The 72,089-nt window shown below is 46.5% G+C and overlaps 1 protein-coding gene and 1 pseudogene across 1 annotated transcript; one reads left to right on the top strand and one right to left on the bottom strand.

Annotated features, from left to right (window-relative positions):
• Positions 1–32,641: 32,641 nt before the first annotated feature.
• LOC123181262 (3-ketoacyl-CoA synthase 5-like) lies at positions 32,642–58,192 on the top strand (annotated as a pseudogene).
• Positions 41,378–41,683, bottom strand: LOC123071264 (uncharacterized). The gene has a single exon (XM_044494796.1). It carries the CDS (start codon positions 41,681–41,683, stop codon positions 41,378–41,380), a length of 306 nt encoding a protein of 101 aa, XP_044350731.1.
• Positions 58,193–72,089: the final 13,897 nt, after the last annotated feature.

The following is a 72,089-nucleotide window of genomic DNA, read 5'->3' as shown; positions in this document are numbered from 1 at the left end:
ACCCACCGTTGAGAGGCCACTCACGCAGGAACAATAGCGTGATTTTGAGGTGTCTTCAGACACGGCCATGGGTTGTCTTCTCTCCCTCATGACCGATCAACTTTGTGACATATATATGAACTTTGCTTGTCCTGCCCTTGTTTGGGAACGCTCGAAAGGAAATATGGAGAGTCGGATGCTGGGCATCAACTGTATGTTAATGAGCTGTATCATGATTTTAAGATGGCCAATAATAATTCGGTCGTCACACAGGCCCATGAGATCCAGCTCCTGGTGGGAGTTTAGTCCCACATCGCTAAGGGAGCAAGAGTTTTACCTGCTTATAAGGGGGCCTCTCATGGTTCCATTGATTGGGATGACTAAAGATGCAAGTGTACACCACATGGACACACATGATCGCTCGCATTTCCCATTTATTCGCGTTTAATTACGCGTGACTTGTGACTTTGGGCTTTGGCGAGGCGAGCGCGGCCGTGGCCTAATAAAATGCATTTTTTGTTATTTTTATCGCGCAGTTTTTACTCTTATCCACCCGCGTCTGTCTCACGCACGAACCGAGGATAGACTCGCACGTTTGCGTGCGGTTACAGGTTCGTTCGTGATGGACATATCCCAGGGGGCGGATCCTAGGATATAGGCAGATCGTGCTGCGTGGGGTTTACCCATCCGGGTCTATAAGAGGGAGATGTCCTTCTCGCCAGAGACACTCGAACAAAAACACAACCCTAACCCGTTCTCATCTGCACCGCCGCCGTTGACCTTCGCCGATCCTCTCCCTGCCGTGCAGCAGGGCGAGGAGAGCAGTAGTCTCCGGACTTTCCCCGGCATCGGCGACCTGCACGGGTAGCCGGGCGATAAAGTTTCTGGGCAGTGCATCCGCACGGCTGCTCAATCTTCTTCGACTACGTCCGTCTGCACTGCGATCAGTTCATCATCAACTCTCCATCGACATCCCCGTATTCACTGCGATCTCATCATCAACCCCGCTGTAAGATATCCTTTGTGATCGGTTATATTTATGTGATCTTGTTATGGGACTTCAGTCCATGTCGATTTTATTTACTCTGCTAGATTTCATCTACGTGATTGCATGTTAAAATCTATTAGATCTGTCCTTGTCATCAGTCTCACATAAATTCGGAATTATATTAATTGTATTACCTGCCATATTTCCAACAGTCCAGAAACTTTATTACTGTGCAATGGCTGGACCAAGCGATGTGATGAAACCTGAGAAGTCTGGGGATGAGAACTTCAAAAGATGGCAGACCCGTGTGAAGTTCTGGCTTATGAGCATGAACCTGTGGTGGGTGATTTCACCCACCGTTGAGAGGCCACTCACGCAGGAACAACAGCGTGATTTTGAGGTGTCTTCAGAAACGGCCATGGGTTGTCTTCTCTCCCTCATGACCGATCAACTTTGTGACATATATATGAACTTTGCTAGTCCTGCCCTTGTTTGGGAAGCGCTCGAAAGGAAATATGGAGAGTCGGATGCTGGGCATCAACTGTATGTTAATGAGCTGTATCATGATTTTAAGATGGCCGATAATAATTCGGTCGTCACACAAGCCCATGAGATCCAGCTCCTGGTGGGAGTTTAGTCCCACATCGCTAAGGGAGCAAGAGTTTTACCTGCTTATAAGGGGGCCTCTCATGGTTCCATTGATTGGGATGACTAAAGATGCAAGTGTACACCACACGCACACACACGCTCGCTCGCATTTCCCATTTATTCGCGTTTAATTATGGGTGACTTGTGACTTTGGGCTTTGGCGAGGCGAGCGCGGCCGTGGCCTAATAAAATGCATTTTTTGTTATTTTTATCGCGCAGTTTTTACTCTTATCCACCCGCGTCTGTCTCACGCACGAACTGAGGATAGACATGCACGTTTGCATGCGGTTACAGGTTCGTTCATGATGGACATACCCTAGGGGGCGGATCCTAGGATATAGGCAGATCGTGCTGCGTGGGGTTTATCCATCCGAGTCTATAAGAGGGAGACGTCCTTCTCGCCAGAGACACTCGAACAAAAACACAACCCTAACCTGTTCTCATCTGCACCGCCGACGTCGACCTTCGCCGATCCTCTCCCTGCCGTGCAGCAGGGCGAGGAGAGCAGTAGTCTTCGGACTTTCCTCGGCATCGGCGACCTGCACGGGTAGCCAGGCGATAAAGTTTCTGGGCATTGCATCCGCACGGCTGCTCAATCTTCTTCGACTACGTCCATCTGCACTGTGATCTGTTCATCATCAACTCTCCGTCGACATCCCCGTCTTCACTGCGATCTCATCATCAACCCTGCTGTAAGATATCCTTTGTGATCGGTTATATTTATGTGATCTTGTTATGGGACTTCAGTCCATGTCGATTTCATTTACTCTGCTAGATTTCATCTACGTGATTGCATGTATAAGTTGTTAGATTTGTCCTTGTCATCAGTCTCACATAAATTCAGAATTATATTAATTGTATTACCTGCCATATTTGCAACAGTCCAGAAACTTTATTACTGTGCAATGGCTGCACCAAGCGATGTGATGAAACCTGAGAAGTTTGGGGATGAGAACTTCAAAAGATGGCAGACCCGTGTGAAGTTCTGGCTTATGGGCATGAACTTGTGGTGGGTGATTTCACCCACCATTGAGAGGCCACTCACGCAGGAACAACAACGTGATTTTGAGGTGTCTTCAGACACGGCCATGGGTTGTGTTCTCTCCCTCATGACCGATCAACTTTGTGACATATATTTGAACTTTGCTAGTCCTGCCCTTGTTTGGGAAGCGCTCGAAAGGAAATATGGAGAGTCGGATGCTGGGCGTGAACTGTATGTTAATGAGCTACATCATGATTTTAAGATGGCCGATAATAATTTGGTCGTCACACAAGCCCATGAGATCCAGCTCCTGGTGGGAGTTTAGTCCCACATCGCTAAGGGAGCAAGAGTTTTACCTGCTTATAAGGGGGCCTCTCATGGTTCCATTGATTGGGATGACTAAATATGCAAGTGTACACCACACGCGCACACACACTCGCTCGCATTTCCCATTTATTCGCGTTTAATTACGCGTGACTTGTGACTTTGGGCTTTGGCGAGGCGAGCGCGGCCGTGGCCTAATAAAATGCATTTTTTGTTATTTTTATCGCGCAGTTTTTACTCTTATCCACCCGCGTCTGTCTCACGCATGAACCGAGGATAGACTCGCACGTTTGCGTGCGGTTACAGGTTCGTTCGTGATGGACATATCCCAGGGGGCGGATCCTAGGATATAGGCAGATCGTGCTGCGTGGGGTTTATCCATCCGAGTCTATAAGAGGGAGACGTACTTCTCGCCAGAGACACTCGAACAAAAACACAACCCTAACCCGTTCTCATCTGCACCGCCGCCGTTGACCTTCGCCGATCCTCTCCCTGCAGTGCAGCAGGGCGAGGAGAGCAGTAGTCTCCAGACTTTCCCCAGCTTCGGCGACCTGCACGGGTAGCTGGGCGATAAAGTTTCTGGGCAGTGCATCCGCACGGCTGCTCAATCTTCTTCGACTACGTCCGTCTGCACTGCGATCAGTTCATCATCAACTCTCCATCGACATCCTCGTCTTCACTGCAATCTCATCATCAAACCCGCTGTAAGATATCCTTTGTGATCGGTTATATTTATGTGATCTTGTTATGGGACTTCAGTCCATGTCGATTTCATTTACTCTGCTAGATTTCATCTACGTGATTGCATGTATAAATCTGTTAGATCTGTCCTTGTCATCAGTCTCACATAAATTTGGAATTATATTAATTGTATTACCTGCCGTATTTCCAACAGTCCAGAAACTTTACTACTGTGCAATGGCTGGACCAAGCGATGTAATGAAACCTGAGAAGTTTGGGGATGAGAACTTCAAAAGATGGCAGACCCGTGTGAAGTTCTGGCTTATGAGCATGAACTTGTGGTGGGTGATTTCACCCACCGTTGAGAGACCACTCACGCAGGAACAACAGCGTGATTTTGAGGTGTCTTCAGACACGGCCATGGGTTGTCTTCTCTACCTCATGACCGATCAACTTTGTGACATATATATGAACTTTGCTAGTCCTGCCCTTGTTTGGGAAGCGCTCGAAAGGAAATATGGAGAGTCGGATGCTGGGCGTGAACTGTATGTTAATGAGCTGTATCATGATTTTAAGATGGCCGATAATAATTCGGTCGTCACACAAGCCCATGAGATCCAGCTCCTGGTGGGAGTTTAGTCCCACATCGCTAAGGGAGCAAGAGTTTTACCTGCTTATAAGGGGGCCTCTCATGGTTCCATTGATTGGGATGACTAAAGATGCAAGTGTACACCACACGCGCACACACGCTCGCTCGCATTTCCCATTTATTCGCGTTTAATTACGCGTGACTTGTGACTTTGGGCTTTGGCGAGGCGAGCGCGGCCGTGGCCTAATAAAATGCATTTTTTGTTATTTTCATCGCGCAGTTTTTACTCTTATCCACCCGCGTCTGTCTCACGCACGAACCGAGGATAGACTCGCACGTTTGCGTGCGGTTACAGGTTCGTTCGTGATGGACATATCCCAGGGGGCGGATCCTAGGATATAGGCAGATCATGCTGCGTGGGGTTTATCCATCCGAGTCTATAAGAGGGAGACGTACTTCTCGCTAGAGACACTCGAACAAAAACACAACCCTAACCCATTCTCATCTGCACCGCCACCGTCGACCTTCGCCGATCCTCTCCCTGTCGTGCAGCAGGGCGAGGAGAGCAGTAGTCTCCGGACTTTCCCCGGCATCGGCGACCTGCACGGGTAGCCGGGCGATAAAGTTTTTGGGCAGTGCACCCGCACGGCTGCTCAATCTTCTTCGACTACGTCCGTCTGCACTGCGATCAGTTCATCATCAACTCTCCATCGACATCCCCGTCTTCACTGCGATCTCATCATCAACCCCGCTGTAAGATATCCTTTGTGATCGGTTATATTTATGTGATCTTGTTACGGGACTTCAGTCCATGTCGATTTCATTTACTCTGCTAGATTTCATCTACGTGATTGCATGTATAAATCTGTTAGATCTGTCCTTGTCATCAGTCTCACATAAATTCGGAATTATATTAATTGTATTACCTGCCATATTTCCAACAGTCCAGAAACTTTATTACTGTGCAATGGCTGGACCAAGCGATGTGATGAAACCTGAGAAGTTTGGGGATGAGAACTTCAAAAGATGGCAGACCCGTGTGAAGTTCTGGCTTATGAGCATGAACTTGTGGTGGGTGATTTCACCCACCGTTGAGAGGCCACTCACGCAGGAACAACAGCTTGATTTTGAGGTGTCTTCAGACACGGCCATGGGTTGTCTTCTCTCCCTCATGACCGATCAATTTGTGACATATATATGAACTTTGCTAGTCCTGCCCTTGTTTGGGAACGCTCGAAAGGAAATATGGAGAGTCGGATGCTGGGCATCAACTGTATGTTACTGAGCTGTATCATGATTTTAAGATGGCCGATAATAATTCGGTCGTCACACAAGCCCATGAGATCCAGCTCCTGGTGGGAGTTTAGTCCCACATCGCTAAGGGAGCAAGAGTTTTACCTGCTTATAAGGGGGCCTCTCATGGTTCCATTCATTGGGATGACTAAAGATGCAAGTGTACACCACACGCGCACACACGCTCGCTCGCATTTCCCATTTATTCGCGTTTAATTACGCGTGACTTGTGACTTTGGGCTTTGGCGAGGCGAGCGCGGCCGTGGCCTAATAAAATGCATTTTTTGTTATTTTTATCGCGCAGTTTTTACTCTTATCCACCCGCGTCTGTCCCACGCACGAACCGAGGATAGACTCGCACGTTTGCGTGCGGTTACAGGTTCGTTCGTGATGGACATATCCCAGGGGGCGGATCCTATGATATAGGCAGATCGTGCTGCGTGGGGTTTATCCATCCGAGTCTATAAGAGGGAGACGTACTTCTCGCTAGAGACACTCGAACAAAAACACAACCCTAACCCGTTCTCATCTGCACCGCCGCCGTTGACCTTCGCCGATCCTCTCCCTGCCGTGCAGCAAGGCGACGAGAGTAGTAGTCTCCGGACTTTCCCCGGCATCGGCGACCTGCACGGGTAGCCGGGCGATAAAGTTTCTGGGCAGTGCATCCGCACGGCTGCTCAATCTTCTTCGACTACGTCCGTCTGCACTGCGATCAGTTCATCATCAACTCTCCATCGACATCCCCGTCTTCACTGCGATCTCATCATAAACCCCACTGTAAGATATCCTTTGTGATCGGTTATATTTATGTGATCTTGTTATGGGACTTCAGTCCATGTCGATTTCATTTACTCTGCTAGATTTCACCTACATTATTGCATGTATAAATCTGTTAGATCTGTCCTTGTCATCAGTCTCACACAAATTCAGAATTATATTAATTGTATTACCTGCCATATTTCCAACAGTCCAGAAACTTTATTACTGTGCAATGGCTGGACCAAGCGATGTGATGAAACCTGAGAAGTTTGGGGATGAGAACTTCAAAAGATGGCAGACCCGTGTGAAGTTCTAGCCAATGAGCATGAACTTGTGGTGGGTGATTTCGCCCACCGTTGAGAGGCCACTCACGCAGGAACAACAGCGTGATTTTGAGGTGTCTTCAGACACGGCCATGGGTTGTCTTCTCTCCCTCATGACCGATCAACTTTGTGACATATATATGAACTTTGCTAGTCCTGCCCTTGTTTGGGAAGCGCTCGAAAGGAAATATGGAGAGTCGGATGCTGGGCGTGAACTGTATGTTAATGAGCTGTATCATGATTTTAAGATGGCCGATAATAATTCGGTCGTCACACAAGCCCATGAGATCCAGCTCCTGGTGGGAGTTTAGTCCCATATCGCTAAGGGAGCAAGAGTTTTACCTGCTTATAAGGGGGCCTCTCATGGTTCCATTTATTGGGATGACTAAAGATGCAAGTGTGCACCACACGCGCACACACGCTCGCTCGCATTTCCCATATATTCGCGTTTAATTATGCGTGACTTGTGACTTTGGGCTTTGGCGAGGCGAGCGCGGCCGTGGCCTAATAAAATGCATTTTTTGTTATTTTTATCACGCAGTTTTTACTCTTATCCACCCGCATCTGTCTCACGCACGAACCGAGGATAGACTCGCACATTTGCGTGCGATTACAGGTTCGTTCGTGATGGACATATCCCAGGGGGCGGATCCTAGGATATAGGCAGATCGTGCTGCATGGGGTTTATCCATCCGAGTCTATAAGAGGGAGACGTCCTTCTCGCCAGAGACACTCAAACAAAAACACAACCCTAACCCGTTGTCATCTGCACCACCGCCGTCGACCTTCGCCGATCCTCTCCCTGCCGTGCAGCAGGGCGAGGAGAGTAGTAGTCTCCGGACTTTCCCCGGCATCGGCGACCTGCACGGGTAGCTGGGCGATATAGTTTCTAGGCAGTGCATCCGCACGGCTGCTCAATCTTCTTCGACTACGTCCGTCTGCACTGCGATCAGTTCATCATCAACTCTCCATCGACATCCCCGTCTTCACTGCGATCTCATCATCAACCCCGCTGTAAGATATCCTTTGTGATCGGTTATATTTATGTGATCTTTTTATGGGACTTCAGTCCATGTCGATTTCATTTACTCTGCTAGATTTCATCTACGTGATTGCATGTATAAATCTGTTAGATCTGTCCTTGTCATCAGTCTCACAAAAATTCGGAATTATATTAATTGTATTACCTGCCATATTTCCAACAGTCCAGAAACTTTATTACTGTGCAATGGCTGGACCAAGCGATGTGATGAAACCTGAGAAGTTTGGGGATGAGAACTTCAAAAGATGGCAGACCCGTGTGAAGTTTTGGCTTATGAGCATGAACTTGTGGTGGGTGATTTCACCCACCGTTGAGAGGCCACTAACGCAGGAACAACAGCGTGATTTTGAGGTGTCTTCAGACACGGCCATGGGTTGCCTTCTCTCCCTCATGACCGATCAACTTTGTGACATATATATGAACTTTTCTAGTCCTGCCCTTGTTTGGGAAGCGCTCGAAAGGAAATATGGAGAGTCGGATGCTGGGCGTGAACTGTATGTTAATGAGATGTATCATGATTTTAAGATGGCCGATAATAATTCGGTCGTCACACAAGCCCATGAGATCCAGCTCCTGGTGGGAGTTTAGTCCCACATCGCTAAGGGAGCAAGAGTTTTACCTGCTTATAAGGGGGCCTCTCATGGTTCCATTGATTGGGATGACTAAAGATGCAAGTGTGCACCACACGCGCACACACGCTCGCTCGCATTTCCCATTTATTCGCGTTTAATTATGCGTGACTTGTGACTTTGGGCTTTGGTGAGGCGAGCGCGGCCGTGGCCTAATAAAATGCATTTTTTGTTATTTTTATCACGCAGTTTTTACTCTTATCCACCCGCGTCTCTCTCACGCACGAACCGAGCATAAACTCACACATTTGCGTGCGGTTACAGGTTCGTTCGTGATGGACATATCCCAGGGGGCGGATCCTAGGATATAGGCACATCATGCTGCGTGGGGTTTATCCATCCGAGTCTATAAGAGGGAGACGTCCTTCTCGCCAGAGACACTCGAACAAAAACACAACCCTAACCCGTTCTCATCTGCACCGCCGCCGTCGACCTTCGCCGATCCTCTCCCTGCCGTGGAGCAGGGCGAGGAGAGCAGTAGTCTCCGGACTTTCTCCGGCATCGGCGACCTGCATGGGTAGCCGGGCGATAAAGTTTCAGGGCAGTGCATCCGCACGGCTGCTCAATCTTCTTCGACTACGTCCGTCTGCACTGCGATCAGTTCATCATCAACTCTCCATCGACATCCCCGTCTTCACTGCGATCTCATCATCAACCCCGCTGTAAGATATCCTTTGTGATCGGTTATATTTATGTGATCTAGTTATGGGACTTCAGTCCATGTCGATTTCATTTACTCTGCTAGATTTCATCTACGTGATTGCATGTATAAATCTGTTAGATCCGTCCTTGTCGTCAGTCTCACATAAATTCGGAATTATATTAATTGTATTACCTGCCATATTTCCAACAGTCCAGAAACTTTATTACTGTGCAATTACTGGACCAAGCGATGTGATGAAACCTGAGAAGTTTGGGGATGAGAACTTCAAAAGATGGCAGACCCGTGTGAAGTTCTGGCTTATGAGCATGAACTTGTGGTGGGTGATTTCACCCACCGTTGAGAGGCCACTCACGCAGGAACAACAGCGTGATTTTGAGGTGTCTTCAGACACGGCCATGGGTTGCCTTCTCTCCCTCATGACCGACTTTGTGACATATATATGAACTTTGCTAGTCCTGCCCTTGTTTGGGAAGCGCTCAAAAGGAAATATGGAGAGTCGGATGCTGGGCGTGAACTGTATGTTAATGAGCTGTATCATGATTTTAAGATGGCCGATAATATTTCGGTTGTCACACAAGCCCATGAGATCCAGCTCCTGGTGGGAGTTTAGTCCCACATCGCTAAGGGAAAAGAGTTTTACCTGCTTATAAGGGGGCCTCTCATGGTTCCATTGATTGGGATGACTAAAGATGCAAGTGTGCACCACACGCACACACACGCTCGCTCGCATTTCCCATTTATTCGCTTTTAATTATGCGTGACTTGTGACTTTGGGCTTTGGCGAGGCGAGCGCGGCCGTGGCCTAATAAAATGCATTTTTTGTTATTTTTATCATGCAGTTTTTACTCTTATCCACCCGCGTCTGTCTCACGCACGAACCGAGGATAGACTCGCACATTTGCGTGCGGTTACAGGTTCGTTCGTGATGGACATATCCCAGGGGGCGGATCCTAGGATATAGGCAGATCGTGTTGCGTGGGGTTTATCCATCCGAGTCTATAAAAGGGAGACGTCCTTCTCGCCAGAGACACTCGAACAAAAACACAACCCTAACCCGTTCTCATCTGCACCGCCGCCGTCGACCTTCGCCGATCCTCTCCCTGCCGTGCAGCAGGGCGAGGACAGCAGTAGTCTCCGGACTTTCCCCGGCATCGGTGACCTGCACGGGTAGCCGGTCGATAAAGTTTCCGGGCAGTGCATCCGCACGGCTGCTCAATCTTCTTCGACTACGTCCGTCTGCACTGCGATCAGTTCATCATCAACTCTTCATCGACATCCCCGTCTTCACTGTGATCTCATCATCAACCCCGCTGTAAGATATCCTTTGTGATCGGTTATATTTATGTGATCTTGTTATGGGACTTCAGTCCATGTCGATTTCATTTACTCTGCTAGATTTCATCTACGTGATTGCATGTATTAATCTGTTAGATCTGTCCTTGTCATCAGTCTCACAAAAATTCGGAATTATATTAATTGTATTACCTGCCATATTTCCAACAGTCCAGAAACTTTATTACTGTGCAATGGCTGGACCAAGCGATGTGATGAAACCTGAGAAGTTTGGGGATGAGAACTTCAAAAGATGGCAGACCCGTGTGAAGTTCTGGCTTATGAGCATGAACTTCTGGTGGGTGATTTCACCCACCGTTGAGAGGCCACTCACGCAGGCACAACAGCGTGATGTTGAGGTGTCTTCAGACACGGCCATGGGTTGCCTGGTGGGAGTTTAGTCCCACATCGCTAAGGGAGAAAGAGTTTTACCTGCTTATAAGGGGGCCTCTCATGGTTCCATTGATTGGGATGACTAAAGATGCAAGTGTGCACCACAGGCGCACACACGCTTGCTCGCATTTCCCATTTATTCGCGTTTAATTACGCGTGACTTGTGACTTTGGGCTTTGGCGAGGCGAGCGCGGTCGTGGCCTAATAAAATGCATTTTTCGTTATTTTTATCGTGCAGTTTTTACTCTTATCCACCCGCGTCTGTCTCACGCACGAACCGAGGATAGACTCGCACATTTGCGTGCGGTTACAGGTTTGTTCGTGATGGACATATCCCAGGGGGCGGATCCTAGGATATAGGCAGATCGTGCTGCGTGGGGTTTATCCATCCGAGTCTATAAGAGGGAGACGTCCTTCTCGCCAGAGACACCCGAACAAAAACACAACCCTAACCCGTTCTCATCTGCACCACCGCCGTCGACCTTCGCCGATCCTCTCCCTGCCGTGCAGCAGGGCGAGGACAGCAGTAGTCTCCGGACTTTCCCCGGCATCGGCGACCTGCATGGGTAGCCGGGCGATAAAGTTTCTGGGCAGTGCATCCGCACGGCTGCTCAATCTTCTTCGACTACGTTCGTCTGCACTGCGATCAGTTCATCATCAACTCTCCATCGACATCCCCATCTTCACTGTGATCTCATCATCAACCCCGCTGTAAGATATCCTTTGTGATCGGTTATATTTATGTGATCTTGTTATGGGACTTCAGTCCATGTCGATTTCATTTACTCTGCTAGATTTCATCTACGTGATTGCATGTATAAATCTGTTAGATCTGTCCTTGTCATCAGTCTCACAAAAATTTGGAATTATATTAATTGTATTACCTGCCATATTTCCAACAGTCCAGAAACTTTATAACTATGCAATGGCTGGACCAAGCGATGTGATGAAACCTGAGAAGTTTGGGGATGAGAACTTCAAAAGATGGCAGACCCGTGTGAAGTTCTGGCTTATGAGCATGAACTTCTGGTGGGTGATTTCACCCACCGTTGAGAGGCCACTCACGCAGGAACAACAGCGTGATGTTGAGGTGTCTTCAGACACGGCCATGGGTTGTCTTCTCTCCCTCATGACCGATCAACTTTGTGACATATATATGAACTTTGCTAGTCCTGCCCTTGTTGGGAAGCGCTCGAAAGGAAATATGGAGAGTCGGATGCTAGGCGTGAACTGTATGTTAATGAGCTGTATCATGATTTTAAGATGGCCGATAATAATTCGGTCGTCACACAAGCCCATGAGATCCAGCTCCTGGTGGGAGTTTAGTCCCACATCGCTAAGGGAGCAAGAGTTTTACCTGCTTATAAGGGGGCCTCTCATGGTTCCATTGATTGGGATGACTAAAGATGCAAGTGTGCACCACACGCGCACACATGCTTGCTCGCATTTCCCATTTATTCGCGTTTAATTACGCGTGACTTGTGACTTTGGGCTTTGGCGAGGCGAGCGCGGTCGTGGCCTAATAAAATGCATTTTTTGTTATTTTTATCGCACAGGTTTTACTCTTATCCACCCGCGTCTGTCTCACGCACGAACCGAGGATAGACTCGCACGTTTGCGTGCGGTTACAGGTTCGTTCGTGATGGACATATCCCAGGGGGCGGATCCTAGGATATAGGCAGATCATGCTGCGTGGGGTTTATCCATCCGAGTCTATAAGAGTGAGACGTCCTTCTCGCCAGAGACACTCGAGCAAAAACACAACCCTAACCGTTCTCATCTGCACCACCGCCGTCGACCTTCGCCGATCCTCTCCCTGCCGTGCAGCAGGGCGAGGAGAGCAGTAGTCTTCGGACTTTCCCCGGCATCGGCGACCTGCACGGGTAGCCGGGCGATAAAGTTTCTGGGCAGTGCATCCGCACGGCTGCTCAATCTTCTTCGACTACGTCTGTCTACACTGCGATCAGTTCATCATCAACTCTCCATCGACATCCCCGTCTTCACTGCGATCTCATCATCAACCCCGCTATAAGATATCCTTTGTGATCGGTTATATTTATGTGATCTTGTTATGGGACTTCAGTCCATGTCGATTTCATTTACTCTGCTAGATTTCATCTACGTGATTGCATGTATAAATCTGTTAGATCTGTCCTTGTCATCAGTCTCACATAAATTCGGAATTATATTAATTGTATTACCTGCCATATTTCCAACAGTCCAGAAACTTTATTATTGTGCAATGGCTGGACCAAGCGATGTGATGAAACCTGAGAAGTTTGGGGTTGAGAACTTCAAAAGATGGCAGACCCGTGTGAAGTTCTGGCTTATGAGCATGAACTTTTGGTGGGCCGTTGAGAGGCCACTCACGCAGGAACAACAGCGTGATTTTGAGGTGTCTTCATACACGGCCATGGGTTGTCTTCTCTCCCTCATGATCGATCAACTTTGTGACATATATATGAACTTTGCTAGTCCTGCCCTTGTTTGAGAAGCGCTCGAAAGGAAATATGGAGAGTCAGATGCTAGGCGTGAACTATATGTTAATGAGCTGTATCATGATTTTAAGATGGCCGATAATAATTCGGTCGTCACACAAGCCCATGAGATCCAGCTCCTGGTGGGAGTTTAGTCCCACATCGCTAAGGGAGCAAGAGTTTTACCTACTTATAAGGGGGCCTCTCATGGTTCCATTGATTGGGATGACTAAAGATGCAAGTGTGCACCACACGCGCACACACGCTCGCTCGCATTTCCCATTTATTCGCGTTTAATTACGCGTGACTTGTGACTTTGGGCTTTGGCGAGGCGAGCGCGGCCGTGGCCTAATAAAATGCATTTTTTGTTATTTTTATCGCACAGTTTTTACTCTTATCCACCCGCGTCTGTCTCACGCACGAACCGAGGATAGACTCGCACGTTTGCGTGCAGTTACAGGTTCGTTCGTGATGGACATATCCTAGGGGGCGGATCCTAGGATATAGGAAGATCGTGCTGCGTGGGGTTTATCCATCCGAGTCTATAAGAGGGAGACGTCCTTCTCGCCAGAGACACTCGAACAAAAACACAACCCTAACCGTTCTCATCTGCACCGCCGCCATCGACCTTCGCCGATCCTCTCCCTGTCGTGCAGCAGGGCGAGGAGAGCAGTAGTCTCCGGACTTTCCCCGGCATCGGCGACCTACACGGGTAGCCGGGCGATAAAGTTTCTGGGCAGTGCATCCGCACGGCTGCTCAATCTTCTTCGACTACGTCCGTCTACACTGCGATCAGTTGATCATCAACTCTCCATCGCATCCCCGTCTTCACTGCAATCTCATCCTCAACCCCGCTGTAAGATATCCTTTGTGATCGGTTATATTTATGTGATCTTGTTATGGGACTTCAGTCCATGTCGATTTCATTTACTCTGCTAGATTTCATCTACGTGATTGCATGTATAAATCTGTAAGATCTGTCCTTGTCATCAGTCTAACATAAATTCAGAATTGTATTAATTGTATTACCTGCCATATTTCCAACAGTCCAGAAACTTTATTACTGTGCAATGGCTGGACCAAGCGATGTGATGAAACCTGAGAAGTTTGGGGATGAGAACTTCAAAAGATGGCAGACCCGTGTGAAGTTCTGGCTTATGAGCATGAACTTGTGGTGGGTGATTTCACCCACCGTTGAGAGGCCACTCACGCAGGAACAACAACGTGATTTTGGGGTGTCTTCAGACACGGCCATGGGTTGTCTTCTCTCCCTCATAACAGATCAACTTTGTGACATATATATGAACTTTGCTAGTCCTGCCCTGGTTTGGGAAGCGCTCGAAAGGAAATATGGAGAGTCGGATGCTGGGCGTGAACTGTATGTTAATGAGCTGTATCATGATTTTAAGATGGCTGATAATAATTCGGTCGTCACACAAGCCCATGAGATCCAGCTCCTGGTGGGAGTTTAGTCCCACATCGCTAAGGGAGCAAGAGTTTTACCTACTTATAAGGGGGCCTCTCATGGTTCCATTGATTGGGATGACTAAAGATGCAAGTGTGCACCACACGCGCACACACGCTCGCTCGCATTTCCCATTTATTCGCGTTTAATTACGCGTGACTTGTGACTTTGGGCTTTGGCGAGGCGAGCGCGGCCGTGGCCTAATAAAATGCATTTTTTGTTATTTTTATCGCGTAGTTTTCACTCTTATCCACTCGCGTCTGTCTCACGCACGAACCGAGGATAGACTCGCACGTTTTCGTGCGGTTACAGGTTCGTTCGTGATGGACATATCCCAGGGGGCGGATCCTAGGATATAGGCAGATCGTGCTGCGTGGGGTTTATCCATCCGAGTCTATAAGAGGGAGACGTCCTTCTCGCCAGAGACACTCGAACAAAAACACAATCCTAACCCGTTCTCATCTGCACCGCCGCCGTCGACCTTCGCCGATCCTCTCCCTGCCGTGCAGCAGGGCGAGGAGAGCAGTAGTCTCCGGACTTTCCCCGGCATCGGCGACCTGCACGGGTAGCCGGGCGATAAAGTTTCTGGGCAGTGCATCCGCACGGCTGCTCAATCTTCCTCGACTACGTCCGTCTGCACTGTGATCAGTTCATCATCAACTCTCCATCGACATCCCCGTCTTCACTGTGATCTCATCATCAACCCCACTGTAAGATATCCTTTGTGATCCGTTATATTTATGTGATCTTGTTATGGGACTTCAGTCCATGTCGATTTCATTTACTCTGCTAGATTTCATCTACGTGATTGCATGTATAAATCTGTTAGATCTGTCCTTGTCATCAGTCTCACATAAATTCGGAATTATATTAATTGTATTACCTGCCATATTTCCAACAGTCCAGAAAATTTATTACTGTGCAATGGCTGGACCAAGCGATGTGATGAAACCTGAGAAGTTTGGGGATGAGAACTTCAAAAGATGGCAGACCCGTGTGAAGTTCTGGCTTATGAGCATGAACTTGTGGTGGGTGATTTCACCCACAGTTGAGAGGCCACTCACGCAGGAACAACAGCGTGATTTTGAGGTGTCTTCAGACACGGCCATGGGTTGTCTTCTCTCCCTCATGACCGATCAACTTTGTGACATATATATGAACTTTGCTAGTCCTGCCCTTGTTTGGGAAGCGCTCGAAAGGAAATATGGAGAGTCGGATGCTGGGCGTGAACTGTATGTTAATGAGCTGTATCATGATTTTAAGATGGCCGATAATAATTCGGTCGTCACACAAGCCCATGAGATCCAGCTCCTGGTGGGAGTTTAATCCCACATCGCTAAGGGAGCAAGAGTTTTATCTGCTTATAAGGGGGCCTCTCATGGTTCCATTGATTGGGATGACTAAAGATGCAAGTGTGCACCACACGCGCACACACGCTCACTCGCATTTCCCATTTATTCGCGTTTAATTACGCGTGACTTGTGACTTTGGGCTTTGGCGAGGCGAGCGCGGCCGTGGCCTAATAAAATGCATTTTTTGTTATTTTTATCGCGCAGTTTTTACTCTTATCCACCCGCGTCTGTCTCACGCACGAACCAAGGATAGACTCGCACGTTTGTGTGCGGTTACAGGTTCGTTCGTGATGGACATATCCCAGGGGGCGGATCCTAGGATATAGGCAGATCGTGCTGCGTGGGGTTTATCCATCCGAGTCTATAAGAGGGAGACGTCCTTCTCGCCAGAGACACTCGAACAAAAACACAACCCTAACCCGTTCTCATCTGCACCGCCGCCGTCGACCTTCGCCGATCCTCTCCTTGCCGTGCAGCAGGGCGAGGAGAGCAGTAGTCTCCGGACTTTCCCCGGCATTGGTGACCTGCACGGGTAGACGGGCGATAAAGTTTCTGGGCAATGCATCCGCACGGCTGCTCAATCTTCTTCGACTACGTCCGTCTGCACTGCGATCAGTTCATCACCAACTCTCCATCGACATCCCCGTCTTCACTGCGATCTCATCATCAACCCCGCTGTAAGATATCATTTGTGATCGGTTATATTTATGTGATCTTGTTATGGGACTTCAGTCCATGTCGATTTCATTTACTCTGCTAGATTTCATCTACGTGATTGCATGTATAAATCTGTTAGATCTGTCCTTGTCATCAGTCTCACATAAATTCGGAATTATATTAATTGTATTACCTGTCATATTTCCAACAGTGAAGAAACTTTATTACTGTGCAATGGCTGGACCAAGCGATGTGATGAAACCTGAGAAGTTTGGGGATGAGAACTTTAAAAGATGGCAGACCCGTGTGAAGTTCTGGCTTATGAGCATGAACTTGTGGTGGGTGATTTCACCCACCGCTGAGAGGCCACTCACGTAGGAACAACAGCGTGATTTTGAGGTGTCTTCAGACACGGCCATGTGTTGTCTTCTCTCCCTCATGACCGATCAACTTTGTGACATATATATGAACTTTGCTAGTCCTGCCCTTGTTTGGGAAACGCTCGAAAGGAAATATGGAGAGTCGGATGCTGGGCGTGAACTGTATGTTAATGAGCTGTATCATGATTTTAAGATGGCCGATAATAATTCGGTCGTCACACCAGCCCATGAGATCCAGCTCCTGGTGGGAGTTTAGTCCCACATCGCTAAGGGAGCAAGAGTTTTACCTGCTTATAAGGGGGCCTCTCATGGTTCCATTGATTGGGATGACTAAAGATGCAAGTGTGCACCACACGCGCACACACGCTCGCTCGCATTTCCCATTTATTCGCGTTTAATTACGCGTGACTTGTGAGTTTGGGCTTTGGCGAGGCGAGCGCGGCCGTGGCCTAATAAAATGCATTTTTTGTTATTTTTATCGTGCAGTTTTTACTCTTATCCACCCGCGTCTGTCTCACGCACGAATCGAGGATAGACTCGCACGTTTGCGTGCGGTTACAGGTTCGTTCGTGATGGACATATCCCAGGGGGCGGATCCTAGGATATAGGCAGATCGTGCTGCGTGGGGTTTATCCATCCGAGTCTATAAGAGGGAGACGTCCTTCTCGCCAGAGACACTCGAACAAAAACACAACCCTAACCCGTTCTCATCTGCACCGCCACCGTCGACCTTCGCAGATCCTCTCCCTGCCGTGCAGCAAGGCAAGGAGAGCAGTAGTCTCCGGACTTTCCCCGGCATCGGCGACCTGCACGGGTAGTTGGGCGATAAAGTTTCTAGGCAGTGCATCCGCACGGATGCTCAATCTTCTTCGACTACGTCCGTCTGCACTGCGATCAGTTCATCATCAACTCTCCATCGACATCCCCGTCTTCACTGCGATCTCATCATCAACCCCGCTGTAAGATATCCTTTGTGATCGGTTATATTTATGTGATCTTGTTATGGGACTTCAGTCCATGTCGATTTCATTTACTCTGCTAGATTTCATCTACGTGATTGCATGTATAAATCTGTTAGATCTGTCTTTGTCATCAGTTTCACATAAATTCGGAATTATATTAATTTTATTACCTGCCATATTTCCAACAGTCCAGAAACTTTATTACTGTGCAATGGCTGGACCAAGCGATGTGATGAAACCTGAGAAGTTTGGGGATGAGAACTTCAAAATATGGCAGGCCCGTGTGAAGTTCTGGCTTAGGAGCATGAACTTGTGGTGGGTGATTTCACCCACCGTTTAGTGGCCACTCACGCAGGAACAACAGCGTGATTTTGAGGTGTCTTCAGACACGGCCATGTGTTGTCTTCTCTCCCTCATGACCGATCAACTTTGTGACATATATATGAACTTTGCTAGTCCTGCCCTTGTTTGGGAAGCGCTCGAAAGGAAATATGGAGAGTCGGATGCTGGGCGTGAACTGTATGTTAATGAGCTGTATCATGATTTTAAGATGGCCGATAATAATTCGGTCGTCACACAAGCCCATGAGATCCAGCTCCTGGTGGGAGTTTAGTCCCACATCGCTAAGGGAGCAAGAGTTTTACCAGCTTATAAGGGGGCCTCTCATGGTTCCATTGATTGGGATGACTAAAGATGCAAGTGTGCACCACACGCGCACACACGCTCGCTCGCATTTCCCATTTATTCGCGTTTAATTACGCGTGACTTGTGACTTTGGGCTTTGGCGAGGCGAGCGCGGCCGTGGCCTAATAAAATGCATTTTTTGTTATTTTTATCGCGCAGTTTTTACTCTTATCCACCCGCGTCTGTCTCACGCACGAACCGAGGATAGACTCGCACGTTTGCGTGCGGTTACAGGTTCGTTCGTGATGGACATATCCCAGGGGGCGGATCCTAGGATATAGGTAGATCGTGCTGCGTGGGGTTTATCCATCCAAGTCTATAAGAGGGAGACGTCCTTCTCGCCAGAGACACTCGAACAAAAACACAACCCTAACCCGTTCTCATCTGCACCGCCGCCGTCGACCTTCGCTGATCCTCTCCCTGCCGTGTAGTAGGGCGAGGAGAGCAGTAGTCTCCGGACTTTCCCCGGCATCGGCGACCTGCACGGGTAGCCGGGCGATAAAGTTTCTGGGCAGTGCATCCGCACGGCTGCTCAATCTTCTTCGACTACGATCGTCTGCACTGTGATCAGTTCATCATCAACTCTCCATCGACATCCTGGTCTTCACTGTGATCTCATCATCAACCCCGCTGTAAGATATCCTTTGTGATCCGTTATATTTATGTGATCTTGTTATGGGACTTCAGTCCATGTCGATATCATTTACTCTGCTAGATTTCATCTACGTGATTGCATGTATAAATCTGTTAGATCTGTCCTTGTCATCAGTCTCACATAAATTCGGAATTATATTCATTGTATTACCTGCCATATTTCCAACAGTCCAGAAAATTTATTACTGTGCAATGGCTGGACCAAGCGATGTGATGAAACCTGAGAAGTTTGGGGATGAGAACTTCAAAAGATGGCAGACCCGTGTGAAGTTCTGGCTTATGAGCATGAACTTGTGGTGGGTGATTTCACCCACCGTTGAGAGGCCACTCACGCAGGAACAACAGCGTGATTTTGAGGTGTCTTCAGACACGGCCATGTGTTGTCTTCTCTCCCTCATGACCGATCAACTTTGTGACATATATATGAACTTTGCTAGTACTGCCCTTGTTTGGGAAGCGCTCGAAAGGAAATATGGAGAGTCGGATGCTGGGCGTGAACTGTATGTTAATGAGCTGTATCATGATTTTAAGATGGCCAATAATAATTCGGTCGTCACACAAGCCCATGAGATACAGCTCCTGGTGGGAGTTTAGTCCCACATCGCTAAGGGAGCAAGAGTTTTACCTGCTTATAAGGGGGCCTCTCATGGTTCCATTGATTGGGATGACTAAAGATGCAAGTGTACACCACACGCGCGCACACGCTCGCTCGCATTTCCCATTTATTCGCGTTTAATTACGCGTGACTTGTGACTTTGGCTTTGGCGAGGCGAGCGCGGCCGTGGCCTAATAAAATGCATTTTTTGTTATTTTTATCGCGCAATTTTTACTCTTATCCACTCGCGTCTGTCTCACGCACGAACCGAGGATAGACTCGCACGTTTGCGTGCGGTTACAGGTTCGTTCGTGATGGACATATCCCAGGGGGCAGATCCTAGGATATAGGAAGATCGTGCTGCGTGGGATTTATCCATCTGAGTCTATAAGAGGGAGACGTCCTTCTCGCCAGAGACACTCGAACAATAACACAACCCTAACCCGTTCTCATCTGCACTGCCGCCGTCGACCTTCGCCTATCCTCTCCCTGCCGTGCAGCTGGGCGAGGAGAGCAGTAGTCTCCGGACTTTCCCCGGCATCGGCGACCTGCACGGGTAGCCGGGCGATAAAGTTTCTGGGCAGTGCATCCGCACGGCTGCTCAATCTTCTTCGACTACGTCCGTCTGCACTGCGATCAGTTCATCATCAACTCTCCAATGACATCCCGGTCTTCACTGTGATCTCATCATCAACCCCGCTGTAAGATATCCTTTGTGATCGGTTATATTTATGTGATCTTGTTATGGGACTTCAGTCCATGTCGATTTCATTTACTCTGCTAGATTTCATCTACGTGATTGCATGTATAAATCTGTTATATGTGTCCTTGTCATCAGTCTGACATAAATTCGGAATTATATTAATTGTATTACCTGCCATATTTCCAACAGTCCAGAAACTTTATTATTGTGCAATGGCTGGACCAAGCGATGTGATGAAACCTGAGAAGTTTGGGGATGAGAACTTCAAAAGATGGCAGACCCGTGTGAAGTTCTGGCTTATGAGCATGAACTTGTGGTGGGTGTGGGTGATTTCACCCACCGTTGAGAGGCCACTCACGCAGGAACAACAGCGTGATTTTGAGGTGTCTTCAGACACGGCCATGTGTTGTCTTCTCTCCATCAGGACCGATCAACTTTGTGACATATATATGAACTTTGCTAGTCCTGCCCTTGTTTGGGAAGCGCTCGAAAGGAAATATGGAGAGTCGGATGCTGGGCATGAACTGTATGTTAATGAGCTGTATCATGATTTTAAGATGGCCGATAATAATTCGGTAGTCACACAAGCCCATGAGATCCAGCTCCTGGTGGGAGTTTAGTCCCACATCGCTAAGGGAGCAAGAGTTTTACCTGCTTATAAGGGGGCCTCTCATGGTTCCATTGATTGGGATGACTAAAGATGCAAGTGTGCACCACACGCGCACACACGCTCGCTCGCATTTCCCATTTATTCGCGTTTAATTATGCGTGACTTGTGACTTTGGGCTTGGCCGAGGCGAGCGTGGTCGTGGCCTAATAAAATGCATTTTTTGTTATTTTTATCGCGCAGTTTTTACTCTTATCCACCCGCGTCTGTCTCACGCACGAACCGAGGATAGACTCGCACGTTTGCGTGCGGTTACAGGTTCGTTTGAGATGGACATATCCCAGGGGGTGGATCCTAGGATATAGGCAGATCGTGCTGCGTGGGGTTTATCCATCCGAGTCTATAAGAGGGAGACGTCCTTCTCGCCAGAGACACTCGAACAAAAACACAACCCTAACCCGTTCTCATCTGCACCGTCGCCGTCGACCTTCGCCGATCCTCTCCCTGCCGTGCAGTAGGGTGAGGAGAGCAGTAGTCTCCGGACTTTCCCCGGCATCGGCGACCTGCACGGGTAGCCGGGTGATAAAGTTTCTGGGCAGTGCATCCGCTCGGCTGCTCAATCTTCTTCGACTACGTCCATCTGCACTGCGATCAGTTCATCATCAACTCTCCATCGACATCCCCGTCTTCACTGCGATCTCATCATCAACCCCGCTGTAAGATATCCTTTGTGATCGGTTATATTTATGTGATCTTGTTATGGGACTTCAGTCCATGTCGATTTCATTTACTCTGCTAGATTTCATCTACGTGATTGCATGTATAAATCTGTTAGATCTGTCCTTGTCATCAGTCTCACATAAATTCGGAATTATATTAATTGTATTACCTGCCATATTTCCAACAGTCCAGAAATTTTATTACTGTGCAATGGCTGGACCAAGCGATGTGATGAAACCTGAGAAGTTTGGGGATGAGAACTTCAAAAGATGGCAGACCCGTGTGAAGTTCTGGCTTATGAGCATGAACTTGTGGTGGGTGATTTCACCCACCGTTGAGAGGCCACTCACGCAGGAACAACAGCGTGATTTTGAGGTGTCTTCAGACACGGCCATGGGTTGTCTTCTCTCCCTCATGACCGATCAACTTTGTGACATATATATGAACTTTTCTAGTCCTGCCCTTGTTTGCGAAGCGCTTGAAAGGAAATATGGAGAGTCGGATGATGGGCGTAAACTGTATGTTAATGAGTTGTATCATGATTTTAAGATGGCCGATAATAATTCGGTCATCACACAAGCGCATGAGATCCAGCTCCTGGTGGGAGTTTAGTCCCACATCGCTAAGGGAGCAAGAGTTTTACCTGCTTATAAGGGGGCCTCTCATGGTTCCATTGATTGGGATGACTAAAGATGCAAGTGTACACCACACGCGCATACACGCTCGCTCGCATTTCCCATTTATTCGCGTTTAATTACGCATGACTTGTGACTTTGGGCTTTGGCAAGGCGAGCGCGGCCGTGGCCTAATAAAATGCATTTTTTGTTATTTTTATCGTGCAGTTTTTACTCTAATCCACCCGGGTCTGTCTCACGCACGAACCGAGGATAGACTCGCACGTTTGCGTGCGGTTACAGGTTCGTTCCTGATGGACATATCCCAGGGGGCGGATCCTAGGCTATAGGCAGATCGTGCTGCATGGGGTTTATCCATCCGAGTCTATAAGAGGGAGACGTCCTTCTCGCCAGAGACACTCGAACAAAAACACAACCCTAACCCGTTCTCATCTGCACCGCCGCCGTCGACCTTCGCCGATCCTCTCCCTGCCGTGTAGCAGGGCGAGGAGAGCAGCAGTCTCCGGACTTTCCCGGGCATCGGCGACCTGCACGGGTAGCCGGGCGATAAAGTTTCTGGGCAGTGCATCCGCACGGCTGCTCAATCTTCTTCGACTATGTCCGTCTGCACTCCGATCAGTTCATCATCAACTCTCCATCGACATCCCCGTCTTCACTGCGATCTCATCATCAACCCCGCTGTAAGATATCCTTTGTGATCGGTTATATTTATGTGATCTTGTTATGAGACTTCAGTCCATGTCGATTTCATTTACTCTGCTAGATTACATCTACGTGATTGTATGTATAAATCTGTTAGATCTGTCCTTGTCATCACTCTCACATAAATTCGGAATTATATTAATTGTATTACCTGCCATATTTCCAATAGTCTAGAAACTTTATTACTATGCAATGGCTGGACCAAGCGATGTGATGAAACCTGAGAAGTTTGGGGATGAGAACTTCAAAAGATGGCAGACTCGTGTGAAGTTCTGGCTTATGAGCATGAACTTGTGGTGGGTGATTTCACCCACCGTTGAGAGGCCACTCACGCAGGAACAACAGCGTGATTTTGAGGTGTCTTCAGACACGGCCATGGGTTGTCTTCTCTCCCTCATGACCGATCAACTTTGTGACATATATATGAACTTTGCTAGTCTTGCCCTTGTTTGGGAAGCGCTCGGAAGGAAATATGGAGAGTCGGATGCTGGGCGTAAACTGTATGTTAATGAGCTGTATCATGATTTTAAGATGGCCGATAATAATTCGGTCGTCACACAAACCCATGAGATCCAGCTCCTGGTGGGAGTTTAGTCCCACATCGCTAAGGGAGCAAGAGTTTTACCTGCTTATAAGGGGGCCTCTCATGGTTCCATTGATTGGGATGACTAAAGATGCAAGTGTACACCACACGCGCATACACGCTCGCTCGCATTTCCCATTTATTCGCGTTTAATTACGCATGACTTGTGACTTTGGGCTTTGGCAAGGCGAGCGCGGCCGTGGCCTAATAAAATGCATTTTTTGTTATTTTTATCGTGCAGTTTTTACTCTAATCCACCCGGGTCTGTCTCACGCACGAACCGAGGATAGACTCGCACGTTTGCGTGCGGTTACAGGTTCGTTCCTGATGGACATATCCCAGGGGGCGGATCCTAGGCTATAGGCAGATCGTGCTGCATGGGGTTTATCCATCCGAGTCTATAAGAGGGAGACGTCCTTCTCGCCAGAGACACTCGAACAAAAACACAACCCTAACCCGTTCTCATCTGCACCGCTGCCGTCGACCTTCGCCGATCCTCTCCCTGCCGTGTAGCAGGGCGAGGAGAGCAGCAGTCTCCGGACTTTCCCGGCCATCGGCGACCTGCACGGGTAGCCGGGCGATAAAGTTTCTGGGCAGTGCATCCGCACGGCTGCTCAATCTTCTTCGACTATGTCCGTCTGCACTCCGATCAGTTCATCATTAACTCTCCATCGACATCCCCGTCTTCACTGCGATCTCATCATCAACCCCGCTGTAAGATATCCTTTGTGATCGGTTATATTTATGTGATCTTGTTATGAGACTTCAGTCCATGTCGATTTCATTTACTCTGCTAGATTACATCTACGTGATTGTATGTATAAATCTGTTAGATCTGTCCTTGTCATCACTCTCACATAAATTCGGAATTATATTAATTGTATTACCTGCCATATTTCCAACAGTCTAGAAACTTTATTACTGTGCAATGGCTGGACCAAGCGATGTGATGAAACCTGAGAAGTTTGGGGATGAGAACTTCAAAAGATGGCAGACTCGTGTGAAGTTCTGGCTTATGAGCATGAACTTGTGGTGGGTGATTTCACCCACCGTTGAGAGGCCACTCACGCAGGAACAACAGCGTGATTTTGAGGTGTCTTTAGACACGGCCATGGGTTGTCTTCTCTCCCTCATGACCGATCAACTTTGTGACATATATATGAACTTTGCTAGTCTTGCCCTTGTTTCGGAAGCGCTCGGAAGGAAATATGGAGAGTCGGATGCTGGGCGTAAACTGTATGTTAATGAGCTGTATCATGATTTTAAGATGGCCGATAATAATTCGGTCGTCACACAAACCCATGAGATCCAGCTCCTGGTGGGAGTTTAGTCCCACATCGCTAAGGGAGCAAGAGTTTTACCTGCTTATAAGGGGGCCTCTCATGGTTCCATTGATTGGGATGACTAAAGATGCAAGTGTACACCACACGCGCATACACGCTCGCTCGCATTTCCCATTTATTCGCGTTTAATTACGCATGACTTGTGACTTTGGGCTTTGGCAAGGCGAGCGCGGCCGTGGCCTAATAAAATGCATTTTTTGTTATTTTTATCGTGCAGTTTTTACTCTAATCCACCCGGGTCTGTCTCACGCACGAACCGAGGATAGACTCGCACGTTTGCGTGCGGTTACAGGTTCGTTCCTGATGGACATATCCCAGGGGGCGGATCCTAGGCTATAGGCAGATCGTGCTGCATGGGGTTTATCCATCCGAGTCTATAAGAGGGAGACGTCCTTCTCGCCAGAGACACTCGAACAAAAACACAACCCTAACCCGTTCTCATCTGCACCGCCGCCGTCGACCTTCGCCGATCCTCTCCCTGCCGTGTAGCAGGGCGAGGAGAGCAGCAGTCTCCGGACTTTCCCGGGCATCGGCGACCTGCACGGGTAGCCGGGCGATAAAGTTTCTGGGCAGTGCATCCGCACGGCTGCTCAATCTTCTTCGACTACGTCCGTCTGCACTGCGATCAGTTCATCATCAACTCTCCATCGACATCCCCGTCTTCACTGCGATCTCATCATCAACCCCGCTGTAAGATATCCTTTGTGATCGGTTATATTTATGTGATCTTGTTATGAGACTTCAGTCCATGTCGATTTCATTTACTCTGCTAGATTACATCTACGTGATTGCATGTATAAATCTGTTAGATCTGTCCTTGTCATCAGTCTCACATAAATTTGGAATAATATTAATTGTATTACCTGCCATATTTCCAACAGTCCAGAAACTTTATTACTGTGCAATGGCTGGACCAAGCGATGTGATGAAACCTGAGAAGTTTGGGGATGAGAACTTCAAAAGATGGCAGACCCGTGTGAAGTTCTGGCTTATGAGCATGAACTTGTGGTGGGTGATTTCACCCACCGTTGAGAGGCCACTCACGCAGGAACAACAGCGTGATTTTGAGGTGTCTTCAGACACGGCCATGGGTTGTCTTCTCTCCCTGATGACCGATCAACTTTGTGACATATATATGAACTTTGCTAGTCCTGCCCTTGTTTGGGAAGCGCTCGAAAGGAAATATGGAGAGTCGGATGCTGGGCGTGAACTGTATGTTAATGAGCTGTATCATGATTTTAAGATGACCGATAATAATTCGGTCGTCACACAAGCCCATGAGATCCAGCTCCTGGTGGGAGTTTAGTCCCACATCGCTAAGGGAGCAAGAGTTTTACCTGCTTATAAGGGGGCCTCTCATGGTTCCATTGATTGGGATGACTAAAGATGCAAGTGTACACCACACACGCACACACGCTCGCTCGCAATTCCCATTTATTCACGTTTAATTACGCATGACTTGTGACTTTGGGCTTTGGCGAGGCGACCGCGGCCGTGTCCTAATAAAATGCATTTTTTGTTATTTTTATCGCGCAATTTTTACTCTTATCCACCCGCGTCTGTCTCACGCACGAACCGAGGATAGACTCGCACGTTTGCGTGCGGTTACAGGTTCGTTCGAGATGGACATATCCCAGGGGGTGGATCCTAGGATATAGGCAGATTGTGCTGCGTGGGGTTTATCCATCCGAGTCTATAAGAGGGAGACGTCCTTCTCGCCAGAGACACTCGAACAAAAACACAACCCTAACCCGTTCTCATCTGCACCGCCGCCATCGACCTTCGCCGATCCTCTCCCTACCGTGCAGCAGGGCGAGGAGAGCAGTAGTCTCCGGACTTTCCCCGGCATCGGCGACCTGCACGGGTAGCCGGGCGATAAAGTTTCTGGGTAGTGCATCCGCACGGCTGCTCAATCTTCTTCGACTACGTCCGTCTGGACTGCGATCAGTTCATCATCAACTCTCCATCGACATCCCCGTCTTCACTGCGATCTCATCATCAACCCCACTGTAAGATATCCTTTGTGACCGGTTATATTTATGTGATCTTGTTATGGGACTTCAGTCCATGTCAATTTCATTTACTCTGCTAGATTTCATCTACGTGATTGCATGTATAAATCTGTTAGATCTGTCCTTGTCATCAGTCTCACATAAATTTAGAATTATATTAATTGTATTACCTGCCATATTTCCAATAGTCCAGAAACTTTATTACTGTGCAATGGCTGGACCAAGCGATGTGATGAAACCTGAGAAGTTTGGGGATGAGAACGTCAAAAGATGGCAGACCCGTGTGAAGTTCTGACTTATGAGCATGAACTTGTGGTGGGTGATTTCACCCACCGTTGAGAGGCCACTCATGCAGGAACAACAGCGTGATTTTGAGGTGTCTTCAGACACGGCCATGGGTTGTCTTCTCTCCGTCATGACCGATCAACTTTGTGACATATATATGAACTTTGCTAGTCCTGCCCTTGTTTGGGAAGCACTCGAAAGGAAATATGGAGAGTCGGATGCTGGGCGTGAACTGTATGTTAATGAGCTGTATCATGATTTTAAGATGGCCGATAATAATTCGGTCGTCACACAAGCCCATGAGATCCAGCTCCTGGTGGGAGTTTAGTCCCACATCGCTAAGGGAGCAAGAGTTTTACCTGCTTATAAGGGGGCCTCTCATGGTTCCATTGATTGGGATGACTAAAGATGCAAGTGTGCACCACACGCGCACACACGCTCGCTCGCATTTCCCATTTATTCGCGTTTAATTACGCGTGACTTGTGAATTTGGGCTTTGGCGAGGCGAGCGCGGCCGTGGCCTAATAAAATTTATTTTTTGTTATTTTTATCGCGCAGTTTTTACTCTTATCCACCCGCGTCTGTCTCATGCACGAACCGAGGATAGACTCGCACGTTTGCGTGCGGTTACAGGTTCATTCGAGATGGACATATCCCACGGGGTGGATCCTAGGATATAGGCAGATCGTGCTGCGTGGGGTTTATCCATCCGAGTCTATAAGAGGGAGACGTCCTTCTCGCCAGAGACACTCGAACAAAAACACAACCCTAACCCGTTCTCATATGCACCGCCGCCGTCGACCTTCACCGATCCTCCCCCTGCCGTGCAGCAGGGCGAGGAGAGCAGTAGTCTCTGGACTTTCCCCGGCATCGGCGACATGCACGAGTAGCCGGGCGATAAAGTTTCTGGGCAGTGCATCCGCACGGCTGCTCAATCTTCTTCGACTACGTCCGTCTGCACTGCCATCAGTTCATCATCAACTCTCCATCGACATCCCCGTCTTCACTGCAATCTCATCATCAACCCCGCTGTAAGATATCCTTTGTGATCGGTTATATTTATGTGATCTTGTTATGGGACTTCAGTCCATGTTGATTTCATTTACTCTGCTAGATTTCATCTACGTGACTGCATGTATAAATCTGTTAGATCTGTCCTTGTCATCAGTCTCACATAAATTCGGAATTATATTAATTGTATTACCTGCCATATTTCCAACAATCCAGAAACTTTATTACTGTGCAATGGCTGGACCAAGCGATGTGATGAAACCTGAGAAGTTTGGGGATGAGAACTTCAAAAGATGGCAGACCCGTGTGAAGTTCTGGCTTATGAGCATGAACTTGTGGTGGGTGATTTCACCCACCGTTGAGAGGCCACTCACGCAGGAACAACAGCGTGATTTTGAGGTGTCTTCAGACACGGCCATGGGTTGTCTTCTCTCCCTCATGACCGATCAACTTTGTGACATATATATGAACTTTGCTAGTCCTGCCCTTGTTTGGGAAGCGCTCGAAAGGAAATATGGAGAGTCGGATGCTGGGCATGAACTGTATGTTAATGAGCTGTATCATGATTTTAAGATGGCCGATAATAATTCGGTCGTCACACAATCCCATGAGATCCAGCTCCTGGTGGGAGTTTAGTCCCACATCGCTAAGGGAGCAAGAGTTTTACCTGCTTATAAGGGGGCCTCTCATGGTTCCATTGATTGGGATGACTAAAGATGCAAGTGTGCAACACACGCGCACACACGCTCGCTCGCATGTCCCATTTATTCGCTTTTAATTACGCGTGACTTGTGACTTTGGGCTTTGGCGAGGTGAGCGCGGCCGTGGCCTAATAAAATGCATTTTTTGTTATTTTTATTGCGCAGTTTTTACTCTTATCCACCCGCTTCTGTCTCACGCACGAACCGAGGATAGACTCGCACGTTTGCATGCGGTTACAGGTTCGTTCGAGATGGACATATCCCAGGGGGTGGATCCTAGGATATAGGCAGATCGTGCTGCGTGGGGTTTATCCATCCGAGTCTATAAGAGGGAGACGTCCTTCTCGCCAGAGACACTCGAACAAAAACACAACCCTAACCCGTTCTCATCTGCACCGCCGCCGTCGACCTTCGCCGATCCTCCCCCTGCCGTGCAGCAGGGCGAGGAGAGCAGTAGTCTCCGGACTTTCCCCGGCATCAGCGACCTGCACGGGTAGCCGGGCGATAAAGTTTCTGGGCAGTGCATCCGCACGGCTGCTTAATCTTCTTCGACTACGTCCGTCTGCACTGCGATCAGTTCATCATCAACTCTCCATCGACATCCCCATCTTCACTGCGATCTCATCATCAACCCCGCTGTAAGATATCCTTTGTGATCGGTTATATTTATGTGATCTTGTTATGGGACTTCAGTCCATGTCGATTTCATTTACTCTGCTAGATTTCATCTACGTGATTGCATGTATAAATCTGTTAGATCTGTCCTTGTCATCAGTCTCACATAAATTCGGAATTATATTAATTGTATTACCTGCCATATTTCCAACAGTCCAGAAACTTTATTACTGTGCAATGGCTGGACCAAGCGATGTGATGAAACCTGAGAAGTTTGGGGATGAGAACTTCAAAAGATGGCAGACTCGTGTGAAGTTCTGGCTTATGAGCATGAACTTGTGGTGGGTGATTTCACCCACCGTTGAGAGGCCACTCGCGCAGGAACAACAGCGTGATTTTGAGGTGTCTTCAGACACGGCCATGGGTTGTCTTCTCTCCCTCATGACCGATCAACTTTGTGACATATATATGAACTTTGCTAGTCCTGCCCTTGTTTGGGAAGCACTCGAAAAGAAATATGGAGAGTCGGATGCTGGGCGTGAACCGTATGTTAATGAGCTGTATCATGATTTCAAGATGGCCGATAATAATTCGGTCGTCACACAAGCCCATGAGATCCAGCTCCTGGTGGGAGTTTAGTCCCACGTCGCTAAGGGAGCAAGAGTTTTACCTGCTTATAAGGGGGCCTCTCATGGTTCCATTGATTAGGATGACTAAAGATGCAAGTGTACACCACACGCGCACACACGCTCGCTTGCATTTCCCATTTATTCGCGTTTAATTACGCGTGACTTGTGACGTTGGGCTTTGGCAAGGCGAGCGCGGCCGTGGCCTAATAAAATGCATTTTTTGTTATTTTTATCGCGCAGTTTTTACTCTTATCCACCCGCGTCTGTCTCACGCGTGAACCGAGGATAGACTCGCACGTTTGCGTGCGGTTACAGGTTCGTTCGTGATGGACATATCCCAGGGGGCGGATCCTAGGATATAGGCAGATCGTGCTGCGTGGGGTTTATCCATCCGAGTCTATAAGAGGGAGACGTCCTTCTCGCCAGAGACACTCGAACAAAAACACAACCCTAACCCGTTCTCATCTGCACCGCCGTGGTCGACCTTCGCCGATCATCTCCCTGTCGTGCAGCAGGGCGAGGACAGCAGTAGTCTCCGGACTTTCCCCGGCATCGGCGACCTGCACGGGTAGCCGGGCGATAAAGTTTCTGGGCAGTGCATCCGCACGGCTGCTCAATCTTCTTCGACTACGTCTGTCTGCACTGCGATTAGTTCATCATCAACTCTCCATCGACATCCCCGTCTTCACTGCGATCTCATCATCAACACCGCTGTAAGATATCCTTTGTGATCGGTTACATTTATGTGATCTTGTTATGGGACTTCAGTCCATGTCGATTTCATTTACTCTGCTAGATTTCATCTACGTGATTGCATGTATAAATCTGTTAGATCTGTCCTTGTCATCAGTCTCACATAAACTCGGAATTATATTAATTGTGTTACCTGCCATATTTCCAACAGTCCAGAAACTTTATTACTGTGCAATGGCTGGACCAAGCGATGTGATGAAACCTGAGAAGTTTGGGGATGAGAACTTCAAAAGATGGCAGACCCGTGTGAAGTTCTGGCTTATGAGCATGAACTTGTGGTGGGTGATTTCACCCACCGTTGAGAGGCCACTCACGCAGGAACAACAGCGTGATTTTGAGGTGTCTTCAGACACGGCCATGGGTTGTCTTCTCTCCCTCATGACCGATCAACTTTGTGACATATATATGAACTTTGCTAGTCCTGCCCTTGTTTGGGAAGCGCTCGAAAGGAAATATGGAGAGTCGGATGCTGGGCGTGAACTGTATGTTAATGAGCTGTATCATGATTTCAAGACGGCCGATAATAATTCGGTCATCACACAAGCCCATGAGATCCAGCTCCTGGTGGGAGTTTAGTCCCACGTCGCTAAGGGAGCAAGAGTTTTACCTGCTTATAAGGGGGCCTCTCATGGTTCCATTGATTGGGATGACTAAAGATGCAAGTGTACACCACACGCGCACACACGCTCGCTCGCATTTCCCATTTATTCGTGTTTAATTACGCGTGACTTGTGACTTTGGGCTTTGGCGAGGCGAGCGCAGCCGTGGCCTAATAAAATGCATTTTTTGTTATTTTTATCGCGCAGTTTTTACTCTGATCCACCTGCGTCTGTCTCACGCACGAACCGAGGATAGACTCGCACGTTTGCGTGCAGTTACAGGTTTGTTCGTGATGGACATATCCCAGGGGGCGGATCCTAGGATATAGGCAGATCGTGCTGCGTGGGGTTTATCCATCCGAGTCTATAAGAGGGAGACGTCCTTCTCGCCAGAGACACTCGAACAAAAACACAACCCTCACCCGTTCTCATCTGCACCGCCGCCGTCGACCTTCGCCGATCCTCTCCCTGCCGTGCAGCAGGGCAAGGAGAGCAGTAGTCTCCGGACTTTCCCCGGCATCGGCGACCTGCACGGGTAGCCGGGCGATAAAGTTTCTGGGCAGTGCATCCGTACGGCTGCTCAATCTTCTTCGACAACGTCCGTCTGCACTGCGATGAGTTCATCATCAACTCTCCATCAACATCCCCGTCTTCACTGCGATCTCATCAACCCCGCTGTAAGATATCCTTTGTGATCGGTTATATTTATGTGATCTTGTTATGGGACTTCAGTCCTTGTCGATTTCATTTACTCTGCTAGATTTCATCTACGTGATTGCATGTATAAATCTGTTAGATCTGTCCTTGTCATCAGTCTCACATAAATTCGGAATTATATTAATTGTATTACCTGCCATATTTCCAACAGTCCAGAAACTTTATTACTGTGCAATGGCTGGACCAAGCGATGTGATGAAACCTGAGAAGTTTGGGGATGAGAACTTCAAAAGATGGCAGACCCGTGTGAACTTCTGGCTTATGAGCATGAACTTGTGGTGGGTGATTTCACCCACCGTTGAGAGGCCACTCATGTAGGAACAACAGCGTGATTTTGAGGTGTCTTCAGACACGGCCATGGGTTGTCTTCTCTCCCTCATGACCGATCAGCTTTGTGACATATATATGAACTTTTCTAGTCCTGCCCTTGTTGGGAAGCGCTCGATAGGAAATATGGAGAGTCGGATGCTGGGCGTGAACTGTATGTTAATGAGCTGTATCACGATTTTAAGATGGACGATAATAATTCGGTTGTGACACAAGACCATGAGATCCAGCTCCTGGTGGGGGAACTCGCTGGTTTTGGAGTCGTTCTGCCTGACAATTTTGTGGTGGGGGGCATTATTGCCAAGTTACCTCCATCTTGGAGGAGCTTTGCCACCACTCTCAAACACAAGAGGGAGGTGATGACCGTGGAAAGTCTCATCACCACTCTTGATGTTGAGGAAAACGCCAGAGCGAAAAATGCGGAAAAAGTTCCTCCCCAGCCAGTTATGAATGCCAATGTCGTGCAAAGTGGGGCTGGCAGTTCCGGTGCAAAGAATTACAAGAACAAAGGGAAGGCAAAACAAACCACCAGCTTTAAGAAGAAGAAGAAAGAAAAGGGTGACTTCAACTGCTTCGTGTGTGGTGAGCCTGGGCACATAGCCAGGAAGTACCTCATGCGTAAAGGCAGGAAGGAAGGAGGCCAGCCATCTGCAAATGTTGTCGTTAGCGAGGGAGGTGGAGGATCTAGGTATGTCCCTAGTGTCCTTCTTGCATGTCAATCCACTGATTGGTGGATAGATACTGGAGCTAATGTGCATGTTTGTGCTGACTACAACTTGTTTTCTTCTTATCAGGCTTGCAGCGGTTCCACCATCGTGATGGGGAACGAAACAAGGGCAACCGTTCGTGGAACCGGTAGAGTTGACCTGAGGCTTACCTCGGGGAAGACTTTGTCGCTGAAGAACGTCCGGCATGTCCCAGGAATAAATAGGAACCTGCTTTCTGGTTCACTGATGTGCCGTGATGGCTACAAGCTGGTGTTTGAGTCGAATAAGTTTGTTATTTCGAAATTTGGTTTGTTTATTGGAAAAGGCTATAACAGCGGACGCTTGTTCCGCCTTTCTATTCTAGACGACTGTAATGTCGTAAACAATTTATCTTTTTCTTCACATTCTGGAATAAATGTTGGAGATGTTGATGTTTGGCACTCTCGTTTATGCCATATAAATTTTGATCGCATTGTTCGGTTATGCAAGCTTAATTTAATTCCAAATGTCTTGATAGTCCATGGATCTAAGTGTCAGGCTTGTGTGCAAGCAAAGCAACCCCGAAAACCGTGTAAACCTATTGGGGAGAAAAGCCTTTCACCTCTAGATTTAATCCATTCAGATTTGTGTGAGATGAATGGAGTTTTGACTAAGGCAGGGAAAAGATATATGATGACATTGATAGATGATGCGACGAAGTGGTGTCATATTTATCTAGTAAAAACGACAGATGAGGCGTTGAACTGCTTTAAGATCTACAAAGCTGAGGTAGAAAACCAATTAGAGAAGAAGACAACCGCTTAAGGTCTGACAGAGGGGGAGAGTATGTCTCACATGAGTTTGCTGAATTTTGTGCGGAGCATGGAATTATCCATGAGGTAACCCCTCCCTACTCGCCCCAATCAAATGGAGTGGCTGAACGCAAAAACCGAACACTTACGGACTTGGTAAATGCCATGTTGGACAGTGCCGGTTTAGCTAAGTCGTGGTGGGGAGAGGCTGCGTTGGCTGCATGTTATGTTCTCAACAGGGTTCCTTCATCAAAAGGAGATACAACTCCACATGAAGGATGGAAAGGACACAAACCAACTCTGCGTTTCTTACGTGCTTGGGGCTGTTTAGCCAAGGTTAATGTACCTGTATGCAAGAAACGAAAATTGGGACCTAAGACTGTTGATTGTATCTTTCTAGGTTACGCACATAATAGCAACGCTTATAGGTTCTTGGTAGTCAAGTCCAAGTTTTCTGATGTGCACACTAACACTGTGATAGAATCTCGAGACGCTACCTTCTTTGAGAACATCTTTCCAATGAAGGAAAATAGAGCATCCACTAGTCAACCAACTATACAAAGAGAATTTGAACCCGAGCCTGAACCGGAAAGTACTCCTTTTGTAACTCTGTATAATCCAACTGAGGAGGACGGTAGCGAAGTAGCTCCCAGAAGGAGCAAGAGACAACGGACTAAAAGGTCCTTTGGAGATGACTTCGCTGTGTACCTCGTGGATGATGTTCCCAGAACTCTCTCTGAAGCATAGGCATCCCTAGATGCTGATGATTGGAAGGAGGCAGTCCAAAGTGAAATGGATTCCATTCTCACTAACGGAACATGGGAAATCTGTCCACGACCGATGGGTTGTAAACCTATTGGTTGCAAATGGATATTTAAAAGGAAGTTAAGACCTGATGGGACCATTGAAAAGTATAAGGCTAGACTCGTGGCCAAGGGTTTTACCCAAAAGGAAGGTGAGGATTTCTTTGATACATACTCGCCTGTTGCTAGGATGACTACAATTCGGGTGCTGATTGCTTTAGCAGCATCTTATAAATTCCTAATCCATCAAATGGATGTGAAGACGGCTTTCCTAAATGGAGAGCTTGATGAGGAAATTTATATGCAGCAACCTGATGGTTTTGTAGCAACCGGGCAAGAGAACATGGTGTGTAGATTGAAGAAATCACTCTATGGCCTCAAGCAGGCGCCGAAGCAGTGGCATGAAAAATTTGACAAAACTCTCACTTCGGCAGGCTTTGTGGTGAATGAAGGAGACAAATGTGTGTACTATAAATATGGTGGGGGTAAGGGTGTAATCTTATGCTTATATGTTGATGACATATTAATTTTTGGGACCGATATGGATGTTATAAATGATGTTAAATCCTTTCTGTCTCAAAACTTTGATATGAAAGATTTGGGAGAGGCGGATGTTATTTTAAACATAAAGCTGCAAATGAATGAGAATGGGATTACATTAAGTCAGTCTCATTATGTGGAGAAAATCCTGAGTCGGTTTGGTTTTGAGGACTCTAGAACATCTCCAACTCCCTATGACCCAAGTCTAATGCTTCGTAAGAACAGAGGACAAGGGGTCGAGCAACTAAAATACTCCCAAATAGTTGGTTCTCTCATGTACCTTGCTGCTGCAACTAGACCTGACATTTCATTTGCGGTTAGCAAATTGAGCCAGTTTAATTCAAATCCGGGAAATGATCACTGGATTGCGCTGGAACTAGTAATGAGGTATTTGAGAGGAACCACAACGTATGGGCTCCACTATACAGGGTACCCTGATGTACTGGAAGGGTATATTGATGCTAACTAGATCTCAGATGCAGGTGAGATCAAAGCCACTAGTGGATATATATTTAGTTTTGGCGGTGCTGCAATCTCTTGGAGGTCTCGCAAGCAAACTATCTTGACGAGGTCTACTATGGAGGCTGAACTTGTAGCACTTGACTCAGCCACTGTTGAGGTAGAGTGGCTGCGTGAACTCTTGAGTGATTTGCCAATGGTTGAAAAACCAATTCCGGCAATCCTTCTGAACTGTGATAACCAAACCGTGATCACTAAGGTTAAAAGTTCGAAGGACAATCTGAAGTCATCAAGACATGTGAAATGGCGCATCAAATCCGTTAGGAATTTGAGACGTAAAGGAGTGATCGCCATTGATTATATTAACACTACCAAAAACCTGGCGGATCCCTTTACAAAGGGGCTATCACGTTCAGTGATAGATGGAGCATCAAGGGAAATGGGCTTGAGACCCACCTGAGTTGCACAACTACAGAAACCCGGCCTATGTGATCGGAGATCCCGTGAATTAGGAAAAGGGAAAAACAAGTTGTTGGAGCAACAGGAGAGAGTACATATGTATCTTCCATTTCCCGCTGAGATGAGTACTCTAAGTACTGCATGGGAGGCTGACTTCTGTCTTAATATGTTCTAATGCCGAAACACTTCAGAAAGATACTGTCGTGCAGGGTATTCTTGAAAGAACACACCTATGTGAGCTTAGCTGTGAGGTCGCAGTACATGATATTTGGGTGATCTCTAATGAGCTCACTAAAGGACTAGGGAGCACGACCGTAACACTCCAAACCTTAAGCGTGGATCAAGGCGGCCTAGTATCAGTGATGCCTTCAGGTGAATCTCTTCTACACAAGACTGGCAATTCAAGGCAGTGTCCATTGCCTAGTTGTAAGAGGAGTGGGTCATGGAGTGCTAGGTATAGTTCAACCCGAGACGGGTCTATACTTTTAAAACTGGTATATAAAAGCCAGATGAGAGAAAATTGCAGACCTTGACTTCTTGGTGGGGATTGTTGGAATTAATGGGCTTTATACAGAGATTGGGCCCAAATTAATTTCAGATTTGGAGAGAAGTCAAGGGGGTGGACAGCCATGTGGGAGTTTAGTCCCACATCGCTAAGGGAGCAAGAGTTTTACCTACTTATAAGGGGGCCTCTCATGGTTTCATTGATTGGGATGACTAAAGATGCAAGTGTACACCACACGCGCACACGCGCGCGCGCTCGCTCGCATTTCGCATTTATTCGCGTTTAATTACGCGTGACTTGTGACTTGTGACTTTGGCGAGGCGAGCGCGACCGTGGCCTAATAAAATGCATTTTTTGTTATTTTTATCGCGCAGTTTTTACTCTTATCCACCCGCGTCTGTCTCACGCACGAACCGAGGATAGACTCGCACGTTTGCGTGCGGTTACAGGTTCATTCGTGATGGAGATATCCCAGGGGGCGAATCCTAGGATATAGGCAGATCGTGCTGCGTGTGGTTTATCCATCCGAGTCTATAAGAGGGAGACGTCCTTCTCGCCAGAGACACTCGAACAAAAACACAACCCTAACCCGTTCTCATCTGTGCCGCCGCCGTCGACCTTCGCCGATCCTCTCCCTGCCGTGCAGCAGGGCGAGGAGAGCAGTAGTCTCCGGACTTTCCCCGGCATCGGCGACCTGCACGGGTAGCCGGGCGATAAAGTTTTTGGGCAGTGCATCCGCACGGCTGCTCAATCTTCTTTGACTACGTCCGTCTGCATTGCGATCAGTTCATCATCAACTCTCCATCGACATCCCCGTCTTCACTGTGATCTCATCATCAACCCCGCTGTAAGATATCCTTTGTGATCGGTTATATTTATGTGATCTTGTTATGGAACTTCAGTCCATGCCGATTTCATTTACTCTGCTAGATTTCATCTATGTGATTGCATGTATAAATCTATTAGATCTGTCCTTGTCATAAGTCTCACATAAATTCGGAATTATATTAATTGTAATACCTTCCATATTTCCAACAGTGCATGTGTGCGGAAGCCGGCGAGGCGGCGGCCTGTCTTCCTCGCTCGTTTCCCTGGTTTGATCGATCGCCCAGTTAACCAGGCAAAAAAGACCAAAGGGCAAAATCGTCCAAGATATTATGACATGTAGCCCCATATCTGAGAATTGAGAGAAAAGTCAGTTTGTGCCATTTTATCTAGCCATGAAGAAAAAGTGTGCCATCTAGCAAAATGAAAAGAAAGGTGTGCTATTTTATCAAGGTACGAGAAAAAACGTGCTATTTTATAAACTGGCAAAAATGCCCGTGCGTTGCAAAAATGCCCGTGCGTTACAACGGGAGAAAATTTAATTAAGTTCCCTAGTCTAGGCTAAAATATAAATCATTATTTGATTTATGACCCACAACAAATTTTCCCAAAATAGAAAAGAATGATGCTTTCAATCATGCTGTCTTTGCAAAATGATTACAGTTCAGTTTGCGACTTCGTGATTCCATTCTCACGTCCATGCCACGATCAATTGAAAAGAGAGAAAAAGATGTTTTGGAATAGGGCCATCTCAACCCATGTAGGGACGAAACAAAAACATATTATTTTTCGCTGATCCACAACTGAATCAAAGAAAGAAAAAAGTGTGGAGCAGCCTAGCTCGGCCCACGTGTAGGAGAAACAGAAATGTCTTGTGGTCCATTGGGAGATAGATGATGGATGAAACTAAAATTGGAGGGAAGAATCATTCCTTCCTTTAATATTGATATATAATAATTAGTATATAATATTGATATATAATAATTACTATGTATGACGATTTTGAATCACCGAACATTTTTTGAACTGATGAACTTTTTTTCGTAATTCATGATTATTTTTTCTAATTTTGTGAAGATTGTTTTAAAAATTCATGAACATGTTTTAAATTCGTGAAATCTTTGTTCAAATTCATGAACATTTTACTACTTCTGAAACATTTTTAAAATTTTACATTTTCTTTTAAAATTTGAAACATTTCTAAAATCCCAAATTATTTTCAAGAAGAAAACAATAAAAAGCAAAAACAAAATAATAAAACTGGTGTCGTCCCTCCCCGCACATGGGCCAGCCTAACAGGGCTCATGGTTTTCTGAAACATTTTCAAAATTCACATTCCCTTCTGAAAATTTTCTGAAATCCCAAATTATTTTAAATAAGGAAAAAATAACGAAAATGGAATAAGAAAATAGGGGCTCCCCGCTAATGGGCCGGCCCAATAGGGCGCGCGCTAAGAAAGCATATAAATAGAGAGCTTCCTACCTACTGTGTGCAGTATTTTGGTAGGTGGACTGGTTGGTGTTGTGCTGCTGAAACTAAATGGACATGGTTCGAGTCCGATATAGAGTAATTTTTATTTTTTTAATGTAAAACGGTGACGGACGAAAAAACGTAAAACATTCTAAAAACATCTGATGGAGCATGTTGGGCCGGCCCATGCGCGGGCCGGGGCACCCACTTTTATTTTCGTTTTCGTTTTTATTTTTCCTTTTTTCTTTTTTTTATTATATATTAAAATAATACGGGATTGGTTCGAAAATTTAAAAACATTTTGAATTGTGTATTGCCAAAAAAAGTTCTTTGATTCAAAAAATGTTGGCGATTTAAAAGAATGAACTTTTTGAATTTTCACGAACAAATTTTTTATAATGATAAACATTTTTATATGTCATGAACAAATTCTAAATTCAATGAGCATTTGGTTGAAATTTATGAACGAAAATTGTTTTCAAAAACATTTTTTTTGGCAAAAATGGATGAAGAAATTTTCATTTCAATTAATTTTCTTTGAATTTGATGAGCATTTCGGAAAATCTATATAAAAATTGTAATTTGATAAACATTTTTGCAATTGAATGAACAAATTTTGACTTTTAATGAACATGTTTTAAATCATCTGAACAAACAATGAATATGATGAACCCTTTTGAATTGTTGAACATTTTTTTTACATTGATGAACATTTTTTTAAATTCAATGAACAAAAAATGTTCCCGAATTTCAAAACAAAATTCGCAAAATAGTGAAAAGTAAAAAGTACGTAATTTCAAAAAAAATCATGTGTATGAAAAACTGTTAATGATTTCAAAAGACTGTTCACAATTTCAAAATTTGTTTAAGAATTTGAAAAAATATATTTGCAATTTTAAAACGAAAAAGGGAAATAAAAAAGAAAAATATCACGAATTTAAAATATTTTCGCAAATTGAAAAAACAAGAATAAAAATGAAAAAGAAAAACAGAATAAAAAAAGAAAATCAAAAGGAAAACAGAAAAATGAACAATAGAAAGACTAAAAAGATAGCAAAATCAAACTGACATGATTACCTTAAATAAGAACCAAATTTTATTGACTCCGCCGACAACAATAATAATGCTTCGTCAGTGCTTCAAAAAAATTCTTAAGGCTTTTCCTATCTTTTTCTGCGTTTTGCAGAAATTTTGCCTAACAACTAATTATGGTCGCGCTTGGGTCTAAAATAATGCCAGGTTTTATGATAAGTCCGGCTGGCTGCATTGTTATCCGCTTCTGTCCGGGTTCAGGCCTTACACCGCATCTATTTTGATTAAGAAATTATAGTATGTATGATCAATTATAGTATGTATGATCGATACATAGCGATGCACGGGGTACTATACTAGTAAAATATAATGTTGAGCTAGAGGTTCTGACATCACAGTGGACGCCAGAAGCAAAGTCCACTTGAGAAGCTTTTTCACAACAATTTAAAACATTCGTATGCAATACATCAAACATGGTGGGTTTTTTATTGTGACTTATGATGGGTCTTTTGTAAACATGCCTGGAAAAGAGAAGTTTATTGAGGAATTTTTAGTATCTTCTCAATTGTGCTCTCAGCTAGACTTCTCCAAGAAAGCATGGAGCAAATTACAAATCTCAGCAAATCAACAAATTGTGTGGGAGAACCTACACCTTGAAAGATACGATGATATATAAGGAGAAAACTTTATTATAAGTTTCAAACTATTTTTTTACAAAGTTTGTGCAGGACAAACATTTCTCAGCTCAAGCCCTCACATTATAGATCTTAGAAGGAAGTTATAGTGAAGGCAGAAAAATGAACTAAATCCATTGCTTCCTCCTCATAGTACCCATATATCAAGCATGATTAGGAATGGTGTCGACTGAAAAAACATTCAATACCAAAAAAATTGTCAATCATATGAATTCAAAAGAGCATCTCTATATAACATGAAGAAATATGCATAAATCCAAATTGTATTGTTTGAATATGGCTAACATAGCATTAATTTCACTTACTTCCACACTTGGATCCAGGCGTGAATGACATCTTGCAATACTTGACGACAAACACAACCTTCTCCATGCATAATACCTTCATTTTATCCTTGTTGACATCTTTGTAAAGGCAAGGTACGCTTGCCCTCTGCCACATGGCGCAACATGCCTCTGATGGGATGAGTTTTGGCTCAGCTGGCCATGTATGGTAGCGCCGACACTCCCGTTTCATGTCTATTCGGTCCTGCTCGCATTCGTCAGCAGATACGGTTACTGATACGATGGCAAGGACCAACATTATGCTTAGGAGTTTCGCCATTGCTATGTATACCTTTTCTCTTAGCGACACTAGCAGGGCTCTTGGATTTTTCAATTAATATAAAATTGGTAATGCAAGAGTTGTGTGCTTTTGGTGAATGTTTTAGGTGGGATATTAGAATTCTTATATAGGAGAAATATTGATAGATATCATAGCACACATAATTAATTGTCTGTTCATTAATTGCATTAGTGGCTTGAAGAGGACATCAATACCATTGTTACACCCACAATCCCTGCTGCTATACAAACTGGACCAATTACTAGAGCTCGCACACGCCAATTAAATTATCAGGTACTTCCGTTTCTTGGTAATGATTCTAATGTTCATGAGAATATGATGCTACCTAAATTGGATACATTTGTTTTGTTTACAAATGAAGGGCCTAGTTTGGAGAAGGATGAACATTGGAGTAAGTACAAGCATGGAGTTGATGGCATGCGCAAGGGAAACAAGAACGGAGTTTCAAGTGATGATTTCAGGACTTTGAAGCCACCATAATGAGTGCATGAAGCCTTGGACGAAATATACAAGATGTCACTTCATAATTTTCGTCCAGAGGCTATTCTAGATGCTGTGTCACCTTATTATTGAGCCAGGACCATGTATTTTCGAAATACTTAAGTATATGTTGTTTTTAGAGTTTGTATGTGTGGGGAAACAAGAGTTAGGGTTGGTTTCGGACCCCTCCTCCAAGGGCCACGAAATTTCTCCCTCTTCCTCCATATATATAGCCCTTAGGGCGTCGTTTAGACTTTGAGTTTTGTTTAGATTAAAAGTTCGCCATAGCTGCAAGTTCGCGTACTTCATTTGTGTTCAACGACCAGACAAAGGTGTCACAGAACCCCACCTTCATTAATAAAGTTTTCCTCTTATATTCGCAATATCCAGATTGCAATCTCAGTTTCTTGCTTGGTCTTCGTTTGCTCGCAGGAAATAGACCCTCGTGGTCAGGTTGATCGTGCTTCGGCGTGGTCAATAACCCCTCAAAAGTTGGTTTAGCGATTGCTAAGGCGCGACATCTCGTACATTCGTAGTCGGGTCGTCAAGGTCGACTCCCACAGAAAATGATAGCCACTGTCTCATCGAAACATCAGGACACCTTCGCCTCTATCAAGTGGTATCAGATTTCCAGGTTGCTTGGTGAGATTTTACAAATTTTCGTAGTTTAGATCGAGTTTATTCTTCATACCTATAGTTCATGAAAAAGCCAAAAAAAATTAAGGTTAGTTCATCCTATCCGAACCAATCTGAGCCTTTGCATAATGCTTTTCTGTATTTGCTTTGTTGAATTTGTGGTTGCATCGTCGTGTCAAGTTGCTGGTCTTAGCGTCTAGTCCTTTAGAGTTTCGAGTTCTGTTCACAGGTTCTCACGTTGCCTCTGCCATATATCACCACCGCATCATCATCATCATCATCATCATCGCCGCTGCCATATATCACCACCGCATCATCATCATCATCATCGCTGCTGCCGTATACCACCACCGCACCAACTTCATCGCCACTGCCATATACCACCACCACATATTCACCGCCAATCCGAGTCCATATACGCCACCACCTATTCGCCGCCATCACGCCAATCCAAGTCCACCTGCAACATATATCCGCCACCAGTCTGAGTTCCACCAGATTCATCGCCGCCACCTGTCCGAGTTCCACCAGATTCATCTCCGCCTTCAGTCCTAGTCCGAGTCCAGTATTTTGTTACTCTGTTTTGGATTTTCAGATCACGCCATACTCCGAGTCATGAAAAATTAGGACTCCCGAACTTTCTTGATACCCATAGTAGAAAAATAGTTCCAGTTTAAAAAAAACTAAGTCTGAAAAATTCTGGCTAGGCAGTTTTGAGACCATTTGTAGACTTTTTCGAAAAAAAAATATTGCGGAGCAAAAAAGGAAAAAAGAAGTGCAAAAAAAAAGTGAAAACAAGGAAAAAAAAATCAGAGAGTGCTCCTCACTTGTTTACGTGTCGCGCTATGATTTTGTTCGTGTTCTAGGCTCGCGTCTCTGGTACGGTCTAGCCTAGGACCAACACAATACTGTCGTTGAGCTTTTATTCAACTTTTGCATCTCTGAATTGATTATTGTTGACCCTTTTTGCTACCATATTATAAGTCTTCCCATCTCCACATACATCTACGTCGTGTGTCTGACTCTCCCTGGCAATCGCTCTATTTAAGCTTTTGAGAGTTTTGACTACAACGGTTGATGATCACCACCTGCTGCTTGGTAAGAACTGGTAAGATTTTGATATTTGCTTGACGGATTTGTGACACACCAGCACCACTTCCTAATAGTCTGTAGGATCATATTCATGTGTGTTTCTATTGTTGCTAACCATGGTAGGATCACAAGCCGACGAGACTGACTGGGAGAACGTGACGAACAAAGAGTTACATGATAAGTTTCAGCAAATGATGAGTGGACAGGTGGAAGATGTGCTAAATAGATTTGAAGAGGCCATGGAGAAGATAGATGGCATTGAGTAGGTGTTCGAAACAAAGCTCGATAACAATTTTAATGAATTGCTTGCGCGTCTTCCACAACCACCGCCCGCTGCACCTGTCACACCTCTACAACAACAACAACAACAACAACAACAACAACAACAACGCCTTCCAAATCAAGTGGGACGAGCACAGCGCGTTCCCCTTGAGCCTGGTCAAACTTCTGGTGCCGCTGTACCTACTGTTAATTCTTTTGTAGCTCCTGCGGCTACTGCATACGTGGAGGACCATTACGAGGATGAGGTTGATCAAAATCAGAACTATGTGCAACCACCAGCACCACTATCACCAGGTCATCCTCTTGCATATCATCGCAACGGTACGAGTGCACCACCTGAGGTACGAGATCATGACTCTTCCTAAACTAAAATTGGATATTCCACCATTTGAGGGTAGATATGTTCCTGATATATATCTTACTTGGGAGTTAGAAACTGAACAATGATTTACATGTTTACTATATCCTGAGGAGAGACGTGTTCCTGCTGTTGTTTGTGCTTTCACTAGCTTTGCATGTGTTTGGTGGTCTGAACATTGTAGATTATATCATATTCCAGCTACTTGGGCAGCTTTGAAAACTGCTATGCGTACTCGTTGGGTTCCACCATATTATCAACGTGAATTACTTCAAAAATTGCAGCGTTTAAGACAAGGAAACAATTCTGTAGAAGAATATTAGCAGGAATTATAAACTGGCATGATTAGATGTGGTATTGTTGAGGATAATGAAGCTATACTTGCATGTTTTATGGGTGGATTAAATAAAGAGATTCAGACCATTCTATAGTATAAGGAGTATAATAATATCACTCGTTTATTCCATCTTGATTGTAAAAATGAACGTGAAGTGCAGGATCGACAAGCATTGGCACGAACTAACTTTTCTACAGGTCGACCTTCATCATGGACACCGCGTGCATCCTTTACTTCCACATGTTCTGCTGCACCGGCACCTCCGCCGGCTGCCACCGCCAAGCATGATACAAGAAAGTAGGCATAACCATCACTATCTGCCAAGAGCAAACCTTCTGGGCCTGCACAGAGCTCTTCTTCATCCATGGCATCAATAGGGAAAACACATGATATTATTTGTCGTCGTTGCACGGGTGGAGGTCATTATGCGAGACAATGCTCATCTAAGCGTGTGATGATTGTTACTGAGGATGGTGGGTATGAGTCCGCTAGTGACTATGATGAGGAGACTTTGACTCTTATTACAAGTGAAGAACACGGTGGAGATGATTCTGATCATGAGACACAATACATGGCTACTGAAGATGCTGATAGGTATGAATGTTTAGTTGCTCAACATGTTTTGAGTATGCAGGTTACACAAGCTGAGAAAAATCAGAGGCATAATTTGTTCCATACAAAGGGAGTTGTGAAGGAACATTCTGTTCAAGTCACCATAGATGGAGGGAGCTGCAATAACTTGGCTAGCATGGAGATGGTGGAGAATCTATCTCTCACCACAAGACCACATCAACATCCTTACTACATCCAATGGTTCAACAACAGCGGCAAGGTTAAGGTAACATGTACTGTTCGTGTGTATTTTAGTATATCTACATATGTTGATTATGTTGATTGTGATGTGGTACCTATGCAAGCATGTTCCTTATTACTTGGTAGAACATGGCAATTTGATAAAAATCTTGTACACCATGGTAGAAACAATCAGTATACTCTTGTTCATAAGGATAAAAATATTACTTTGCTTCCTATGACTCCTGATTCCATTTTGAAAGATGATATTAATAGAGCTAATAAAGCAAAACATGAGAAAAATAAGAGTGAAAATCAGATTGTGGCAAAAGAATTTGAGCAACACATGAAACCTGATAATAAACCATCTAGTGTTGTTTCTGAAATTAAATTTAAAAGTGCATGTTTACTTGCCACAAAAATCTAATGCTGATGAGCTAGATTTCAGCAAATTTATTTGCTATGCTTTTGTGTGCAAAGAGGCATTATTTTCATTCGAGGACGTGCCTTCCTCTTTGCCCCCTATTGTTACTAACATTTTGCAGGAGTTCGTTGACGTCTTTCCACAAGAGTTGCCACCGGGATTACCACCTATTCGAGGGATTGAGCATCAAATTGACTTAATTCCCGGTGCATCGCTACCCAACCGTGCACCATATTGTACCAATCCGAAGGAGATTATACATCAAGTACAGGAGTTGCTCGACAAAGATTATATACGTGAATCTCTTAGTCGTTGTGTTGTTCCTATTATAATAGTTCCTAAAAGGATGGTACGTCGCGTATGTGTGTTGATTGTAGAGGCATTAATAATATTACTATTCGTTATCATCATCCTATTCCTAGGCTAGATGATATGCTGGATGAATTGAGTGGCTCTACAATATTCTCCAAAGTTGATTTGCGTGGTGGATACCATCAAATTCATATGAAATTAGGAGATGAATGGAAAACAACATTTAAAACTAAGTTTGGTTTATATGAGTGGTTAGTCATGCCTTTTGGGTTAACTAATGCACCTAGTACTTTCCTGAGACTAATGAACGAAGTTTTACGTGCTTTCATTGGACCATTTGTGGTAGTCTATTTTGATGATATATTGATTTATAGCAAATCTTTGGAAGAACATTTAGAACATTCACGTGCTGTTTTTATTGCTCTACGTGATGCATGTTTGTTTGGTAACCTTGGGAAGTGGACCTTTTTGCACCGTCTGAGTATCTTTTCTTGGCTATATTGTTATTCCACAAGGAATTGAAGTTGATAAAGTCAAGATTGAAGCTATTGAGAGTTGGCCGCAGCCCAAAACGGTCACACAAGTCAGTAGTTTTCTTGGACTTGCTGGTTTTGATAGGCGTTTTGTGAGAGATTTTAGCACCATTGCTGCACCTCTCAATGAGCTTACAAAGAAGGATGTGTCTTTTGTTTGGGGTACCGCACAGGGAGAAGCATTCACGGTATTGAAAGATAAGTTGACCCATGCTCCTTTACTCAAACTTCTTGATTTTAATAAGACTTTTGAGCTTGAATGTGATGCCAGTGGAATTGGATTAGGAGTTGTGTTATTACAAGATGGCAAACCTATTGCATACTTTTCTGAAAAATTGAGTGGGCCTAGTTTGGACTATTCTACTTATGATAAAGAATTATATGCTCTTGTTCGGACCTTAGAAACATGGCAACATTATTTATGGCCCAAATAATTTGTTATATATTTTGATCATGAATCTTTGAAACATATTAAAAGTCAAGCAAAACTGAACCATAGACATGCTAAATGGGTTGAATTCATTGATACTTTCCCTTATGTCATTAAACACAAGAAGGGTAAAGAAAATGTTATTGCTGATGCATTGTCTCGTCATTATACTATGCTTTCACAAATTGACTTTAAAATATTTGGTTTGGAGACCATCAAAGATCAATATGCGCATGATGCTGAATTTAAAGATGTGTTGCAGAATTGTAAAAAAGGTAGAACATGGAGCAAGTTCGTCGTTAACGATGGATTTGTGTTTCGTGCTAACAAGCTATGCATTCCAGCTAGCTCTGTTCGTCTTTTGTTGTTGCAGGAGGCGCATGGAGGAGGATTAATGGGGCACTTTGGCATGAAGAAGACAGAGGTTATACTTGCTACACATTTCTTTTGGACAAAGATGAGACGGGATGTTGACCGTCTTGTTGCTCGCTACAATACATGTCAAAAAGCTAAGTCGCGGCTAAATCCTCATGGTTTATATATGCCTTTGCCTATACCTAGTGTTCCTTGGGAGGATATATCTATGGAATTTGTTTTAGGTTTACCTCGAACAAAGAAGGGGAGGGAAAGCATATTTGTTGTCGCCAAGGTAGTCAGAATCCCGACTCGACTCCTAGAACCCTACGACTTCACGACCCTACGGAACCATGTTGATCCAAGTCCCACTATGAATCCGGATCTGGTAGAATCCATGTTGAATCGCGATCCAAATCATAGAATCATGTACAAAACTGTAGAATCCCGACTGTGGTATGGACTATGCCCGATTCTACTAATTTATCTAAGCCGTTTGTTTAGTTGTAGCAGAATAGTATGCCATCATCCAAACCATTTTTGCATGCCTCATGGCCCTTTATTCCCCTCCCAAGCCCAAATGCTTAGGCGCCGACACCTTTGATCTGGCTCTCAAAACCTAGATCAAAATTTAGGATCAGACTTGTCGACAAATGGAATTGGCGTGGGAAGGAGGATGCATCAAGATTAATCAGAGAAGGAGAGCAAGACCCTTCAAGGTTAAACACTACAGGGTGGATATACAAGTGATCGGCTATTCACGTATTGTAAAAAACTCGTAAGTAAATTTCATGCGTCAAAGATTTCAATGTTTTATATATTTGCCTCTCATATATGTTACATACATCCAAGCTAATAGTAGGTTAGCCATAAAAGAAGTGGAATAGAACTAGCATTGATGTGTACGTCTTTGCTCCATATTTAGTGTCAAAACTCTATAGAACCCATATAAATCTCTTCCGTGGATACAAAATATCTTATTTGAGTAAATCTAGTAGAATCCTCGATTCCACGACTCAATACTACGACTCGATTCTGTCTAAGGAAAATCGATCCAACTCCGAATCCCGACTCTGACTACCTTGGTTGTCGCGGATAGATTCTCGAAAATGGCACACTTTATACCATGTCATAAAATTGATGATGCTGTTAATGTTGCTGATTTGTTCTTTCATGAAATTATTCGCTTGCATGGTGTGCAAAATACTATTGTTTCAGATCGTGATACTAAATTTCTTAGCCACTTTTGGAGATGTTTATGGGCTAGGTGGGGACTAAATTGCTTTTTAGTACTACTTGTCACCCTCAAACTGATGGCCAAACTGATGTAGTCAATAGAACATTGTCTACTATGCTTAGGACTGTTTTGAAGAATAATAAGAAAATGTGGGAAGAATGCTTGCCTCATATTGAATTTGCTTATAATCATTCGTTGCATTCTACTACTATGATGTGCCCTTTTCAAATTGTGTATGGTTTTCTACCTCGTGCACCCATTGATTTGTTGCCTCTTCCATCTTCGGAGAAGGTTAATTTTGATGCTAAAAAATGTGCTGAATTGTTCTTAAAAATGCATGAGTTAACTAAGGAAAACATTGAGCGTATGAATGCTAAATATAAACTTGTTGGAGAAAAGGATAGAAAACATGTTGTGTTTGCACCTGGAGATCTTATTTGGTTACATTTGCGTAAGGATAGATTTCATAATTTGCGCAAATCAAAGCTAATGCCACGTGCTGATGGTCCTTTTAAGGTGTTAGAGAAAATAAATGATAATGCATATAAACTTGAGCTGCCTGCAGATTTTGGGGTTAGTCCAACTTTTATAAATGCAGATTTGAAGCCTTATTTCGGTGAGGAAGATGAGCTTCCGTCGAGGACTACTTCATTTCAAGAAGGGGAGGATGATGAGGACATCAATACCATTGTTACACCCACAGCCCCTGCTGCTATACATACTGAACCAATTACTAGAGCTCGCGCACGTCAATCAAATTATCAGGTACTTCCGTTTCTTGCTAATGATTCTAATGTTCATGAGAATATGATGTTGCCTAAATTGGATACATTTGTTTTGCTTACAAATGAAGGGCCTAGCTTGGAGAAGGATGATCATTGGAGCAAGAACAAGCATGGAGTTGATGGCATGCGCAAGGGAAACAAGAACGGAGTTTCAAGTGATGATTTCAGGTCATTGAAGCCACCATAATGAGTGCATGAAGCCTTGGACGAAATATACAAGATGCCACTTCATAATTTTCGTTTTAGAGGCTATTCTAGGTGCTGCGTCACCTTATTATTGGGTCAGGCCCATGTATTTTCAAAATACTTAAGTATAGGCTGTTTTTAGAGTCCGTATGTGTGGGGAAACAAGAGTTAGGGTTGGTTTCGAACCCCTCCTCCAAGGGCCACGAAATTCCCCCGTCTTCTCCATATATACAACCCTTAGGCGTCGTTTAGATTTTGAGTTTTGTTTAGATTAAAAGTTCGCCATAGCTGTAACTTCGCGTACTTCGTTTGTGTTCAACCACTAGACAAAGGCGTCACAGAACCCTACCTTCATTAATAAATCTTTCCTCTTATATTCGCAATATCCAGATTGGAATCTCAGTTTCTTGCGTGTTCTTCGTTTTCTCGTAGGAAACAGACCCTCGTGGTCAGGGTGATCGTGCTCCGGCGCGGTCAATAACCCCTCGGAAGTTGGTTTAGCAATTGCTAAGGCACGATGTCCCGTACGTTCGTAGCTGGATCGTCAAGGTCGACTCCAACAGAAAATGATAGCCACCGTCTCATCGAAACATCGGGGCACCTTCGCCTCTATCACGGCTTGATTTCTAAATTGATTTGATGTGAAAAATCCGTACTTAATATACTTAATTAGTTGCATGTGTAATGAATTGTCTGCCTATTAATAGCATGAATGTCTTGATTTCCAGATTAATTTGATGGCCGATTTGCCGTGAAAAATCCCTACTTAAAAAGACTCAATTAATAGCACATGTAATTGATTTTCTGCCTATAATTGCATTAATGGCTTGATTGCCAAATTGACTTGATGTGATTTTTTACTTAAACATACTTAATTAATTGCATGTATAATTAATTAGCTACCTATTAATTGCATTAATCGCTTGATTTCGAAATTGATTTGGTGCTCGGTGGTGGGAGGAGTGGTGGAATGGTATTTTTTATTATTTCTAAAGAGATAAAACCAGTGGGAGGGGTGGTGTGAGGTGGGACGAAAATAAACCATACCAGCCTACCAACTCCCCCTTTAGGAGCAGAGATTTCGGATCCTTGGTACTGTAGGACTTTGGCTTTGAAGATCCAACTTCTCATAGTTTATATTTTTGAACATCCAAAGCTTTTTCATGTGAAAAGGTTCTCAATTCAACTGAAATAACTCAGCAAAAATATATTTCTACTTCTATAAAAATTGGACTTGGTGAATGCTTAGTTCACACCCGACCAATCTGAACAGTTGATCTAATCAAATAGTTGTGTTGCTTCTGCACCGACAGGTGGAGCCCATGGTAGGCGGACCTGGCCGGGACAAGCTGTCAGCTCGGGATTTTGGCCTTTATTTCTCTTTCCATGGAGGGATGGGGATCCGCGTGTGCTCACATGCCATGGAATATGGATGGGCATATTGAAAGGATCGAGAAGAGGTGTCTAGAGAGGGGGGGTGATTAGACACTAAGTGCCAAAAGTTTTAGATTTTAATTTCTTTAAGTTGAAGTGGAGTTTAGGCACTAGTTTAACAAACACAATACATATCAAGCAAGAATGCAAAGAGTATATGAGCAGCGGAAAGTAAAGCATGCAACTTGCAAGTATGTAAAGGGAAGGGTTTGGAGAATTCAAACGCAATTGGAGACACGGATGTTTTTGTCGTGGTTCCGATAGGTGGTGCTATCTTTCATCCACGTTGATGGAGACTTCAACCCACGGAGGGTAACGGTTGCACGAGTCCACGGAGGGCTCCACCCACGAAGGGTCCACGAAGAAGCAACCTTGTCTATCCCATCATGGCCATCGCCCACGAAGGACTTGCCTCACTAGCGGTAGATCTTCACGAAGTAGGAGATCTCATTGCCCTTACAAACTCCTTGGTTCAACTCCACAATCTTTGTCGGAGGCTCCCAAGTGACACCTAGCCAATCTAGGAGACACCACTCTCCAAGAAGTGACAAATGGTGTGTTGATGATGAACTCCTTGCTCTTGTGCTTCAAATGATAGTCTCCCCAACACTCAACTCTCTCTCACAGGATATGGATTTGGTGGAAAGATGATTTGAGTGGAAAGCAACTTGGGGAAGGCTAGAGATCAAGATTCATATGGTAGGAATGGAATATCTTGGCCTCAACACATGAGTAGGTGGTTCTTTCTAAGAAAATGTGTAGTGGAAGTGTAGGTATGTTCTGATGGCTCTCTCCACGAATGAAGAGTGGGTGGAGGGGTATATATAGCCTCCACACGAAAACTAATCGTTACACACAATTTACCAATCTCAGTGAGACCAAAGTGAAAAACTCAGTCGGACTGATTTAGCAAACGTAGTGACCGTTAGGGTTTTCGGTGGGACCGACTAGATCAACTCGGTGGGACCAATGTGCTAGGGTTAGGGTAAATCCAAAACTTGGTTTGACCGATTACTCAAACTCGGTGGGACCGATTTGGGTAATAAGTGAAATAGAGAGTTGGCCAAGCAAACTCGGTGAGACCAAAAGTATTGCAATAGGTAACAGAGAGTTTGCAAGCCCATCTCGGTGAGACCGAGATCCCATCGGTGAGACCGAACTGATTAGGGTTTCTGGCAGTGGCTATGTCAACTGAACTCGGTGGCTCCGGATAGAAAGAATCGATGGGGCCGAGTTTGATTTTTGGTTTAGGACATATTTGGAAGTGAGAAAGTGGTTGAGGGCTTTGGAGCATATCACTAAGCACTTTGAGTAAGCAAGCCATTAAGAAACACCTCATCCCTTCTTAATAGTATTGGCTTTCCTATAGACTCAATGTGATCTTGGATCACTAAAATATAAAATGTAGAGTCTTGAGCTTGGAGCTTGGGCCAATCCTTTGTCCTTAGCATTTTGAAGGGGTTCCACATCCTGTAGTCCATGCCACTTCATTGTTGAACTTTATCTGAAACATACTAGGTAAAAGTGTTAGTCCAACAAGAGATATGTTGTCATTAATTACCAAAATCACCCAGGAAGCACTTGTGCTTTCACATATCCAGGAAATTATTGGGTTGTAGGTTGTTGCGGTGTCACATAGCAGGATTACAAGGCCCCGTCATGTCCCTTATCTGGCTATGATGTGATACCACCACAAGCACTAGTATGTACGCATCTTGTCACGCTCACAATTGTAGGCTTGGGACGACGTCTATCCCAAAACCAAAGAACTTAAAAAAGCTAGAATGAAAAGCAGGGTTAATGAAAAGATCAAAGCCAAAGTGCAAGCACGACTAGTCCTCACAGGAGATGCAAGGGTAGACGCAGCAGTTCAAAAGAACTTAGCTGAACTATTTCCACACGGCACACCGAGTCCTCCCCAAATGGCCAGGCAGTCTAGTAACGGTTAACAGTCACCAACATCACAATATATCTCATGGTGGTTGTTTGCCAAGGTGGATGGTGTGACGACAAGGATTCCCAGGGGCAAGTCATCCCGTTTACAGATGGTACTAGAATGATGCACGGGGTTGCTCGACCACTACGCATGACGAGGGTCCAGGTGCTAAAGGTAATCATGGGCTTTGAATCATGGACGTTGCCTCAACCCCCAACCCCCCCCCCCCCCAAGAGGATGTCATTACATTAGAACAAGTGGCCCCGCAGGGCCACCTACTTAAGTGACCACTTATTGATATAGAGGAGATTACTCGCAGATTGTCTGCTAATGATGGCGGTCCCGGCTTCGCGAACCTTGACCCTATTCTCATCCTTGCCGCGCCACAAACATAGTCGAAGATATTCCGCCATCATTGGAGAAGGATCAGCTTGACAATTCTAGACCATCCACAGACAAACCATTTGTGCCTATTGTCGTCTATGAAAGGCGCACATGGAATGTGTATAAGCCCGGTGAAGTGAGCCTAACAGACTCTATGTTGTAGAATCTCTTGACCGAACTTCATGTTCTACGCAAAGACGTTTTACATAAGTCAAAAGAAGGTACACAAAGTTACACAACCAAGGTTATAAATGGTTATAGTTTTGTTGTGGAGTTTCCGACCAATACGCTTGATCTGCCCTTTAATGAGGTGATCCATGCAAATATCTTCTATGTCGGCGTAGTCTCCCTGCAGTTAACAATGCTTTGGGAACTTTATCGAGCTTTAGATCCCCTACTCTGGCATGCTAATGTGGCCTTACCTCATCCTTTTTACATGCATTGTCACAACATGGAATCCACAACAAGCTAGAACCTCATCGCAGACTACCTGTTCCCATGCATGACTATGAATCATCCGCATAAGGACGCATATCTCGTGCCATACTGCGAGAAGTAAATCTTTAGTGTTCACTCCTTTATTCTAAAACATATACATGACCTTGTGGTATGATCTCATTCATGTTGATTTCTTCTACATTCTTCGCAGGGACTGCCAATGGATCATAATCGCACTAATGCCGACGCAAGGGTTGGCTTATTTATTTGACTTGAACAGAGACCCTCAAAAGTGTTGGAACATATTAAAGGAGAGTCTGAATGATGATCTATGCAAGTGTAAGAAGTTCAAAGAAACGTTCACACATCATTCAGAATTCAAGTTCATCACTAGCGCTTATTGTCATCAAGAGCCAAATGTTAAAACCTGCCAAAGGTCTGGCTACTGTGCCATGGCCATCATGGACGACATTTTGAAGAAAAGCCAACATTTGCGTAATCATAGCCAGATCATAAAGTGGTTCGAGGAGATGGAGAGGTACATGGACATATGGGAATTATTAAGAGAGCATGAACACCTCCAAAAGGTGTGGGCCAAAATCATCAACAAGGAGGTTGTAAATGAGGACGTGAAGTTTCACAGCTAGGCAGAGCCATACGAAGAACGACTTCACCGAGTCGAAGACATATTTTGGTCATCGATTGCCAGCAACTAGCCAAGTTGGTAGACACACTGCTTTGAAACAACTTGTGAAACTATTCATCATGTGTTGAGACGTGCATGTTTATTGCCCTGCACTTCTTATACTATATGTTTCCTTCACTAGTACTCTTAATTATTTTATTGACGTTGTAATGCAATGTGATGATCAAGTACAAAATGTTGCAACCGCGTCATTAAAATGTTGCCACGGTAGCAAAAAATGATGTTGCGGTAGGAATTCTTCTATAGGCCTAGATCACTACCGGTGACGGGCGCCAAAAGTGTCTGCCCCTGCTGCTACACACAGTGAGAAATGCAGCAATTGCTAGCTACAGTCGTTGTGGCGGGCGCTAAACTTCATCCGCCACTACAATAGACCCATGCGCTCGCCGCTGATGGTATGTTAGCAGTGGTGGGAGGTTAGTGGCGGGCACCCCTGAGAGCCTGGCCTGCCACTGTTTGGCATTTTCATCCCGCCACTACTGTTCATTCCCAAAGTAGTGCAGGAATCATGTGGAAGATGGCATTTTACATGTTTATCTCAATTGCGGTGTCGTACTAGGCAAACAACGTGGTTAGCCTCGACCTCGTCGGTAAGTGTGTGAGATTTGTGTTCCACAACTTCATCTGGCCAGAACATGGGTGCTATTGTTACGCAATCTCGGGTCCGTTAACACCACCGTTTCCGACCCAATTGTTACGCAATCTCGGGTCCGCTAACACCAGCGTTTTTGACCCACCTGCGTCACCAGGCCTAACCGGAGAGCAACACAGACTTATAAGAAGCCTCGGGCCCTCTCCCTCCAAAAGCGTAGCCTGTTAGAAGGGGACATCCCCATCCTTATAAATCGTGTTATGTCCCTCCCATAATCGATGTGGGATTAAACCCAACAGTTATACATGCCATCACCGGCGTTTTCTTCTACAGGGCGTAGATTTGGTATGCAGATCCACGGTCGCAGGGATTTTAAGGGGTGTACTGCTTAAAATATGGTCCTTGGCCTTTTTTGATAGAAGAAACACATATTGAGAGATGATTTGGTCGATAACTTGATATCCGCTCCAAATCCTTCGTTTCCAAGGCGGCAGGCGTAGCCGGGTGGTTGCCGCACGACACTGGCACGGAGTGCCCAGATCTACTCGCAATGCAAACAACCAGCTAGCGCAAGAGGTTCACTGCACGACGACAACATTCATGTGTTTGGAATGCATGCATTCTTGTTGTGTGCACAACCGCTGGTCCATTGGCTCAATTGCTTACCACCGTGAGGCGAGGCGACACACCTCCAGCACAGACGACACAGAGCAGGACGCACTGACCGCATGAGCTCCTCGGTCCAGCACGAGCGGTTGTACCGGCTTCTGGTGAGCAGCATGCTCCCCATCGTGGCAGTGCCCCTCATGCTCAAGGCGGGGGAGCTCCGGCCCGTGCACGTGTTCCTGGCCGCGTTCGTCCCGGCCGCGCTGGCCGCCGTCTACCTCAGGCTCCGCCCGCGCGCCGTGTACATGGTGGACTACGCGTGCTTCTGCCCCAGCCCTGGCCTCCGCGTCCCGTTCGCCGCGTTCCAGGAGCACGCCAGCACGTGCGTCGACGAGCGCAGCCTCCGGTTCATGGTGCGGCTGCTCGAGCGCTCCGGTCTCGGGGAGGAGACCTGCCTCCCCGATGCGCAGCACTACATCCCGCCGGAACGCGATCTCGGGTCCTCCCGCGACGAGGCCGAGCTCGTCGTCTTCTCCGCCATCGACGACCTGCTCGCCAAGACCAAGGTCTCCGGGGAGGACATCGACATCCTCGTCGTCAACTGCAGCCTCTTCGCCCCGACGCCGTCTTTCGCCGACATGGTCGTCAGCCGGTACAAGCTCCGCGAGGACGTGCGCAGCGTGCACCTTGCCGGGATGGGCTGCAGCGCGGGGCTCATCTCCGTGGAGCTCGCCAGGAACCTGCTCCAGGTCGCGCCTGGGGGCTCCAACGCGCTGGTTGTGTCCACGGAGACCATCACGCCCAACTACTACACGGGCAAGGAGCGCGCCATGCTCCTTCCCAACTGCCTGTTCCGGATGGGCGGCGCCGCTGTGCTCCTGTCCACCCGCGGCCGCAACGCGCGGTTTCGGCTCGCGCACGTGGTGCGGACGCTGACCGGTGCCAAGGACAGTGCGTACCGATGCGTGTACCAGGAGGAGGACGACCGCGGCAACGTCGGGATCAACCTGTCCAAGGACCTGATGGTCACCGCCGGCGACGCGCTCACGGCGAACATCACGGCCATGGGGCCCCTGGTCCTGCCGGCGTCGGAGCAGCTGCTATTCGCGCTGTCCTTCGTGGCGCGCAAGGTGGTCGGCAGCAGCAGGATCAAGCCGTACATCCCCGACTTCCGCACGGCGTTCGAGCACTTCTACATCCACGCGGGCGGGCGCGCGGTGATCGACGAGCTCCAGCGCAGCCTCAGGCTGTCGGACGAGCAGGTGGAGGCGTCGAGGATGACGCTGCACCGGTTCGGCAACACGTCGAGCAGCTCGCTGTGGTACGAGCTCGCCTACATCGAGGCAAAGGGGCGCATGCGCAAGGGCGACCGCGTGTGGATGATCGGCATCGGCTCCGGGTTCAAGTGCAACAGCGCCGCCTGGGAGTGCATACACCCGGCGCCCGTGGCGGCCGACGGGCCCTGGGCCACCTGCGTCCATCGGTACCCCATCGACGTCCCCGACGTGCTCAAGCATTAGTCGAGCCCCACCCAAGCTATCTCGTCTCATGCAATTTCAGACGAACGCACAACAAGCTATGCCACACTATAGCCACACACTACTACTGCAGTACTTTTTTTTTTCATGGTAACACGTCTCATTTGTATCATAAGGAACATTGTACAAGCCACATACATACCGACCTGACAAAACTGAACAAATAGCAGAACACTAGTCTTTGCATAAAGGAACACCAGCCAAGAAGCAAAACTACGAACAAGACCGAAAAAGCTCTGAGCTTGCCACCAATGCCCGTCACCTGTCTCTGGCACCACCACCGCAACCACCAAAAGAAAAAAATGACTGATCACCTCCACACCCGAGCTCGACGCGGCTCCATCGCTGATATACAGCTTTGCAGACCTTCACTAATAGAAAAAGGGCCTAATGTTCAACTCATTAGTCCCGGTTTGTAATTGAACCGGCACTAATGTGACCATTAGTGCCGGTTCCAACGGCTAGGCAGGCGGTGCTCATTAGTCCCGGTTTGTGGTGAACCTTTAGTACCGGTTCGTGCCACGAACCGGGACTAAAGAGGCGATGGCAGGCTGGTGTCAGGTTGTGGCCCCACCAACACCTTTAGTCTCGGTTCGGGGCACGGACCGGGACTAGAGATGCATGTCGGTGTCAAAACCGGCGGATCTCGGGCAGGGGGTCCCAAACTGTGCGTCTAAGGTCGATGGTAACAAGAGAAGGGGACACAAAGTTTTATCCAGGTTCGGTCCCTCTCTATGGAGGTAATACCCTATGTCCTGCTTGATTGATCTTGATAAATATGAATATTAAAAGAGTTGATCTACCACGAGATCGTAATGGCTAAACCCTAGAGGTCTAGCTTGTATGGCTATGATAATGTCTATCTTCCAGACTAAGTCCTCCGGTTTATATAGACACCGGGAGGATCTAGGGTTACACAAGGTCGGTTACAAAGAAAGGAATCTACATATTTAGTCACCAAGCTTGCCTTCCACGTCAAGAAGAGTCCTATCCGGACACGGGTGTAGCCTTCGATCTCCGTATCTTCATCTCACACTTCCTTCGAGGGCTAGGGCTCGCTCTTCACCCCTTTGTCCGGGAGCTAATGTTCTATTATGGACTAGATTTTCACGATCTAGCCCCAGAGTCTTTCCTCCATGTCTCGGCGTTCATCATTACGTGCGAGGCCTCTGAATCCCCCCACACTTCGGCTTATGGCTCAAGACCTTCAGTGTGAAACCAAAGGTAGTCGACGGGGAACAGGAGGAGTGCGGCGGTGCTGTAGTCAGCCTGCTCACCAACACTCCTTGGCCAAAAGGCTCTTTTACCAAAACTTCCAATCAATGGCAGCGAAAGTGGTTTTACGTTATGGAACCCCGCAACACCAAGTGGGTAGCTGCACCCACGTTTCGCCCTAGCCTGCCGTCACAACTTGCATCGTGGGCCAACAAGGGGCTGGATTGGGGATCAGTTGATGAAGTGCGAACTCTACAAAGCCGCATCCGAACCCTCCTCGAGAGGGACATCGATCTGGTCAGCGTGATTCAAGTAATGCTGATTCACCGAATCCTTCCATGCCAGCGTAGTCCTCTCCGTATGTGGGAGTTCAATCCAGCAGGACCACGAACCCTCCAACACTTCTTCGGCATTACGCACAAAGGGATGTGGTAGTTGTTTTCGGAAAACCAAAATGTTGGCCGAACACTACTGAGGACATAAGCCTCGACTGTAACCGTCCGGATACCCCGGTAAGCACTTGACTTCCGAACACCTCCCCCCCTTTTAAGTATGCCATAATACTTTACTGAGCAAACTATCTCCTTCCAGGGCTGGATAAAGAAAAAGGAGTTGATTAGGTGTCCGGCCCCTCTTCCCAAGGGTTCAGCGGATCCTGTATTAACAAGGATGCTAGCCCCGGCACCATACCAGATGCCTGTGAAGGAGGGCAAGGCAGAGAGGACCAAAGATGGCCCCCATCCCAAAGATGCACCAGACATCGCGTCCGGATGAATCAATATTCCATCGTCTGAAGACAAAAATGAAGGGGAAGTCAACGTCTCTTCCCTCCATGGGAAGAAAAGGGCCACCTCCGAAGATTGGGAGGAAAAGGCTCCTAAGCGAGGCAAGATGCCTTCGTCGGGTGGCTTGGGCTTGGAGGACAACATCATCGCGCAGTCCCAAGACAAGGACAAGCCTTAGGTCAAATTGTAAGTGAACTAGGGTGTTTTAAACATGCCCTGTCCCTTTCTTATAACGTCTAGAATATATGTTTTTTTTGCAGTTCGGCACGCAGTCTTCTTCAATAATCCTCTTCCTCGGGGGATCTTCTTTCGGAGATGATGGAAAGAGAGACGTCTCCGCCAGTCTCCTCGCCCAACAGGGCGGACGACTTCGAGGTGTCGTGCGGAGGGTCTCTCCCGATCAAGCGGTGCGAGGGATGATGAAGACACAACCCGAAGGTGATACTTAGGTGGCCCAGGGTCCGGGAACCAACAATAAAGGCCCCGAACATTCCGGTCTACAGTCGGATATGAATAAACGGATTCCTTCAACGGGAGGCCGTACTCCTACGGCAGCCTCCGGAGACCGAGAGGCGTCGGATATATTGACGAACATGCTGCGACAGACGTCTGTCTCAAAGGAACATCCTACCTTGATGGGCACGGTGGTCGAAAAGGTCCTGGCCGTGAAAAGCAGATTGAATGAGGCCTTCGTGAGCCTGCTAAGAGGCTTCAAGGTTTGTGCCGTAATCTGTTCGATTGTGTTTTATTCAAGAATACACCTGTGTATAGAGAGTAGCCCCTAAGACTCTGATTGGCTTCCCGAGGGAGGCGATCAGAGGATCAAAAGATATGCCCAGGAAGTAATTTGATTAATTGGAACACACGCTGTAACCTCCCCGGACACTATCCGAACTGTAGAGATTGTGAATTTGCAACACAAGATTGATGAGGCAGATGCTGATATCGCGCTTATCAATAGGCGTCTTGAAGAGTCGCAAGGTATGTATTCGGAGCAATCCTTACATATACGTATTTGTAATATAAGCGTGACGCTGAAAGTTGCATACTGGAATGTGTATGGCTGCAGATGGTGCTGCTGCTGCTGTTGAGGATCTTCGGGCGGAGCTGGCCCGGGCCAAGGAGCAGGCCTGGTCTAGTAATGCGGCTGCCGAAAAGGCATCGGCCAAGTTAAAGGCTGAACAAGCTGCTCGACATCAAGATGAGGAGAAAATATCCTCAATGGCGCTCGAACTGAAAAATGCTACGAGCTGCTATGAATTCCTGGAGGAGGAGAATAAAGCCAAAGCGGCTGGGCTTGACAAGGCCTTGCGAGAGGCGAAAGAAGCGTGGTCTGAATCTAGAGCGGCTCGTGAGGAGATCCGGCAAGCCGGCAAGATTGCAGATGGTAAGCCATTTTTATTACAGATGAAGTTCGGCGATCCAAATTATGCTCAGCTTAACAAAGTGTGGAGTTCTCCAGACGTGGGATAACCCACAAGTATAGGGGATCGCAACAGTTTTTGAGGGTAGAGTATTCAACCCAAATTTATTGATTCGACACAAGGGGAGCCAAAGAATATTCTCAAGTATTAGCAGCTGAGTTGTCAATTCAGCCACACCTAGAAACTTAATATCTACAGCAAGGTATTTAGTAGCAAAGTAATATGATAGTAGTGGTAACGGTGGCAAAAGGTAACGGTAGCAAAAGTAATATTCTTGGGTTTTGTAGTGATTGTAACAGTAGCAACGGAAAAGTAAATAAGCGAAGAACAATATAGGAAAAGCTCGTAGGCATTGGATCGGTGATGGAGAATTATGCCGGATGCGATCGATCATGTAACAGTCATAACCTAGAGTGACACAAAACTAGCTCCAGTTCATCAATGTAATGTAGGCATGTATTCCGAATATAGTCATACGTGCTTATGGAAAAGAACTTGCATGGCATCTTTTGTCCTACCCTCCCGTGGCAGCGGGGTCCTATTGGAAACTAAGGGATATTAAGGCCTCCTTTTAATAGAGTACCGGACCAAAGCATTAACACATAGTGAATACATGAACTCCTCAAACTACGGTCATCACCGGTAAGTATCCCGATTATTGTCACTTCAGGGTTAACGGATCATAACACGTAATAGGTGCCTATAGACTTGCAAGATAGGATCAAGAACTCTCATATATTGATGAAAACATAATAGGATCAGATCTGAAATCATGGCACTCGGGCCCTAGTGACAAGCATTAAGCATAGCAAAGTCATAGCAACATCAATCTCAGAACATAGTGGATACTAGGGATCAAACTCTAACAAAACTAACTCGGTTACATGATAAATCTCATCCAACCAATCACCGTCTAGCAAGCCTATGATGGAATTACTCACGCACGGCGGTGAGCATCATGAAATTGGTGATGGAGGAAGGTTGATGATGACGATGGCGACGGATTCCCCTCTCCGGAGCCCCAAACGGACTCCAGATCAGCCCTCCCGAGAGAGTTTAGGGCTTGGCGGCGGCTCCGTATTGTAAAACGCAATGATTCCTTCTCTCCAATTTTTCTTCTCCCCGAAAGTGAATATATGGAGTCAAGGTTGAGGTTGGTGGAGCATCAGAGGGCCCACGAGGTAGGGGGCGCGCCCCCCACCCTCGTGGACAGGGTGTGGCCCCCCTGACATGGATCTTTCTTCCACTATTTTTTATGTATTCCAAAATAATTCTTCGTTGATTTTCAGGTCATTCCGAGAACTTTTATTTCTGCACCAAATAACACCATGGCAATTCTGCTGAAAACAGCGCCAGTCCGGGTTAGTTCCATTCAAATCATGCAAGTTAGAGTCCAAAACAAGGGCAAAAGTGTTTGGAAAGTTAGATACGACGGAGACGTATCAACGTGTTTTTGGACTTGCCGAAGAGTTCATCCGATGCGGCGCCATTTTACCAAGCGAAAGAGGGATATGCAATGGAGAAGCTTTTCTGGTCACAGTTCGGCGCCTCAAAATGCCCTCTGCTGCTGAATGAACAGATGTCCCAATGGGCCGATCTTCACAGGATGTCCGGCGCTGCCATGAAGAACTTCATACTTCAGCTGTGGCTGACTGGGCTGATTCCGAATAGCTATTTCGGCTTGGTGCAGCGGCTTGCTGACGCAGTGCCATGTATCGATGTCGTGAAGCGGTCAGCGTTCATTGAAGGTGCACGGATGGCCTTTGCCCGAGTCAAGACATACTGGGGGAAGATGAAGGCCGTCGAAGTTGCAGCGCAGGGTCCACCCAAGGGCAAGGACCATCATGCACCAGAGCATTACTTTGAAGACGTCTTAGAGGCTGCTCACTTGATAGAGGGTCAATGTTTATATGCATAATATTCGAGTGAACTCTTTACGAATTGTAAAAGACAATTGTTATGATCACTCTATATTTTTTATTTTTCCTAAAGGCTTTTGTTCCTCCTGTGCGGCCGTTTGTATATGATCAGAAAGTTTTCTAGTCGTCGGCTTCAGCCCCCTCATAGGAAGTATGGGGGTGTTCGAAAAAGCATCTGATCACTCTTGACCCAACGTCTTGGTCCATGAAGGAGGTGTCAATGCGGCGAACCAGGCAACCAAACTATAGGGCGTTAAGACTTTCACTTAGCCAGAGGAGTTTTATGGTGGGTCTACAACATAGCCCCTGGTATGTATGCAGCTTATTCATGTGATGCGTTTACATATTTGACCGGAAAGAGGTCCTTCGTGTGACACGGAGGGAATCGCGAAAGATTGCGATAAGTCATCGAGTGGTTGACCAGCTCTCGCCACATCATGACGGTCAGTTTTCGACTTTCTCTACTAAGGTGCTTAACCGGGTAAACCGAAAGCACAATCGCAGTAGTTCTCCCTTTACTACCCTAGCCGATAGAGCGGAACGTAGGATAGCCAGCACAGGAGCCGGGCAACCCAACTATTGACCCAAGACATGATCCGGAGCTGATGCATATAAGGCCAAACTCACGACGCTGGATGATACGTCTTCGTCGTATCTACTTTTCCAAACACTTTTGCCCTTGATTTGGACTCTAACTTGCATGATTTGAATGGAACTAACCCGGACTGATGCTGTTTTCAGCAGAATTGACATGGTGTTATTTTTGTGCAGAAATAAAAGTTCTTGGAATGACCTGAAAATCAACGGAGAATTATTTTGGAATATATAAAAAATACTGGAAGAAAGATCCACGTTAGGGGCCACCACCTGTCCACGAGGGTGGGGGGCGCGCCCTACCCCCTGCCTCGTGGCCCCCTGGCGCTCCACCGACTTCAACCCTGACTCCATATATTCACTTTCGGGGAGAAAAAAATCAGAGAGAAGGATTCATCGTGTTTTACGATACAGAGCCGCCGCCAAGCCCTAAACTCTCTTGGGAGGGCTGATCTGGAGTCCGTTCGGGGCTCCGGAGAAGGGAATCCGTCGCCATCGTCATCATCAACCTTCCTCCATCACCAATTTCATGATGCTCACCACCGTGTGTGAGTAATTCCATCGTAGGCTTGCTGGACAGTGATGGTTTGGATAAGATTTATCATGTAATCGAGTTAGTTTTGTTAGGGTTTGATCCCTAGTATCCACTATGTTGTGAGATTGATGTTGCTATGACTTTGCTATGCTTAATGCTTGTCACTAGGACCCGAGTCCCATGATTTCAGATCTGAACCTATTATTTTTTCATCAATATATGAGAGTTCTTGATCCTATCTTACCAGTCTATAGTCACCTATTATGTGTTATGATCTGTTAACCCCGAAGTGACAATAACCGGGATACTTACCGGTGATGACCGTAGTTTGAGGAGTTCATGTATTCACTATGTGTTAATGATTTGGCCTGGTACTCTATTAAAAGGAGGCCTTAATATCCCTTAGTTTCCAATAGGACCCCGCTGCCACGGGAGGGTAGGACAAAAGATGTCATGCAAGTTCTTTTCCATAAGCACGTATGACTATATTCGGAATACATGCGTAAATTACATTGATGAACTGGAGCTAGTTCTGTGTCACCATATGTTATGACTGTTACATGATTGATCGCATCCGGCATAATTCTCCATCACCGATCCAATGCCTACGAGCTTTCCATATATTGTTCTTCGCTTATTTACTTTTCCGTTGCTACTGTTACAATCACTATAAAACCCAAAAATATTACTTTTGCTACCGTTACCCTTTGCCACTGTTACCACTACTATCATATTCCTTTGCTAATAAATACCTTGTTGCAGATATTAAGTTTCCAGGTGCGGTTGAATTGACAACTCAGCTGCTAATACTTGAGAATATTCTTTGGCTCCCCTTGTGTCGAATCAATAAATTTGGGTTGAATACTCTACCCTTGAAAACTGTTGTGATCCCCTATACTTCTCGGTTATCAAGAACATTTTCTGGCGCCGTTGCCGGGGAGCATAGCTCGATTCTTTGAGTCACTTGGGATTTATATCTGCTTATCATTATGAAGAACTTGAAAGATCAAAGAACCAAGATTGTTTCCCTCAACTACAAGGGAAGGTAAGGAACTGCCATCTAGCTCTGCACTTGATTCACCTTCTGTTTTGAGTAAGCTTGCGACACATAAACCTACTTCTGCTATTAATTCTGATATGTCGCATGTTATTGATGATGCCACTTCTGCTATGCATGATATTTATGATGAAACTAATTCTATGCTTGATACTACTGTGCCACTTGGTGAATTTCTTGATGAACAACTTGCTAAGGCTAGAGAGAATGAAATTATTGAAACTGATAATATGGATGAAAGTGATGATGAAAATTCACCCCCTAGATATGAATTTCCTATTGTTCCTGAGGGTTATTGTCGGTGTCAAAACCGGCGGATCTCGGGTAGGGGGTCCCGAACTATGCGTCTAGGCTGGATGGTAACAGGAGGCAAGGGACACGAAGTTTTACCCAGGTTCGGGCCCTCTTGATGGAGGTAAAACCCTACGTCCTGCTTGATTAATATTGATGATATGGGTAGTACAAGAGTAGATCTACCACGAGATCAGAGATGCTAAACCCTAGAAGCTAGCCTATGGTATGATTGTTATTCTGTATGTTGTCCTACGGACTAAAACCCTCCGGTTTATATAGACACTGGAGAGGGTTAGGGTTACACAAAGTCGGTTACAATGGTAGGAGATCCACATATCCATATCGCCAAGCTTGCCTTCCACGCCAAGGAAAGTCCCTCCCGGACACGGGACGAAGTCTTCAATCTTGTATCTTCATAGTCCAGGAGTCCGGCTGAAGGTATAGTCCGGCCATTCGGACACCCCCTAATCCAGGACTCCCTCAGTAGCCCCTGAACCAGGCTTCAATGACGACGAGTTCGGCGCGCAGATTGTCTTCGGCATTGCAAGGCGGGTTCCTCCTCCAAGTACTTCATAGAAGATTTTGAACACAAAGATAGTGTTCGGCTCTACAAAATAAATTTCCACATATTGCCATAGAGAGAATAATGTTCACACCAATCTAATCTGCTGACGTATTCCGTAGCATGACAACACCACGGCCAAGCCTTTATTTGAACTATTTTATTATCCCACCTTAGCGTGTCATGCGAGGCGGTTTCCTTGGCACGTCTTGTTAAAGCAAAGATCGTGTCCCCTTATTCCGGGATTCTCATCGATACGGGCGTGGGTAACCCAACTGCTTCTAGGACTCCTAGACTATAGGCAAGTCCAAACGGCCACGGAGAGGACGCTTGATATTCACCCTCTTTATAAAGGGACAAGGCTTTTATTTTTCCCTCCCGTGCTCAATCGAATCCTTCCCCCACCTCAAGCTCAAACACCCAAAGTTCAGGTCAGGTGCTCCGAACCTTCAATCATGTCCGGATATAGCCTTCAAGGCTGATGGATGCCTTCCTCCGTCATGGAAGAAGACATCAAAAAGTTGAGGGAGGCGAGATATTTGACCGCCGAAGTTTCGCATCGGCTGCCCGCCCAAGGGCAGGCCGTCCCCTCCCCTGAACCCAACGAGAACGTCGTGTTCGTCCCCCACTTCCTCTGAGGTCTAGGCCTTGCTCTGGATCCTTTCGTCAGGGGTTTGATGTTTTATTACGGGCTAGATTTCCATGATCCAGCTCCGAACTCCTTTCTTCATATCATGACATTTATTGTCGTGTGTGAGGCCTTCCTCCGGGTTACCCCTCACTTTGGCCTGTGGCTCAAGACCTTTGAAGTAAAGCCGAAGATGATCGAGGGGCAACATGCAGTGTGCGGAGGTGCCTCAATATGCAAGATGACGGGAGCTCCATGGCCCAAAGGTTCCATTCCAGAGGTGTTTGAATTGTGGCAACATGAGTGGTTCTACATCACGGCTCCTAGAAGTGCCAAGTGGGCGGCCGCCCCTGTTTTCCACTTGGGCCCTCCCCCACAACTGATGTCATGGATCAGCAGAGGTCTGAGCTAGGGTCCAGCCAAGGACGTGCCTATACTGCAAAGCCGCATTCGAGATCTCTTAAATGGAGATTTTAGTTTTTTTGTAGTAATACAAGTTATGCTGGTTCGTCAAGTCCAGCCTTGCAAACGCCGGCCCCTTCACTTGTGGGAGTTCAATCCCGAGGGACCGCGTGTCATTCAAAATTTCCTCAGCCTGATGCACGAGGAGATGTACAAGTCATTCTTCGGACCTCAGGTAGAGTGTCTGGAAATCACCGAGGACGTGGGCCTGAGCAGTAACCGCGCCGCCGAACAGGTAAGGAATCTTCCGGCCGAACATACTATCTCTCATTTGTTACGAAGTTATTTCTGAGAATTCACTTTTTGACCAGGACTGGCTAATAAAGGCGAAGTTGATTCGGTGTTTGGCCCCCCTCCCTGAGGGTTTGGACAATCCGGTATTGGAAAAGATGCTCCAGGTCGCACCTTGCTCAGAGCCCTTGAAGGAAGATACTGGGGAGGATAATACGGGCAGACGCGGGGCCCCAACGCTGCCCATTCTAACCGAGGGAGCGAGCGTCTCCATGAAGGGAGACGACCGGAGGAGGAAAATGACTGCACCCGGGAATTCGGAAGCCGAAGCTTCCAAACGGGAGAAGAAGTCTCCCATAGAGGGTCCTACCTTGGGGGGTGCTTTTGCCGCACAAAGTCCGCGGGGGGATCAATTCTCCAGCGAGTCGTAAGTGACCCGAAATACATTAATAGTACAGGTATGCCATCTTTTTCTTTTGAGAAAATGACCACCGCATATATCTTTGCAGTTCGGGCCTTAGCCCCTCTTAAATGAGCTCGTCTTCAGGCGATCTTCTTCCAGAGATGATGGAGAGCGAAACGCCTCCTCCGGACTCCTCCGCTCCGGAAGCGGGTGACCCCGAAGTGTCGTCGCGGAGGGCCTCTCCGAGTTCGGTGAGGCCAGAAGATAATCCCATTGACCCCCGAAGCTCGCAGTGTCCGGCTCTGGAAGAGAGCAGACAAAAGAGTCCGGCACCGTCTGGTGTGCAATCGGATGTTCTGAGGGAGTTGGTGGGGCGAGCGGCCATCTCAGATGAACACCATATGCTGATGAATACGGTGATGGAGAGAATCTCATCCCCCGAAAGCGGATTGCATGAAGCTTTTATGAGTCTACTGACAGGCTTTGAGGTACGTAAAATAATGTATGATAGTCCTGCACATGCTAGGTGTGCCCTGTGTAGATAGTAGCCCGTGAGACTTTGGTTGTCATCGGAAACGACGACGAACAGAGGATCATATTCCAAGGTAATAACCATATTGCCTCTATGTGCAGGTGATGGAAGCTCCGGTGGCTAGCCGGACTAGCGAGTTTGCCCATTTAAAACGGCAGTTGGATGCGGGAGACGCCAACATCGAGCTTGTTAACAAAAGGCTTGATGAGGCACAGGGTAAGGGTAAACACCACATAGTAAGAGCAGCATGATGCCAGTATCTTTAATATGTTGTGACTGCAGATGGAGCTGCCACTGTTGAAGCCTTGCAGGCAGAACTTGCCCGAGCCAAGGAACAAGCGAGGTTTGGTAATGCGGCTGCTTTGAAGGCGGCCGAAGAGTTGAAAGCCGAGAAGGCCGCGCATGGCAAGAGCCGAGATAAGATGGCCAATATGGCCATAGAATTAAAAGCCGCCGCCGACCGTTGTCGTGTTCTTGAAAAGGAAACCCTAGCGAAGGCATCGGACCTTGAGAAGGCTGCTGCGACGAGAAAAGACATCCGCTCTGCTATGAGGGCGAAGAAGGAGGAGCTGCGGGAAGCCGGGGATATTGTAGCTGGGAAATCCTTTATGTTGCGGAGGAAGTTCGGAGATCCACAGTATGCCCCTCTAGATCGGCTGTGGAGTTTAGAGGATGTGTATATGGATTTGGCGGCGAGCGCTGCCGATGCGGCCATGTACTTCCAGGGTCAGACGGACCGTGAAGTGGACCAGCTGTTTTGGACACAGTTCCATTCTCCCGAGCGTCCGCTTTCATTGACTGACCAATTAGCCGAATGGGCCGAACTGAATAGGTTGTCCGGACTCGCCATGAGGTCTGTTGTGGATCAGCTATGGCCGGAAAGGCCAAAACCGAACAGCTATTTCAGCTTGGTGCAGCAGTTCCTTGATGTGGTGCCGCGCATTAATGCGATGAAGAGGTCGGCGTGCATAGAGGGCTCACGGATGGCCTTTGCCCGTGTTAAAGCATGCTGGGCGGAGATGGATGCTACCACTGTTGCAGCGCGGGATTCGGCCATAGGCCGAATGGCTGCTGAGCACTACTTTGAAGAAGTTCTTGAGGATGCTCGTTTGATAGAGACCCGGTGCTCAAAAAATATTATGTTTGAGTGATATGTAATCTCATTGTAAGCGAAACGCTTTTATAAATTTTTATAAGGCTATTTTTATACTTTTTCCTGAAAGTAATATGATGCCTCCTGGGCGGCCGTTTATGTATACATGTGTATAACCTGAAAGATTGCAGCCGTCGGCTTCAACCCCCACGCATATAATGCGGAGGTGCTCGCAAAAAACACGCGTTCACACTTAACCCAACGTCTTGGTCCTATTAAGGAAGTGATAGCGCAGCGAGCGAGGCAACCGGACTATAATGCTTTAGCACTTTCACTTAGCCATAGGAGTTTGACAGTGGGGCTACTAGATAGCCCCTGGTGGCTCCGCACTCTCCCGATCCCGGGGTGCGTACATGCCTGGCCGGAAAACGGCCCTTCGTTAAGGCGGAGGAATTCTAACATTCCAACAGGTCATTGAGTGGTTGACCAGTCTCACGCTATATCATGACAGTCAGTTTTCGGCTTTCTCTACTGAGGTGCTCGTCCGGATGAACCAGGGCATAATCATAGTAGTTCTCTTGGTGCTACCTTAGCCGGTAAAGCAGAACATAAGGCACCAAAACACAGGAGCCGGGCAAACCCAACATTTGACCAAAGACAATGATTTGGAGCTGATGCATATAGGGCCAAACTCGCGACGCCGAACACTCCCTAAGGTATTCGGTCTTTGTGGTATAAACCGGGCCTAAATAATGGCCTTTGTAAGAAGCCCCTTGTGTCCAGGTACGTGCATTGTTCTGGCGTGGCCACATGCCAAGACGTCAGCATCCTTCTCAACGGTGGATATGTATCAACAAGAGACAGTAAAAAAGGTTTACGAAGGATCTTAATCTAAAAAGAATCCTTGGAGCGGGTCCCTGTTGCACGTCTGCGCATGTGTCTCCGTTATGCTGTATCCTGGACGGGTGTAGCACGATGATCGTCTGTAAAAGAGAGGAATTTAGGTGAAAAAGTTGTCGTGCAAAAAGATAGTTTTTAAAGAAACCGTGTATAATTCAAGATGAGAAAAAATTGCCACTTGTCTCCGCGCGTTGAGCCCCTGTATTGACAAATAGGGGTGTGACCATTTATTCGGTATAAATAGCGGCGCCGGACTTGATTAGTTGTGTCTGAGGTCTTGACGACCTATTGGATGCTTTCGCTGGTCCGGGCGCCTTTAGTGTGCGGCTGCCAAGGCAGCCGCACTCTCTTCGCGCGCAGAGATCGCTTGATATTTCCGTTCACTGAAATGATGCCACGTGGACTGGGCATCTTGAGTGTGAGGGAGGCGTAGTGTGGTATTGCATTAAAGCGAGCGAAAGCTTCACGTCCGAGCAGTGCTTGATAGCCACTTGGGAACGGAGCGATGTGGAAGGTTAAATGCTCGCGACGAAAGTTATCGGGGGAGCCGAATATAACTTGTAGTAGGAGGGAGCCCGTACAACGAGCCCCTGGGCCTGGCATTACTCCTTTAAAGGTAGTATTGCTATGGCGAATTTTTGTTGGGTCTAACCCCATCCCGCGGATTGTATCCTGATATATTAGGTTTAGATTGCTGCCACCGTCCATCAAGACTCGTGTGAAGTAATATCCGCCAATTACTGGGTCTAATACCAGGGCAGCCCATCCCGCGCGTCGGATACTTGCTGAGTAATCGCGATGGTCGAAAGTGATCGGTTGAGACGACCATTGGCAGGACTTCGCGGTGACAGGCACTTGGGTATATTTTCCTGGGAGTGCCACGTTGTTTTTTCCCTTGATCATGTGTAACACGTTTACTGTTTTGACTTTTGGTGGAAATTTCTTTTGTTCCCCAGTGTCTTGCTTGGGAGGCTCGTCCTCGTCTTCACTTGGTGTATCCTCCCCCTTGTGTACGGCGTTGAGCATGCCGGACTGCTTGAATACCCAACATTCTGTGTGGGTATGATTAGCAGGTTTACCAGGGGTACTATGTATCTGACATACTTGGTCCAAAATTTTGTTGAGGCTGGACAGTTCATCCCTGGTGCCTTTAGAGGGCGGCTTTTGCTGACCTGGCCGAGATCTTTTGAATCCGGCGTTTACTGCCATGCCCTTCATGCTGTCTTCTTTATTTCGGCGTTTGTTATTGCTGTTGCGCCGTGATTTCCCGTTTCCATCTCTAACTTCAGATGTACTGGGGTCGCTGGTGCTGCATCTGGCTAGCGAGCTGTCCTCACCCGCACAAAAGCGGGTCATGAGGTTTGTTAATGCGGCCATCGTTCTCGGCTTATTTTGGCCGAGGTGTCTGGCGAGCCATTCGTCACGGACGCTATGCTTAAAAGCTGCCAAGGCTTCAGCGTCCGGACAGTCGACAATCTGGTTCTTTTTAGTAAGAAACCTGTTCCAAAGCTTTCGGGCTGACTCTCCGGGCTATTGAGTTATATGACTCAAATCGTCCGCATCCGGAGGTCGTACATAAGTCCCTTGAAAATTTGCCCGAAAGGCATCTTCGAGCTCTTCCCAACTTCCAATGGAGCTTTCGGGGAGTCCTTTAAGCCAGTGACGAGCTGGCCCTTTGAGCTTGAGGGGTAAGTACTTGATGGCGTGGAGATCATCTCCTCGAGCCATGATATGAAGGATGTAGTCCTCAATCCAGACCCCAGGGTATGTTGTTCCGTCGTATGTCTCTATGTTTACGAGTTTGAATCCCTCTGGAAATTCATGGTCCAGCACCTCATCGGTGAAACATAGGGGGTGTGCGGCACCCCTGTAGCTGGGT

The sequence above is a fragment of the Triticum aestivum genome, chromosome 1A (genome assembly GCF_018294505.1).
Source record: "Triticum aestivum cultivar Chinese Spring chromosome 1A, IWGSC CS RefSeq v2.1, whole genome shotgun sequence".
Taxonomy (NCBI): Eukaryota; Viridiplantae; Streptophyta; class Magnoliopsida; order Poales; family Poaceae; genus Triticum; species Triticum aestivum.
The sequence above is the reverse complement of the archived record's forward strand: the minus strand, read 5'-3'. Positions and strand labels throughout refer to the sequence as shown.

What these genes read in the sequence shown, in the direction of transcription:
- LOC123071264 (XM_044494796.1), bottom strand. Translation starts at nt 41,683, where the DNA reads ATGGCGAAACTCCTAAGCATAATGTTGGTCCTTGCCATCGTATCAGTA.